The sequence below is a fragment of the Musa acuminata genome, chromosome BXJ1-1 (assembly GCF_036884655.1).
Source record: "Musa acuminata AAA Group cultivar baxijiao chromosome BXJ1-1, Cavendish_Baxijiao_AAA, whole genome shotgun sequence".
Lineage (NCBI taxonomy): Eukaryota > Viridiplantae > Streptophyta > Magnoliopsida > Zingiberales > Musaceae > Musa > Musa acuminata.
In genome coordinates this window covers 4,845,046-4,908,685 of record NC_088327.1, presented here as the reverse complement: position 1 = coordinate 4,908,685, position 63,640 = coordinate 4,845,046, and the positions used below count along the sequence as shown (strand labels likewise).

General features: G+C 37.1%; 9 protein-coding genes across 13 annotated transcripts in view; 2 read left to right on the top strand and 7 right to left on the bottom strand.

Annotated features, from left to right (window-relative positions):
* Positions 1-9,311: 9,311 nt before the first annotated feature.
* On the bottom strand, positions 9,312-13,708 carry LOC135619504 (NADH dehydrogenase [ubiquinone] flavoprotein 1, mitochondrial-like). The gene is made up of 2 exons (XM_065121617.1): positions 13,514-13,708; positions 9,312-11,073 (listed from the first exon to the last, which is right to left on the bottom strand). The coding sequence occupies exons 1-2, from the start codon at positions 13,577-13,579 to the stop codon at positions 9,616-9,618; spliced, it is 1,524 nt and encodes a 507-aa protein (XP_064977689.1). The 5' UTR covers positions 13,580-13,708; the 3' UTR covers positions 9,312-9,615.
* Positions 13,709-14,866: 1,158 nt separating this feature from the next.
* On the bottom strand, positions 14,867-23,314 carry LOC135619462 (uncharacterized). The gene is made up of 8 exons (XM_065121526.1): positions 23,092-23,314; positions 20,028-20,108; positions 19,841-19,929; positions 19,665-19,739; positions 19,427-19,539; positions 19,176-19,355; positions 19,024-19,092; positions 14,867-15,290 (listed from the first exon to the last, which is right to left on the bottom strand). The coding sequence occupies exons 1-8, from the start codon at positions 23,212-23,214 to the stop codon at positions 15,184-15,186; spliced, it is 837 nt and encodes a 278-aa protein (XP_064977598.1). The 5' UTR covers positions 23,215-23,314; the 3' UTR covers positions 14,867-15,183.
* Positions 23,315-24,128: 814 nt separating this feature from the next.
* Positions 24,129-28,684, top strand: LOC135619385 (probable prolyl 4-hydroxylase 6). Of its 2 annotated transcripts, none has more exons than XM_065121377.1 (7): positions 24,129-24,390; positions 24,470-24,527; positions 24,603-24,707; positions 27,410-27,467; positions 27,554-27,729; positions 27,798-27,858; positions 28,251-28,684. In XM_065121377.1, exons 1-7 carry the CDS (start codon positions 24,242-24,244, stop codon positions 28,556-28,558), a joined length of 915 nt encoding a protein of 304 aa, XP_064977449.1. In that variant the 5' UTR covers positions 24,129-24,241; the 3' UTR covers positions 28,559-28,684. The 2 variants fall into 2 exon arrangements, with proteins under 2 accessions (XP_064977449.1, XP_064977508.1); XM_065121436.1 differs by having other exon boundaries at positions 24,130-24,390; positions 28,234-28,355.
* A 1,248-nt stretch (positions 28,685-29,932) lies between these two features.
* Positions 29,933-33,258, top strand: LOC135680091 (polygalacturonase At1g48100-like). Its single transcript, XM_065194083.1, has 8 exons — positions 29,933-30,490; positions 30,876-31,004; positions 31,267-31,425; positions 31,522-31,557; positions 31,639-31,846; positions 31,917-31,998; positions 32,085-32,193; positions 32,264-33,258. Exons 1-8 carry the CDS (start codon positions 30,227-30,229, stop codon positions 32,666-32,668), a joined length of 1,392 nt encoding a protein of 463 aa, XP_065050155.1. The 5' UTR covers positions 29,933-30,226; the 3' UTR covers positions 32,669-33,258.
* Positions 33,259-34,170: 912 nt separating this feature from the next.
* On the bottom strand, positions 34,171-35,512 carry LOC103987437 (bZIP transcription factor 11). The gene has a single exon (XM_009405749.3). It carries the CDS (start codon positions 34,859-34,861, stop codon positions 34,424-34,426), a length of 438 nt encoding a protein of 145 aa, XP_009404024.2. The 5' UTR covers positions 34,862-35,512; the 3' UTR covers positions 34,171-34,423.
* A 3,744-nt stretch (positions 35,513-39,256) lies between these two features.
* On the bottom strand, positions 39,257-42,224 carry LOC135619261 (probable methyltransferase TCM_000336). Of its 2 annotated transcripts, none has more exons than XM_065121145.1 (5): positions 42,057-42,224; positions 41,012-41,188; positions 40,508-40,921; positions 40,120-40,392; positions 39,257-39,796 (listed from the first exon to the last, which is right to left on the bottom strand). In XM_065121145.1, exons 1-5 carry the CDS (start codon positions 42,207-42,209, stop codon positions 39,455-39,457), a joined length of 1,359 nt encoding a protein of 452 aa, XP_064977217.1. In that variant the 5' UTR covers positions 42,210-42,224; the 3' UTR covers positions 39,257-39,454. The 2 variants fall into 2 exon arrangements, with proteins under 2 accessions (XP_064977217.1, XP_064977276.1); XM_065121204.1 differs by lacking the exon at positions 42,057-42,224 and adding an exon at positions 41,732-42,039.
* A 2,759-nt stretch (positions 42,225-44,983) lies between these two features.
* LOC135583279 (bidirectional sugar transporter SWEET2a-like) lies at positions 44,984-47,337 on the bottom strand. Of its 3 annotated transcripts, XM_065120953.1 has the most exons (8): positions 47,068-47,331; positions 46,833-47,000; positions 46,395-46,431; positions 46,082-46,298; positions 45,845-46,003; positions 45,639-45,758; positions 45,424-45,554; positions 44,984-45,137 (listed from the first exon to the last, which is right to left on the bottom strand). In XM_065120953.1, the coding sequence occupies exons 2-7, from the start codon at positions 46,912-46,914 to the stop codon at positions 45,444-45,446; spliced, it is 726 nt and encodes a 241-aa protein (XP_064977025.1). In that variant the 5' UTR covers positions 46,915-47,000; positions 47,068-47,331; the 3' UTR covers positions 44,984-45,137; positions 45,424-45,443. The 3 variants fall into 3 exon arrangements, with proteins under 3 accessions (XP_064977025.1, XP_064976898.1, XP_064976963.1); XM_065120826.1 differs by having other exon boundaries at positions 46,833-47,331; XM_065120891.1 differs by lacking the exon at positions 46,395-46,431 and having other exon boundaries at positions 46,833-47,337.
* A 4,381-nt stretch (positions 47,338-51,718) lies between these two features.
* On the bottom strand, positions 51,719-60,171 carry LOC135619218 (uncharacterized). The gene is made up of 5 exons (XM_065121050.1): positions 59,722-60,171; positions 57,666-57,822; positions 56,075-56,125; positions 52,349-52,444; positions 51,719-52,046 (listed from the first exon to the last, which is right to left on the bottom strand). The coding sequence occupies exons 1-5, from the start codon at positions 60,000-60,002 to the stop codon at positions 51,987-51,989; spliced, it is 645 nt and encodes a 214-aa protein (XP_064977122.1). The 5' UTR covers positions 60,003-60,171; the 3' UTR covers positions 51,719-51,986.
* A 734-nt stretch (positions 60,172-60,905) lies between these two features.
* The window catches only part of LOC135619074 (phosphoethanolamine N-methyltransferase-like), a 6,320-nt gene continuing 3,585 nt past the window's right edge, over positions 60,906-63,640 (bottom strand). The window contains exons 7-12 of the mRNA XM_065120728.1: positions 63,563-63,640; positions 62,457-62,737; positions 61,587-61,748; positions 61,454-61,507; positions 61,267-61,341; positions 60,906-61,191 (exon numbers count right to left, since the gene is read on the bottom strand). The exon at positions 63,563-63,640 is cut by the window's right edge and continues 64 nt beyond it. Of these exons, the coding sequence (XP_064976800.1) occupies positions 61,093-61,191; positions 61,267-61,341; positions 61,454-61,507; positions 61,587-61,748; positions 62,457-62,737; positions 63,563-63,640 (749 nt within the window). The 3' untranslated portion in view covers positions 60,906-61,092. The remainder of the gene's footprint in view (positions 61,192-61,266; positions 61,342-61,453; positions 61,508-61,586; positions 61,749-62,456; positions 62,738-63,562) is intronic.

Below are 63,640 nucleotides of genomic sequence, written 5' to 3'. Positions count from 1 at the left end.
TAGCATGTGGTGGACTAGTTTTATCTCAACATTCGTCGTAAAGGGAGGATGGTTAAGAAGGCCACAATAGATAGCCGGTCCCCCGAGGCATAGAGGAAATCACTAACCATATTGTGTGCTTCGGTATTCAGAGCTTTTCCCTTATCATGCCTTAGCTTACTTCTAGCACCATCATTAGATCAATCGAGGTGCGAAGAGGGGCGAACGATCCTATCAGTGAGGCTTTCACCTTGAGAGCCACCTTGTAACATCCCTCATTTAAGAGCAGGGCCGCTTGCGGCATCATGCTCACAAGGACGCCACCAGCCTTGGACTTCAATGTCAGCCGACAAAGGACTCCTCCATTAGTGTGATTAGCATATCAAGTGTAAGGAGCCATAAGGCCCATGGAATTCGTCCTCTCGTTCCACATCCCCCGTCCTCCTCGTCATCGTTGTAAGCTTCCTCATTCTTGTCCTCGTTGGCTACTTCTAGTAAAGGATTGAACTACTAGTTACAGGTGCCTTACAAGTCAATCACATGAGTGATGGCACGTGTGTCACGTTGCACAGTCTCTTTGGTTATTATTATTATAGTATTTTTTTATTTTATATTACTTGATTGATATATTATGATGTCTATGGATTTGTGCAATGAGAATTGGATAATGATGAGATTATGATAATAAGACCAAATTGCTTGTAAACACAAATCTTAAATATTCCCGATCATAAGTTATTTAAGAGAGACATTGAGATAACTGGAGAGACCAGTCTACTATATACCTGTCCATATGATGTAGGCAGTTGGTCTCAAAGCTACTTATAGGGACACTATAGATATAGTGCAAATGATCATTGGAGAATGAGTTCACTGAATGATTCGCTCACGGAATACTGGATGATTAATGATACTTCATCGTTAGATAATGATTCTGTGATCCTAATTATGTGTTTAGTCTTTAGACTTGAGACACTAATAACGCAACACTAGAATTTTTAGATCTAGCACAATCGATCATCGAGAGTGATAACAATCTTATAAGGATAATTGAGTGTCAGATGATCATTCGCGTTTGATATCATGAAAAAATTATTTTATTTATTCTCGATCTGCCAAACTCCTCACCAGAATCATTTACTTAGGCAAATCACAGCCTCTCCATAATCGGAACGAAGTCAACCTTTTTTTTCTCTCTCGCTCTCTTTACACTCAAAACAAAACCATCCTTCTCTCTCCGGTATAGCTACCTCTCTCTCTCTCTCTCTCTATTAATCTATATATATAGAAACGCTGCTAACACAGCGCCATAACAAGAGTAATCAGAAGAAGAGATTGCCGATATTGGTTCCATTGGTGATTCATGGCCATGGCGTGTAGGCAGCTGCTATATTTTCTGCTACTGGTTTGGAGCTTGCAATCGCTGATGGCGGTGAGGCCGATGGAAGAGGAATGGGGGAGCCCGCATCGCAGCTTCTTGATGGGGTCCCGGAAACAACAGCGTGTGACGCGTTCGAGACCTTCGTGTTGCAACCATGACCCCATCGATACTCGCTGCGGGCGTTGTTTCCCGCCCGCCGCATGAGATGCATCAGTACTATATCAACCCTGCATGCGTATGTAGCACTAACTATATCAACCTTTTTACTCGCTATTCGGAATTGATAGAACTTCATACTCGCACACTCCTCTCACATTTAGTCGCTGTTGTTTGTATGTGGTCTGGTATCATCAATAATATCAAATCAGAATTGTTACATCACAATTGATAGAACAGCTGAAAGATGACTGTTACATCAAAGCAATCAAGAATATCAAATCAGAATTGTTATCAAATCAGATGGTTGAAAGCATCACCATCATCTCTCTCTCTCTCTCTCTATATATATATATATAGACATTCAAGATGCACGGCTGCTAACTTTGATAGTTATGACTTCACCAACTCATTCAAGATGGTGCCTAGAAGTCAATTTTACATACATATGGGTCCGAGTCAACTCATCCATTGACTTTTATAATCAACCAAATATTCATTCAAGCTACACCTCCTCACGGTCAACGACCCCCTTCAACCCTCATGTTCATCACCGTCCATTACGTTCCTCCTCACCCCTTCCTATGGCTTAATCTTTCGAGTATCATCCTTACTTCACCTTCACCTATTAGTGTTATCGCATCGTATCCATCTTTAATAGCAATTCTATGATCTTATGATATTGTCATACATATATATAATGAATAACAAGAGGATCAGGGAATCTCGGTTTCAAAACAAAAGCTCCTCGACAAGAAACAACAAATAATTAAGAATTGTATTGGAAGCATACATTACTGGTGGAAAAAGTGAGACCTGTGTGCGAGTACAGACACGACATCGTTAAGAACTGTATTGGAAACATGCGTTATTGGTTGAAATAGTAAGACCTGCGTGCGAGTGCAGAATGCTAAGAGAAAATTAGGTTCGATAATTTCAACGATAAGAGAAAAAGGCTGATGCTTGTGATTCTAGAGACGTAGGGAGGGTTCAAATCTTCGCACGCAGCGAGGACTGTCATGGAGTACGGGGCGGGAAACAACGTCCGCTGCCTCTATCGTTACCGTTGTGATTGCAATCCGAAGCTCCCGAAGACGGCACCGTCTGTTGTTTTCGGGAACCCAACAGGAGGCCGCCCTGCGTTCTCCACCACTCCTCTTCCATCGGCCTCGCCGCCACTGCCGGAGACTGCATGCTCGAAAGCAGCAGCAGAAACACCAGCGCTTGCCTCCACGCCACGGCCATGAATCGATGACAGGAAGTAAGATTACTATTCCTGTGGGTTCTCACTACCAACAACAAGTCTGTAGGTTATCACTACCGAGGTTGAGATGGTTGTGGTGGTGGAGAGGGGGAGCTCCACATATATATAGAGGAGCCACACCATGCTTCACGTAAATACTGCATTACATGGTGCGTTCTGCATGCATTCAACGTAGTTTTACGAAGACTTTCTCGCTCCGTTCCGAACGCGGTTGTTTGCTCTTTGCGAGGTGTTGCTTCCCATCTTCGTGGTTGACGATTGCATGGTACGTGACCAAAGGGTTTGAAATTGATGGAGTCGTTTGGACTTGACGGTGGGCTACCTGTCGTCGTTAACTGGTCATTAATAGGTTGTTTTTGTTATTGATTTGCACCATGGAGCGCATTGAGAGAACAGATCATACGATCATCGGGTTCTTATTTCAGATGCATCCAACCCCGTTGCTAGGTGAAGTTTCTGGGACGGAGACTGAGAATATGAGAATGGGGTTGGTGGGTGGGTGGGTCGATCACTCCTCTCGACCGGTGGAAAGTCTCAGAATGAAAGTTATGAATACTTGTGGATGGATTCAATTGATGAGTTGACTCTGGACCAATTCTTGCGACATTGACTCTCGCCACCAACTTTGATGTGGTTTGTCACGCGATCCTATGCGAATCAATTCTACAACTAAATGCACATTTGATAGGTTTCATATTTGAGTCCAACAACAGACGGTGACGCCTTCGGGACATTCAAATTGCACACACAACGGCAATAATGGTGGCAGCGGTACTTGTCCATGACTGTCGTCGCTGCGTGCGAAGATTTGAGTCCTCCCTACATCTCAAGAATCACATGCATCAGCCTTTTTCTCTTGTTGTTGAAATTATAGAACCTAAATTTCTCTTAGCATTCTGCACTCGCACGCAGGTCTCACGATTTCAACCAATAACTTATGTTTCCAATACAATTCTTAATGATGTCGTGTCTGTACTCGCACACAATAATGTCTCACTATTTCCACCAATAATGTATGTTTCTAATACAATTCTTAATTATTTGTTGTTTCTTGTTGAGGAGCTTTTGTTTTGAAACCGAGATTCCCTGATCCTCTTGTTATTCGCAATATATATATGACATTAGCATTAGATCATAGAATTGCTATTCAAGATGGAAACAATACGTCAAGTAAGGATGATACTCGAAAGATTAGACTCTAGGAAGGGGTGAGTAACGTGATGGACGGTGATGAACATGAGGGTTGAAGGGGGTCGTTGACCGTATGGAGGTGTAGGTTGAATGAATATTTAGTCGATTATAAAAGTCAATGGATGAGTTGACTCGGGCCCAAACGTATGTAAAATTGACTTGTAGGCACCAACTTGAATGAGTTGGTGACCCTATGCTACTAATTAACTATCAAAGTTAGCAGCCGTGCACTTTCGATATGGTAATCCTCGATTTAGTTTCAATTCAACTGGAGAATTTATTATTAGATCGTGTTTTACTAATTTGATGAATTTAGTAGAACTGTATACTTCTACATTTCTGTCAACAAATATATTTTTAATTCGATTTTTTCTTCTTGATTTTTTCATCCTTGCTGTTCATGGCAGAGGATAACATCGAAACCAAAATCAAATTGATTTAGACTTTAAACTGAACTGAGTCAACGATTCCGATGGTTTTGAGCTGAATAAGAATCGATCAGAAAAGTAAATTATTCTTTAGCATATTTTTCTTGGTAAAAAAAATTTTATTTGCATCTTGAATAATTTGTATTCCAAAAAGTAATATAAAATTCTTTGGATCACTCATTTGAAATTCTGACATCATATTTTTCTTAAGTATATCTAATGAAATTCTATTATAAATCATATTATCTATATACAAACACAATAAAAATTTTCATACATTGGGCATTTATATATAAAGTTAGCTCGTTTAAACTTTCTTAAAAATTATGTTATAGAAAGTACTTATTAATTCTGTTGTACTATACCTGCCATACTTGTTTCAAGTCATATAATACTTTATTCAATTTATACACTTTATCTTTTAACCCTTTAATTTCAAGTGACAGATTCAGATTAACTTTTTGTCGATTAAAACTTAATTAATCTAATTTAAATACGATCAAATAGTTAAAATATAATCATGATTAAGTTCGATCAAAAATATTTGATTAAAATAAACTAAATTAGTCAATTTTATAGTTGATGATATAATTTAATTTTTTTAATTTTGTGAGGTAAAACTATAATTTTGACTTAGAATATATATAAAGAGAATTTTTTATTTCTAAAAAAAAAAAAAAAAAAAATTTAAGGACACATATTAAAATTTTAACATTTTTGAGGGGTAAAAATGTTCCTTTAATAAAGATCCTAGTTCTCACTAGCCTTCTTTGTAGTCATCACTTCCACCTTACCCATGCACATAGGTAGATGGTACAATGGTCATTCATTGCCACCCATCATCTGCAATGGGAAAGTTGTCCCCTCACAGTCGATCGATGACTTTATCGATCATTGTGTTGTGCCACTGTGTTTCAATAGAATGCTTTTGTCGTTGATCGACAACCTCCAATTAACCCTTATAGTAGTTAATCATATTTAATTGGGTAAACATGTAATTGGATTATCCAAATTTGGTTTATAGATTTGGGTCGATCATTATCCTGATTAGATCCGTCAAATTAAAATAGATTAAAATTAAAAATTAGTCAAGATTTGATTTTTCTTCGAATTTAATCAAAACTTAATTATTCAAATCTAATTCCAATCAAGTAATCAAAATACTGATTAAATCCAATCAAAAATATTAAATTAAAATAAAATTAATTAATTAATTTTATAATTTAATATATAATTTAACAAAATTAATTTTTGAGGGATAAAACTAAATTTTTACTAAGTATATATAAAGTTAATTTTTGATTTGAGATAAATGAATTAAAATTTAATTATCTTTTAGGGGTAAATATATCTTTTTAAGAAAATGGTACCCTCGCTATCGAAGGTTTCACCATGCCCACACACATAGGCGACAGCGCGTGAGTCAACAGTATAACAATCGTTCATTGCCCGTTGTCTTATCACAAACGGTCGTTGCGCACCCACAACAATTTTGTTTAATGAATCATTTATCATTTTTGCATACTTGTATGTACAGAGACATAGCAGCATGTTTTGTTTTGATTTTGTATGTTTTTTCGTAGAAAATATAAGCAATGATAGTTCGCAATGCTGTAGTGCGATCGCTCGCCGCGTCGGATTGAACTACCCCAAAATAGCTCTATTTTCGTGTGTCACGATTTGTTTTCTACAAACAACAGCTGCACGCGAAACATTAGCCATCTCATCACCCTGAAACCCCCCAGGTGACATAAGGCTAGATGGGGTTTCGGTATATACTCGGGCGTTAAATAATTTTCACAAGTTCACACGTTAAAACTTGCCTTTGCGTCTGACACTTGATGAGCAGTTGTTTGTGGACTTACAACTGTTCGTTCTACCTTAAAGTCATTGTTTTTCTCCGTCCTCTCTTTTCTCTCTTGCACTCAAGGTGCTCGTTGAATTGCTTGTAAAGCTTCTCTCTTCTTGAGATATTGAGACTTGTCCGTCGCTTATTTTCAATCTAATCAACTTTCTATTTTACAGGTCCTTCGGGACCTGCATGAGGTCGTAACTAGATTAACATTTTACGGATGCATATGTTATAAGGGTGCCTCATGACTTAGACAATCCTAGCTATGTCCAACAAGTTAGCCCAATGGTACCTCATAACTTAGGTAATTCTAACTAATTCCGTAAAAGTTTGCTAGGATGACTATCCTCATACGATTGACCGATGATCTCATCGATTGTCATGTCGTGCCATCACGTTTCAGTTGATCGGTGATCTTCCACGGCGCGGCTGTGCCGAGTTTTCCCTTTGGACTGTTGAATCCAAATCCATCTCACCATCACTGACCCGAGAATCTAATGGTTTTATTTCTCTGGCCATCGAACCTACTCATGCTGAGCTTCCACTACTGATGCTTGGAAAAAGGATGGTGACACAACGCCATAACAATAGTAATCTATTGTGTGTGTGTATATATATATATATATATATATATATATATATATATATATATATATATATATATATATATATATATATATATATATATATATATATAGAGAGAGAGAGAGAGAGAGAGAGAGATATGACGTTGTTGCTTTGTACCACCCTTCTCTCTCTCGCTTTATTAATCTATCATGGAATCTCGGTTTGAAAACAGAAGCTCCTCAACAAGAAACAACAAATAATTAAGAATTGTATTAGAAACATACATTATTGGTAGAAATAGTGAGACCTGTGTGCGAGTACAGACACGACATCGTTAAGAACTAACTGTATTGGAAGCATACGTTATTGGATGAAATAGTGAGACCTGTGTGCGAGTGCAGACTGCTAAGAGAAAATTAGGTTCTATAATTTCTACAATAAAAGAAAAAGGCTGCTGCATGTGATTCTTGAGATGTAGGGACGATTCAAATCTTCGCACGCAGCGACGACTGTCATGGACAAGACCCGCCGCCACTATTATTGCTGTTGTGATTGCAACCCGAAGCTCCCGAAGACGGCACCGTCTGTTGTTTTCGGGAACCCAACAGGAGGCCGCCCTGCGTTCTCCACCACTCCTCTTCCATCGGCCTCGCCGCCACTGCCGGAGACTGCATGCTCGAAAGCAGCAGCAGAAACACCAGCGCTTGCCTCCACGCCACGGCCATGAATCGATGACAGGAAGTAAGATTACTATTCCTGTGGGTTCTCACTACCAACAACAATTCTGCGGGTTATCACTACCGAGGTTGAGATGGGTGTGGTGGTGGAGAGGGGGAGCTCCATATATATACATATATATATGGGTGGGTCTTAATACTATTACCGAGACTTTGTCGATCCATTCCAAACGCATTTGTTTGTTCTTGAGGAGGTTTCGCTTCCCGTCTTCGTGCTCGACTGTGTCATGGTCCAAGTATTTGGTAAGTGATCAAAAGGTTTGAATTGGATGCGGTCGTATGGACTTCAAGGTGGTTTACTAGTCATTAACGGGTTAACGGGTAATTAACATCCACTATAACCCGTTATAAACATGTCATATATGACTGTACAAGTTGATGAAAGAGATGGAGAGAGAAACCAATGAATGTGATGAATAGAAGTGAGCGAAAGCAATGAATACATTAATTTTTTTAGTGTACGTCTTCGATGTTATACATTACGTTAGCTCATTGCTCAAAGTTAATGAGTAGTAAAGCTCACTCAGATAACCCGTTAACGAGTAGTAACAAAGCCGGAGGAAGTCCGCATCCATTTCAAACCTTTTGGTCCGTCCCTGACGCAGCGAATGAAGTACTCGTCAAACATGAGGATGCGAAGCAATCCTCGTAAAGACCTTTGAATGGAATCATAAGTCACAGGAATACTATGTTGAATGGACTCGAAACCATGCAGATCTCTCTCTCTCTCTCTCTCCTTTTATTTCATGTGTCTTCTCGTAAGTATAAACATCGTGGCTCCGAAACTTAGAAATCTGCTGACATCTGCAAGCAACGCGGAACCGAAAAGATCGTTTCTACCGGTAGCCTCCCCGTACTCTATACGTACTTTCTCATGAGAATTACTGGGCATTTGCTGTGTTAATTGAGAAGTATGCTTGTCTCATTTTTATTACTTGGTGTAGATTGTAACGTGTTATCAGCTAAATTTGTTCGAGTAGTCTATTACTCTTGCGATCCACAAAGGATAAGTCCAAAAGCAACCTTGTGTTACCTACAAAAGAACATGCAAAAATATATATTATTAGATTCAAAAGGGAAAATAATCTTATATCATCAACAAACAACATGCAACAAGAGAGATTATTGGCTCACTCAACCAAATAAAATATAGTAACTTATACATATTAAAAAAAAAAGGCCCACTCAACCAAATAATTCAAGACTTTTCGAGGGATTAACATATACTCATAGTGAGCGATCTATCAGTAATTAACAATTCTGAATCCTTTACCGAGCCGATCAACAATTCTGAATCCTAAGGGCTCGACAGGTTAGATTAAGATTAAGCCTCCATGATGAGTCGATCAACAATTCTGAATCCTAAGGGCTTGGCAGGTTAGATTAAGATTAAGCCTCCATGATGAGTCGATCAACAATTCTAAATCCTAAGGGCTTGCCAGGTTAGATTAAGATTAAACCTCCATGATGATTTGAGTTGACATATGCTGTTGTATGATGATTGATATTTGAGTCGTAAAAATAATATCTTTGAATATATTAAAAGTCTAATATCGATTAATCAAATTAATCAAGATTAATATATATTAATTCAGACATCAATTCAATCAAAATTTTAAATTTTTTAAATATAAATCAAAATTAATATATATAATCCGGTTCATATTTATCGAGACTATTCTTTCTTTTTTTTTTTTCAATCGCTTTTCAAACATGAATATTTCGTAACAAAATAAATAAGAGTGGATTTGTACAATAAACTTAAAGCCATAAAAATATATTAATGAAATTTGACAAGATTCCCAATATATATTCATGGGCAGACAATAAATGAATTCTCCTCCACAAAAGAAAACAATTGCAGAATTTGCAGGCTCAGGGATCCAACAACATGGATCTGATCTTGGAAGAGCTCAGACAAATAGCTCTGTGTAGAGGACAAGGTCAGAAACAGCATGCAGAGCTGTGTTCTCATTAGGATGTCCACCAACAATTGATTATTCTCATAAGTTTGATGAAAAGAAGCAGAGAAAGCTCTTGAAAAGGAAAGGCCAGAGGATTTAAGCAGCTGCAGCCTCCAAGAGCTCTCTCTCGGCCCTCTCCCTGATTCTCCTTTCTAGTTCTGGCCTAAAATGCCTGATAAGTCCCTGTACCGGCCATGCAGCAGCATCACCCAGAGCGCATATAGTGTGCCCTTCGATCTGCTTGGTGACTTCCTGAAGCATATCAATCTCCTCCAGCTTGGCATTCCCTACCTTCAACCTCTCCATAATCATCCACAGCCATCCAGTTCCCTCCCTGCAGGGTGTGCACTGACCGCAACTCTCGTGCTTGTAGAAGTAAGACAGTCTTGCTATTGCATCCACGACATCAGTGGATTTGTCCATAACAATCACCGCTGCAGTACCCAGTCCAGACTGAACAGCTTTAAGAGCATCGTAATCCATAATGACATCATCACATATGTGCTTGGGAAGGAGGGGAACAGAAGAACCTCCCGGGATAACTGCCAACAGGTTGTCCCAGCCTCCTCGAACGCCACCACAATGCCTCTCTATCAATTCCTTCAGTGGGATACTCATCTCCTCTTCCACCGTGCAAGGCTTGTTCACATGACCAGATACACAGAACAGTTTTGTGCCAGAATTATTTTTCCGGCCAAAGCTTGCAAACCATTCAGGTCCTCGCCGCAAAATTGTGGGAGATACAGCCACAGTCTCCACATTTGTTACAGTCGTCGGACAGCCATATAGTCCTGCATTTGCTGGGAAAGGAGGCTTTAGTCTTGGTTTCCCTTGTTTGCCTTCAAGGCTCTCCAATAATGCTGTCTCTTCACCACAGATGTAAGCTCCAGCACCAAAGTGTATATGAACATCAAAATCATAACCTGATCCACAAGCATTCTTCCCCAATAATCCAGCTTGATATGCTTCCTTTCTCGCCTTCTCAAGTGTCAATCGTTCATTTACATATTCTCCTCTTATGTAGATGTATGCAGCTGTTGCCCTCATACCAACTCCAGCAATCAGGCACCCTTCCAGAAGTTTATGAGGATCATGACGCATGATTTCTCTGTCTTTACATGTGCCAGGTTCACTTTCATCAGCATTGACAACAAGATAAGAAGGGCGGCCATCAGATACCTTGGGCATGAAAGACCACTTCAGACCAGATGGAAAACCAGCTCCTCCACGGCCTCTCAGACCAGACTTCTTCATTTCATTGACAATCCAGTCACTACCCTTAACTACCAAGTCCTTGGTTCTGTACCAGTCACCCCGTTTCATAGCACCTTTTAGAAGAGGATCATGCAAGCCATATAGGTTCGTGAAAATGCGATCTTCATCGTTTAGACCACCAAAATGAGTCTTTTCTGGAGGTGGAGGTGGAGGCTGAGGGGTACTTCCTGTTGTAGCAGTCTGGGTGCTGAATGACCTACAAGCAGAAAATAATCTCCAGCCACTGGAATGGCGAACCAGTCCAGCCCTATAGATCGAAGAAAGGTTCTTGAGAGGTACCTAGAAAAAACATATACACAAGGCAGGAACCATCAATCAAATAATCATCACCATTACTAACTAAAATAGTGGATACAAAGGTTTCATTGAAGAGAATGTGCAACAGAAAAATAGCATAGATTAATTGCATGGCATGGCATGAACTTCTGAAGGATGTGTATGAACATAGTTAAATAGACCAGAGGTGCACTTAACAAAATATTCAGAACATTTCTGAAGTGAATTTTATATTTTCTACTCTGACTGACTAGGAAGCAAAGAAGCATTCAAGACATTATAAATTACAGGGGATACTTAACAATTAAAATTAACAGTAGGATACCAAAAAATGATCTTCGAAGTTTGACCATGATGCCACATCCTGATTGGTGCCAGAAAGATATTGACAATGGAAACAGATATTTTCCCAAAGCCAATGTCATGATCGGCACATAAATTTTGCTATTCTGGAAAGATATGTCCCGTCATTGTTCAGCATCGAAGAATTCTGCAATGCTCTGTGGCAATAATGCCATTTAGTTTCTGACTGTAGATTTCCTTCCAAACTTGCATCCTATTCAAATTTAATATTGAACTTGTGTGGTGACCAAATGTGCTTATCTTTTAGCACACCGTGCTCTTAAATTACATTTTAATTCCTCACTTGAATCTTTTCTTGAACATTCTTCATTTATGTTTCCTTGAGAAGGAGACAAATCATATTATTTGTACAAGAAAAAAGTTGGAACAAAATTGCCTGAGCAGTTCTTCCCAAAAACAGAAATTTTTGGATGCTCTGATATCATGTTAACCTAGTCCTTGGGTCCTGAAATATTCCAGTACTTGTTTTGCTTTGTATTTGAAGATGTAATGAATAATGTATAGAATTCAGAATAAAGTAAATCTCACAACAGAGTTGCTACATTCATATTATATACTCTTGGCAGCATTAGATTTTATGAAGGTTAATGATGCAAGATTGTCCAAATTTCCCTAGACTCAATGACAATCTCATGATGATCACTATGGTAACAAAAAAGATATCAGCACGAGATGATGTGCTTGATTTATGAAGCAGCTGAGACATCCTAGACATGGAACCACATGGGGCCTAGTGGGAAAATGGGCTTCAAGGGACATGAAACCATGATAGTATGAAAATTGAGAATGTTAAGAGTTTTAATCTGTGATGATTGTGTGAGATGGAGAAATATTATTTCTAGAGACTATCAGCCTTTAGTTGATCATAAGATAGACATCTGATGACCTCTAAGCAAGAATGAAGTCCTATTGCTCCAGCATTAAAAGAAAATTACATGAATTTGTGGGACTATGGGTAGGAAATGATCTTGGTAGATACTATATCCAAGTCTAGATCCTAGTCAAATAATATGCCTAAAAATATCTTAATAGATTCAGATCATCGTGGTGTATCGGATCATAAACCATTAAATTTTACAAGTCAAATCAGGATTTTGATGATATCGCTCTCAAGTTTGGCCCTCCTGGGTCAAAATTTGTGCAGTGTAAAGTTCAATCCAAGGTGAACCATGGTTAGCTTTGCTTTATTGTTATCTTATGAATATTGGGTGATAAAAGGGACATGTTTTTCATGTTCATTACTTTATCTTTTAAATATTATTATTTACTCTTTCATGTTATTCCTATATAACAATCTGTTATTTATTTTAAGTTTGTTCAAAGTTTTGTTGTTCCCCACTATCAAATCGCAGGGTCTTTCACTTGTTCAAATCGTATTTGAAAAATCTATGCATCTTAGACTGCAGAATTTAACAAGGATCTTGAGAGTAGAAATCTGATTTGGTCTCGGGTAACTAATACACTACATCCAAGCTTCAGAGGAACTTTTCTTTTTTTCCAAATTCAGTCAACTCCACCTGTATGATAGGAGAAAGGCCCTTCCTCTAGAAATTTCACAGAATATTGTATCTTTTTTTTGGGCTCATACAAAAAAAAATGACAAGTAAAATTGTGATGATCTTATGTTCAAAATATAATTTATTATGAAGAGATAGCAAGGCAAAAGCGTTTCTGATGCCTACGATTCATTATGAAGAGGTTAAATATGCATATTGTTGATATTTTCCAGCTGCATCCACGGCGGACCCATGATGGTATGGCAGAGGGGCGCCGACAGGATTGCAAACGGATGAGACCAAGGTCGACCCGTACCCAGTGCAACATAAGGAAATGATCGGATAACAACAAGAGCAAGCGACCGGGAAAGGGAAGGAGAAAGGCGTAATGCAATTAGATCGATTCTGGCGTAGCAAAAGCCCAACAACGGTAGATTCAGTTGTATCAGAAACCCTAATTCCTCCCGCATCTTCGAACTCTAGACATCGATTACCACCTCCAATACAAGAGCGAAAGCATCGATCTTGATCCAGCAAATGAAACCCCAAAATAGAAGAGAAAAGTCTAAGAAAGACCCACTTACAGATCCACTTTTGATTGCCGACAAACTTGTCGACACAACGCGCCGGCTGGCTTTGAAAAGAACCATCGTCTGCCTCGCGAAGGAATCGAGAGGATTGAGTGAAGCGCCTCTGCAGAAGCCACGGAATGAGCTCTCGTTCTTCCACGGCCACCTTGAGCCGGCCGATGAAGCTGGAAGTAGACCGTTCCAAATTGAGCCGGGCCGAACCTGGCTTTTAGTTCATCAAGGGATAAGACAAATTCTATATTGTGTGGAACTATTGAGTTCTATGGATAAAAAGGTAAAAATTCATGAGTAAATTCCTTAAAAAAATATATAGGTTTTTATTATTTTTCTTACCATGTGCCATATTTTTATTTTATCATTCTTATTTAAAAAAAAAAGATTATCCCTAGCTTTCATCGTTGAGGTATATTATTTTCATGTGATTGCCTTCGTCCCTCGTCGGGGTTGCCTCCACCTCGTCACGAGGTCTCACCATATCTGTATGATTTGTCATGAGCACAAATATGATAATAAAGATAATGATAAAAGGTCGAATGGATTATATGTAGATGACAATAAGATGATAAGCATGGTAGAGATAATCACGAGGAAAGACGACTAGAGAATCTCGTAGACGATAATAAGGTGGTGAGGCCTTCGCATTAATATGCTAAAAAATAAGGATGTTATGTAATAGTTAAACAAAAAGAGAATGTTTTATGGGGAAAACTAAAATCTTGAGATGTTTTTTTAAGGAATTTGTCCAAAATTTATTATCCATTTATTCGGAAGGTGTACTAATCATTGATTGCAAGACTAATGCCAATTATAACTAAATATCATAGATGAAGGAACTACTGGACGCAAGGTGTACTAATTATTTATACACCATTTATACGCAAGGTGTACTAATTATACTCATTAGGAATTGATTGCATACGTTGTCTTCCTAAATGTTTGCCTTACTCGCTAAACTGACCAAACCAAATATTCGTCTCCAACTCCTTTGAACCAATGAATCAAGACATGATGATTTGAACTTATTGTCTCCCTTCAAACGTGATTGATTATAATATATGATAGTGCGCTTGATTCTTGTTGTAGGATGTTATTATCAGTATAATATGTGGTAAAGGATACATGATTTCAATAAAAAATTAATTAATCTACCCTCTCAAAACCACTAAGTATATGCAACATGGAAAAACAACTTGGATGGATCCATCCAAGAACATGAATAAAAACCTTTAATTTCAACTCTTCTTCAAACAGTTTCCAACAATTTCAAACTCAGTTGTCCAGTCTATAATCAATCAATCAATCAATCAATCAGCAAGAGTTTCATGATCTGTTTAAGCTGGATCAAAGTAGAAAGCAAAGCAGATACTCAATGCTACAAGTAATAGAATTTCAGATACACTAGTATGGATTAATATTTGATATGAACAAAGAAAGATGGAGCAGATTGCAGCACTCTGCTGATCACAATCCTGGAAAACAAAATTCTAGCTTGGGCAGCCAACATAACCGTGTAACTGAGAAAGCACAACCACTTCTCTTACCATCAAAGCTTGGTCTTGCACAATCATAACTCACAGTTGATGCCCTAAATAAGTACTTAAATAACCTTTTTTGCCCTAACGTAAACAAGCATGCACAACTATCCCAAGCCCAACATCAGGACATTAGAACTGGTTCCCTCTGGCACGGCCACCCATCCTTCCTCGTCCACGGCTATAGCCTCTTCCACCAACCCTTCCACCACCACCCCTTCCTCCTCCGTATCCTCCGCCTGTCAAATTTGAGAACATTTAGTCATAGCACATGAAATTTGCAAGCAACTAACACATGAGAAGCAAAAGGTTAGTACAGGGAGGTTTATTTAATTTTCCTTTCTTAAGAGTACAGACAAGAGCTTTAGTCAATCATAAGTTCACTTGCCAGACTACTACACGGTAGACTGTCAGCTTAATTATCTTTTTCTAAGAGGTAACAGCTTTCTAAGTTCCCAAGTGGGTTAAGAAACTTGAGTAAAACTATCACGACCAGGCCCGATAAGAATCTGATATATTAGCTTCGTACCCCTGGAAACATGTGACTTAAAATGCTTAAACTCAAGTTAATAATAATAGATTACCTAACATCTATAAATCAGCTCCTTCCTCCTCTCACTTTTAATATGAAACAGAACTGGGGAGCCATAATCTAACCAAAACACATCAAAGCCCAAGGAGCAATTCAGAATCATGTATAGTCAATGACATGAGAATCAATCCTGTGATGGTTCAATGCCCATGATGCAATACCAGCCTATCCACGAATAGTAATTCCTACTTGGAAACCTTGCTGTATATATCATTCCTTCTTTTACAGGCTATGTTTGCTGTTTTTCTTTTTTATTTTGTGCAAAGAGCAAGTGATGAAAACAAAACTTGATTCCAATACCTTGCTATCAACCGTTGAAGCCTTCACCAGCCGAAGTAACTAACATCTTTAAAAATTCAATGAGATTCCAAACCGTCAACTAAGTGAATATGATATATCACCATCATCACCAGACATGTTTTAGGTGTAATGTTAGCTCCATTTTGTAATATTAGTTATATTTTGCTAAATGGATTTTTCATAATTGAAATTTACCATACTCCGGCCATACAAATATATATCCTTTCTAAAAGATTAAACAGTGTTGATCTAATAAAATTTGCAACAGTTTTGCTAAATAAATAACTAAGGTAAAAAATAATTACCCCTTTTATTTCTTCCTTTGTTACAAAGAAGTTACTAGAAGTTCTAGCTAGCTTATGTTCTAATCAAAGACCTATTATGTATTACTTGTTTGGCTTCCATGTCTATTCTTTGAATACGACTGAAGTGTCCAAGGGCTCTAATTGGTCTTATCTCACCTCTCCATTATCAGTATCCATGCATCCTTTGCTGAAAAAGATACTTGATGGACTTGAGCAAGCAGCAACTAACAATTATAAGACATTTTGGTCTTGGTGGCATCACAACTTTTGTCATTCTGAATTATAATATCAGACTTGATCTTTCATGATAATCAATTTATAATTATGTCAGGTCAGCCCTCAGCTGTAAACAATTTGGCCTAGCTTGGGCGCATAGCTTAGCCCTCTGTCCTCTACAATCCCAAGTTCATTTCAGTTGCAACAAGATCACACTCATCACCCAGACCTTATCCCAATAGAGGCTGAGAGGTATGTACAACATTAACGGAAGAAAGCTCAGAAGATTCAGTGAATTTATTTTGCTGTGACTCAAGGAAAACTTAATAGGGGTGAATGTGAATAAGACACCAACAGATATTGAATAAATCATATACTTTTCCACATTTAATCAGCAGATGCAACTCTAAAATGGATATAAAGACAGTGTAGGCATCAAAAGACACCATGGCTCCAAAATGCTCGAGGCACTGGGCACTCGTCCGAACAAAGCTAGACGCTCCCAAATATTATAATTTAAAAATTATATATCATGATTAATAAAAATAAACTAAAGCAAGCAAAAATAACACATTAAACCTCCATTCATTTAAAGTACCAAATGTACATTGTCCGTATTCAATAACAAAATGACAAAATAAAACAAGATTAACATCAAAGATCATTAAAATCCAGTTCATCATCTAAAGCTGCAACGACAATCCAAAACACTAAAAAGTAATACTAATCACTACAGTAATAGCAATTATAATAGACATTTTACTACTGATTCTCTACAGCAGGCAGCAGCTGCTGTTCTCACAAACATAAACAAACAACAAAGACTAACAGCAAAGCAGGCAGCTATTCTAAGTCTAAATTGACAAACAGCAATGAAGTGGCAGTGATGAATGGGAAATAAGGCAGCGATGAACAGGGAAGAGGGAGGGGAAGAAGGAAGAGGGAAGAGGCTGTAGGATGGCTGCGGTGAATGGGGAAGAAGGCAGCAGTGAAAGGGGAAGAATGCAGCAGTGAACGGGGAAGAGGAAGGGAAAGAAGGAAGAGGCTGTAGGAGAGCTGTGGTGAATGGGGAAGAAGGCATTGTTGAAAGGGGAAGAAGGCAGCAATGAACTGCTAAGAGGGAGGGGAAGAAGGAAGAGGGAAGAGGCTGCGGTGAACATAGGAGGGCTGCAGTGAACGGGGAAGAAGGCAGAAGGGAGGAGAAAGAGAGGAGGGAAGAGGCAGTGGAGCACTAAGGTGAACGGAGCAGAGGTAGGAGGGAGGAGGAGAAAGAGAGAGTGAGAGATACATTGGGAGGGAGGGGAAGAAGTCATTGCCGCTACAGATGAGCGGTGAATGGGGAAGGAGGGGAAGAAAGAAGAGGGAAGAGGCTGTAGCGCGCTGCGGTGAACGGGGCAGAGGTAGGAGGAGAAAGAGAGAGAGATACCGAGGGGGAGGGGAAGAAGTCGTCGCCGCTACTGTTGGAGGAACACGCTGCTACTACCGTCGTCGCTGGAGGAAGACGCCGTCATTGCTGCTGATGCCGTAGGAAGAAGACGTTGTCACTATCGTTGCTGTCGTCGTTCGCCGATGGGAGGAACTCCACCGTCATGCAGAAACGAAGTGAGAAAGGGTTTCTACGTTATGGCTCGTGCATGGATAGGTCCCAATGGAATTCCACGACCGTTGACTCAAGGTCTAACTGGTTCAATCAAACCAGATACAATTATTTGGTCAACTCAGGTTTGAACTGGCCTGAGTTGAACAAGGCGTCCACCTAGCTCGCCTAGTGCTTAGGCCCAGGCGCTCGAATTGGCCTGAGTTGAACCAGGCATCCACTTGGCTCGCCTAGTGCCCCAGCCCAGGCAAGTGCCTAGGTCGCGCCTAAGCAAAGACGCCTGCCCAGCCTATTAGGCAGGCAGTGACTTCAAGTCTCTCCTTGCCTAGGCATCTAGGTGAAGTTAATATTAATAAATCACTGTATGGATCTAAATCAGATTCAATCTGAATAAGATATGATGTTAATATTAATAAACTTAATATATTTTCTTAACATTATAAAAAACACTAACTCAAACCTAACAATCCTATTTCATACATAGGAAAACTTTTTAAAGCAAATGATAAAAGAAAAGAACTTTAGAGAAAAACATTCAAGTGACATCTTTCCTTAGGTTAATATAGGTGTTAAAAGATACTCAGATATCTGGACATGGATATACTTGAGCCATGTCTATATTCATACCTAGAACTCAGATAGCATAATTTGGCAACAAATACATATATATGTGATAAACACAAATGCAATTATTTACTGAACAACTCACAGAAAAGGAATTGGATGGATGACTTAACCCACTTTCGCCCCTAGAACTCAATGTTTGCAACAAACTAGATCTTGTAATATAAGAAGATTAGTACAAATTCAAGATTAAAAACTGTCCTAGTTGTTGTAAAACACACACAAGCATATATAAGTAACTCTGAGCTTTAATCTCTTTCAAGTATGTGTTAAGTGTATAATCTAACAACTTGGCCAAGCAGATGAATAAAACCACAAAGATGATTAGACAAGCATACCACTATAATTCCAGCCACCTCTACCACGTCCACCACCACGACCCCAATTTGAGTTCCATCCACCATTTTCTATTGTGCAAAAAAGCATGTAACATAGTTAAAAAGTATAAAGGCAATCTTTTCTAGGTGCAACATCATGCAACTTAAATTACCTTGATCATGGTTGTATCCACCATATCCACCTTGATTGTAGCCATAGCCACCATATCCTCCTTGATAGTTGCCATATCCACCCTGGTTGTTGTCATATCCACCATACCCACCATAACCTCTTCCCCAACCCCTCCCTCTTCCTCTTCCTCTACCTCTACCACGTCCTCGTACATATGAATCTTAACCAAGCAATTAAAGAAAATCAATTGTTACAGCCAAACTTAAAGAAACAAATTTCTAAGATGTGTACCTTCATTAAATTGATCTTGTGGTTGTTTTGGTTGAAACTGCTGTTGCTGTTGAAACTGTTGCGGTTGTTGATATCTTTGTTGACGTCTTGGCTGCTCTAAGGGTGCTTGATACCTACCAATGGAAGCAAAGAAATCCATAAAGAGAAAGTAAATAGTTCCCCAACCGCCATCCCAAGGAGAATAGCCCAGTATACTCAATTTTAAGATGCAGCATGAGAAGCAGCAACATGTGATTACCCAGGGGAGTTCTTGTTGAGCTCTCTGGTTGACAAAGATATTGAAATCATTGAAACATGACGTGTTGTCTCCAAACTGCAAAGACAATATTAAAAGCTTAGGGACAATCCAGCCTCTTTAAAAAAGTCAAAAGGAGTTAGTTACATATGAACATCAAAAGCAGAAAGAGACTTAACGGTACAAGACCCTCTTCAATAGGTTCCCACACATCAGTTATACTGACTGAACTGATTGTGGTGTCTTGATATAATCCAGGATTTCTTTTCTGCACTCAGAAGATCAAAATACATGGGAGTTGAAGATTAATACACTTTGAAAAAAAAATTAAGAGAAAAGGGAAGGAAAAAGAAATTAAAAACTAACCTTTATAATCTCAGCAATCGCCACTGCTTTGCTGATTGCCTGTCCCATTGCCTTTAAGACAATCTCTCTAACACGTGTTTCCTGCTTGAAGCACCATAATATGACATCATCAAAGGGAGGTTTAGCCAACAACTAGCAACATGTGAGCAAGTCAATTAAATGACAGAAAATAAACATCATAAAATAGATGCATAGAATTTGCATGATATATTCATTCTAGATGAAAGAATTCACATTTTCATTAAACAAGGCATAACATTGTGTAATCTTTGATGTAACAAGACAATCTCCTTTGCAATCAATTATGCTACAGCACCTGCTGCTCTAGCTAATTGTCCACTAACCAAACCAATGCAAATAACAATGGAAATTGTGCAACCTTCTGTTTAAGACAATCTTTTTATTTGAATTTATTCCACCAAAGCAATTTGACTCTGAGTAGACTAGCTAGTGGATGCTGACAAATAGGAAACTCAGATTCAATCATCATGTTCAAGAAAAAGAAAATCCAAAGTTCAAATGTTAACTCGTGTTCATCAATGTTTCATGGTGATCTAGCGTATAGGCAACCAAAACGAACCCTAAATTAATAAAAATCACTCAAAAAGATTTTAGCATCCGACATACAAATTTACAGTCAAAAGAACAATTGGAAACAATAAGTCATCTAGTCAACACATCTAATTTGCCAAGCCTTTCAAAGGTTAACAAAACTCACGCAGGATACATAGACATATGTGAGTGTCGGAACTGTCAAGACCACTATAAAAGAAAATCAAAAGTAATTCAAGATCTTATTGCCCTCATTAAACTAATCCATTACATGACAACAAGAGTCATCATCAAGGTTTAGCACATCTTCACAATTTTTTGAGTTCATCAAGGATCTATCAAATAACAAGTCAGTAGCATATCTGTCACAACAATGTAAAATTGCCCCAGTATGCTCAAACTTAGAACAGTGAATCATGAGTACAACAACAACATCAAGCCACAATGTCCCAACTGTTTCAGGTTAGTTACATGGATCTATTCTTCCAAAAAGAAATTGACGCTGCCTAATAGCCTGAAATAAAACCACACTAGGGATCTTTACCGTGTAGGGCTAATGTAAACCACTACACCACAGCATCCATTAAAAAACTTGATTTATAAAAAATAAAAATATATTACTTAGTGAGCCACCATTAAAAAAAAAAAGGTTTTCACAATCAGATTATTTATTAAACTTCCAAGCAATAGAAACAGAGAAATTAAGAGTGAGAATCTGAATTAGATAATAAAGCAAATACACTTTTTTACATATGGGATTGTATTCTAGGCCCTCTTTCTAATTTAAGTCAATAAAATAATAAAATTTTCCTTTAGAGAACTTGCAGCAGAGATTTTCTCTAGCATGTCTGAAGCAAAGTTTAATATTGTTCCTAGGTTGAATGAGCTTAAAGTGCAACAAAAAAGGCACAAGTTTCTAATTTTTTAGCAGCCTTTGGCTTCAATTTTCAAGGCCTGACATTACTCGGCTTTATTTACTGGGCTGAAATTGGCACTAGCTCAAAGGGACTAATATATTATCAGGTCAGTTACTCATAATATTTGGCTAACTTTGGCAAATACTTCTCAACTTTGAGTTTAGCACTATACTGATTAATACCAAATAAAAAAAGAATTCATAATAATACTGATACTGATACTGCATATACATAAGACATATGCATGAATGAATAGAAAGGTTAAAATATTCAAACTCATATAGACTAAGCATTTGAGTGAAGCTCGAGGCATACTGAATAAACACAAACAAATTAGATGCTACACACCAAAAATTTAAGTTACAACCCAAACCAGTCTCTGCGTGTGTGTGTGTGTGTGTGTGTGTGTGTTTCAGTTGATTCTTTCTTTTCTTTTGTACAAGGAGAAAAAGATTGCAAAAGAATGGAAAAGGAATAGCTTTATCACATGGCCTTCATTTATCAATTTTCTTAAACCAAGCCCAGCCTCTTCCATCTTGAGCCCCAAAGCTTCTTTCCAGAGATCAAGTGCTGAGCAATGACAAGGGAAGACAATACCCCAAATCTCTGTCATCTGCTGACCTATGTGAATGATCAACCTACAACAACAACACGACTAACAAAAGGTGCATGGAGTTTTTATTTTCTTCCAATAGTCATCTCTAGATCTAGGGAGGTTCCCACAATCATGCATAAACGATGCACACAACAACAGCAAGCGACATGCATAAAGCATGTACCTCACCAACCACTCTCCAGAAATGGACGCACTGGAGAGAGCTAAATGGTTGATAAAAGTTAGATCAATGGCCAACTTTTACTATGATTTTCCTAAAGTAATGATGGCATTGTAATCAGATAAACATCACCAACTAAATAGATTATCTGATAGAATCTTATTATAAGTAACAAGAAGATAGTTAAAGAATATGGTTGCAAGTATCCAAGTTAAAGCTGAAAGTATAGACTGCAAGTTAGATCCCTGTGCTAGATAGTCAAAGTAACCAATCTCATAAAATAACTTATTTCATGCTTCTGAAAGAAACAAAGACAGATTTGCTGAGTCTATCCGTATGATCTACTCATGGCACACACAAGTAAGTTTTAAAGGTGAAAGAACAGAGGCCGTAAACTAACAGAATCATGTAAAGAAGCACCCTCTGACAACAGCTTCACCATAAATTACATATACATTTTCTTTTAAAAAGAGTCAATTGTGTACATGTACTTCGATCACCACCAGTAGTTACAAGGTTAAAGAAAACCCATCAAGTTCTCAGCCTCAGAATATGAACAACAAAATCATCAGGCATTATCAAATGGTTCTCAAGATTTCAGCTTTCCTCGATGCATATTAGAAACTTAGGTATCTCTAACCTACACCCTTTAAGAAAACATCTTAAGAAAAACCTACCAATCCTACAAATTAAAAGAAAGGACACCGCTAATAAGCCACTGATCTCAAGCAATGTCAGAAAATAGAATCGGCAACCGTGTGAAATCGGAGAGCTCACACCAAAGAATGATAAAAGCCAGCGAGAAAGAGGGATCCATACCTGGAGGAGGCTAGTCGCGTAGCTGACATAGTTGCGGACGACGCCCTGGCTGGTGATTCGGATCTCGTTCTCTTTGATGACCGATTCCGGCCGTGGCTTCTCCACCTTCTGGTACCTATCCATGGTTGATGAGCCGCTCCTCCGCGACGAAGGGAAGCGATGCCAAACAGACCGATAGGGTTAGGGTTTTGAGTCGAGACGACGGCGAAGGATGATTCTCAGGTCCAAGAATACCAATATATATATAAATAAATAAATAAATATATATATATAAAGGATAAATATCTAAATTATAAAACTCCTTAATTATAATTAGAGGTTTCAAATCGAATCGATATATAATTTTAATGAAATTAAACATAATTTGAATTGGACCCATTCATTTATTATTTTGGTTGAATTTATTATCTTAAAACTTTAACCAATTTAAATCGATTAATTATATCAATATAAAATATTTAATTTTATAAATAACATAAGTTTAATTTCAATTTAACCAAAATTTCGATTCAATTCAATTCAATTAAATCGATTTGTTTTAAAAAAAATATTTTTTTTTATTTTTCAAAATTATAAATTAATTAACAAACCAAATTAATCAATCGTGAATTGATTCGATTACATTGATCAAAATATATAGACTATTTTATTTTAATTGAATCGAATAAAAATAATACGATCAATCCTTAATAGTTCGGTTCAAATAGGTTTAAACATCTACAATTATAATTCTAATTTTATGAGACGTTTACCCAACACCTTCGTTCGACGCGAATTTGACCGACGAAAAATGCTCATTTCGGCGACCCCACGCCTTTCTGGTGAGTCACTGGTCCTTGCAATCTCCGGAGGGTATACGAGCGCGTAAATTGACCGAAGACGGAATAATAATAATAATTATTATTATTAAATCCCAACCTACAGCTAATGCCAAGTTTTCTCTTCTCTTTCCAATAATAATAATAATACTAACCGTAACAAAATGATAATAATAATAATAATAATAATAATTATTATTATTATTATCTCAGCCTTCTCGAGGAAGGAAGGCGTCACGGGTCGATCGTCGAAGAGCATCTCCCCTTTCTCTTCCTCTCCGCTCTCTCTCGGAGCAGCATTCTTCGCCGATCCGCATCCATCCTCCGCTGCGATGGGAATCTACTGTTGTTCGTACGATCTTCTTCGACCCGTCCTCTTCCCCTTCTTCGCAGCCCTTCTTCTTGTTGGATCGTCGTTGGGCCGAGCGGACTCCGACTTCTTCGATCCCACTCGGGTCACCCAGCTCTCGTGGCGCCCCAGGTGAGGAATCTCGGGTATTCCCTTCTTGTGCTTCCATCTTATGGCCTCGATCTTTACTTTGGCGGCTTTTGGTTGGTAGGGCTTTCCTGTACAAGCGGTTCCTTTCCTATGACGAATGCGATCACCTTATGACGCTGGTTAGAATCTCTTGATCTCTCTTCATTTTGGTTGCCGTGGCCACGTTTGTAATTTAATGACGTGCGTGGAACCAGGCAAAGGATAAGCTGGAGAAATCCATGGTTGCGGATAATGAATCGGGTAAGAGTGTGATGAGCGAGGTTAGGACGAGCTCTGGAATGTTCCTTGAGAAGCGCCAGGTGATGATTCCATGTTTCTGGCCTTTCCAGTCTTCTTCTTTCTTTAAAAAGAGCTCCTTTGATGCGTGAATTTTCTGGTCGATTTCAAGCATAACCGTCCTTATTCTCACCTGAAGCGCTACAGGTGATGAGTTACCAATTTTTGGAACAACCATTTATGTCTTTGGTTGTTTGAAAACCCTATTTGAGTATTGACATGATAATCACTTAACAATTTGGTCATCCTAGTTCTCATTAAGGAGTTCCTATTGAGGTGACCATTTGGAATTGTTGGACTGAAAATAGTAGCAGGAGGCTTTTCATTTCTCAAGTTATCTTAGTATTGTGTCTCTCAGTTTTTTTTTTAGGTACTTTTTGATGGCCCGTCTTATTTAATGTCAATTTTCTATTTGATGGAACTTCAGGTCTGCTGAAATTGTAGTTAAGTCAATGATGTCCTGGAGACCTAGAGACTTTGTAACTTGGGAGTTCTTTTAGAATTAGAAATATAATGTTTGGAAGTGGGTAAAAATGTTCTTTAGTAGTGGATTCCATATATGATGTCTCCTTATTAGTCACTTCTCCATCTTTTCTCCATTTCTCTTTGTTTTCTGTTTCATACGCCTTTATAAAGTACTTATATAATACATTTACAATGGTTGAAGATGACAATAAAGTTGATTCATGAATTGATTTTAAGGTGAGGATGCTTCTTATTTTCATTTCCTTCCACTGTCTGAGATTTTCTGAATATGTAATTTAATTCTGAAAAAAGGAACTGATTCTGTGAAAAAAGAACCTAGAAATGTGAGATAAAAAAAGTGGGCACAGCTGATGATTGACTAATTAGTGTCCACATGGTTAATTTTTTGTCTGATCTTAAAACATTGTCTGGAATGTTATCAGCATCATGATAATACAAATCAAAAGATGATGGCATCTCCTTTCTAGAAATGCATTTCAAATTCTTCCAATTTTTGTACTGTAAATGCGAAGTGCTAGGGAAAACAAACATACAATTTTGGTTATACTTAAAATTTGCTATTTTCAAAGACTTTTTCTGTATATATATAACATTCATATTTTTTATATGAGCTGGATTTTGTTCTTTTTGTAATGCTGGAAAAACAATGTGATGAGAAGTCAAAATCTTCATTAGATAACAAAAGTTGTACAAACTTGAAGTTACTGAATGAGAAGTCATTAGTTTAAAAGATAACAAGGACCCCAAATCAAGCTTGATTGGGCCCCAAATTTAGGAATTCTGTGTTTTTATCCTTGAAACAAGCCAAAGAGAGTGCTGGAATGTAGATGTGCTTTAATCTGGAAAACATAAAAATAAAAAGAAAGGAAGAACATATATGATTTTGCATGGGCTAGCACTGAACAGGTCTTTGACGCCAAAAATTTCATTGTATAACAAATAGCAAAAAATTGAAATTATTCAATAGTGAACACAAGGACCCATTATTTTTTTTTCCAAAATTTGGGAACAAGCCTGGAAAAGTGACAATCTTTGCAGTTTGAATTTTTGAAAACAAAATAGTGAACATGTTCATGAACCCAAAAGTTTCATTGTATAACAAAGTAGTGAAAACTTGAAACTACTGGATAGTGAACAATATGACAGAAAACCCGAGGCCCTGGACCAAGCTTGATTTTGCCCCCAAAATTGGGAACCAGCCAGAAAGATTGATGGGATATTGATACAGTTTGAAGTTTGGAAAACGAAGAAATAAAAAGAAAGCACCATATTTGGTTTTACGCAGGTTGTATTGACTTGTCCCTGATATACAGTTACATAGTTTTCACTCTGCTTACCATGGGATATTCATGTAAGTTTTTAAACTTCTTTCCTTCTATTCGTTGATATGAAGGATTTAGAAACAAACTGGAGAATCCTAGTTGTTGTCATAACATAGGATGGCTTATTGCTTGGTTGGATCCTTTAGCTCCTCTACAATTTGACCTCCATTGCAGCCTTTTCTGTCAGAAATAAATGATAGCATGTCATGAAGAATAGTCATCCAGGTGACGGATAGAGAGCATAAAATGTTGTGCTATGGATAGCTGGAGGGAAGATAGAGAGTATGTGACTTTGACAGAAATTTAAGGTGTAGCTACCAGTAGATCCCTCTAACCCCAGAAACTGTTCCAAAAACCACAAATTGACTAATCCTACCTTCACTGTTCCATGAACCACATTAAGTGGCATGCCTGCATCTCTGCTTGTACTATGAAAAAGTTTCTTGTCTTGGGTAATTATTTTAAGTTATTTCACACCTATGATTGTTTAATATGATTCAGCATTGAATCATCAGGCTTAGATATTTCAACAAATTGGTGTTCTCTTTCCAAGTTTTTCAGATTATGTTAGAAGCATGATAAAATATTATTCTGCTCATGGTCTTGTGAGGATTTTTCAGAATATTAGTGAATTCCATGGTATATGTTTACATTTCTGTTTCTTTTCTACCTAGACATACGAGTATGACAGATTAAAGTATGCAAGGTATCTTAGATTGTTAGATCAGATATTTATGTTTGTAATGAGCTATAGCATAACTGTAATGCACAGAATTTTCTTATTGTTCCTTGCAGCAAAACATTTTTGCATTGGATTGATCATCCAACTGGTTTGTTCCTTTGTTATGACCATGGTAGTTGCATCCAAAATATTGTCTAGACACCAAAATCTTATGCACTTTATCATCTCCTTGTAGGATGAAGTCATTGCAAGAATTGAGAAGAGGATTGCTGCTTGGACCTTCCTTCCAGAAGGTTACAGATCTTCCTTAAATTAGTAGTAAAAATTCATATTTTATCTTATCATTTGTGTGATGACCTTATGTTCAACCTTTTACTAGAGAATGGCGAGTCCATGCAAATACTGCACTATGAACTTGGGGAAAAATATGAGCCACATTTTGATTATTTTCATGACCAAACCAATCAACAACTTGGCGGTCATCGAGTTGCCACCGTATTGATGTACTTATCCAATGTTCAGAAGGGTGGGGAGACCATCTTTCCCAACTCAGAGGTAACAATTTCACTAATAGCCACATTGCAGAAGATCTCTCTTATGTCTACATTCATCATCATTTTCAGGGTAAGTTATCTCAGTTGAAGAATGATACCTGGTCAGATTGTGCAAAAAATGGTTATGCAGGTATCACACATTACACCACTGTTGATTCGTATCATTTTTGCACTTCATGTAGACCTTGATTCAAGTTCCTAATAGAATATAGATAGAAAATTTCCCAAATCATTGCATTTGTATTTCATGAAATCATGATTATCTAAAGATAAATGCTGCTTCATGATTTGACTTGCTTTGGATTGTATCCAGTGGTTTCTGTGCCTAGTTTCACGATTAAGCATAAAGTGGTCTGGATATTTAACCTTTTTTGTTTGGTTCTGTTAACTTCCTAAACTTTAACTGTTAAATTGTTTAAAAGAATTCTGGTTACACATCATACGTATTTGTTTCTGAACACAGAAGCAATATCTATCATTTATGAACATTTCAGTCTTCCCTTAGTTTGGTTGTCTGTGCAGTAAAACCTGAAAAAGGTGACGCCTTGCTCTTCTTTAGTCTCCACCTTGATGCAACAACAGATCCTAAAAGCTTGCATGGAAGCTGCCCTGTTATAGAAGGCGAGAAGTGGTCTGCAACAAAATGGATTCATGTGAGGTCTTTCGACAAACCAGAGAAAAACAGGTCAAGCGAGGCATGTGAAGATGAGAATGTTCTTTGCCCACAGTGGGCTGCAGCAGGAGAATGTGCAAAGAATCCTCTCTATATGGTAGGATCCAAGGATTCACTTGGATTTTGTAGAAAGAGCTGCAATGTATGCTCTTTGTAGGTTACCAGTTATGTGGTAGTGCAGTCTTACTCAGCATAGTTTTGATTGTATACATAGCATTCGCTGAAAGCAAATGAAAAGGACAGGAAACCTGAAATCTAGTCCATAATTTTCTTATGGTTTTTATGCAGGCTTGTCCCTTTAATTTTATAGCTTACATTCTTTGTGTAGTGAGATCATCCAGTTTGATGCGAATAGTTGGAACTGATCCTCACAGGAAACTCTGCTCAAAATCGAGCACATCTTGTTTATTAATCATGAGGCCTATTACATTCCTGATTAGATGGTTGGTGAGACTGGAAGATTCTTTGAGATGAGTTTCTTTTCATTTCTTTGATTGTTATTTGAATGTCACTTGATTGTCAAGAATGTATTCATCATCTTTTATTTGATTGTTATTTAAGACTCTGAATAACATTAATATCCCTAGTTAAATTAAAAGCATCTGAATCCATATTTATCTTTTTAGGTCTCTCTATCTCTCATCATATTTTCTTAAAGAAAATGCTTTAGCTAATCAAGGAGGTTATAAAATCCACAGAAAAGGATTGCAGGCCTTGATATATATATAGACCAACCCATTCAGCTCCCACACTCACTCTTTGCAAGTGCTGTAGGTTGGGGGTAACAAAAAGCTGCCAAAATAGTTACTGCTCTGCAACAGCTTAAAGCAACAAAGGAATAAAGAAGGCTCAGGATCAGTAGTAGATCTCTGCAGTATGAAGAAGATGAGTTTTTTTCCTTTTTCCCCCATCCACATCATGCAGCCCACCACCTAGAAAGAATTATTTCTTTTTGTTCTATTGCTAAGGTTATACCCTGCAGATTTACTCATCTGACAGTGTGACCAGGATTCATAAAGTCTTTTGGATTTGAACCCCAGGAACTTGAGTACCAGCAGTGGCTTCCACCCTTCTCCTAGAGATCACAAAATCTTAAACTGCATCCTTTGCAATTTTCCCTCAAGGCACTCTAACTTGGATGTGCATTTTTTCTAGTCCACTTAAGTTGAATTTGGAAGGCATCAAGCAACAGGGTTCACAGTTTCTTCAACTTGGCCTCACTGAATTTTTTTGATCTGAACCTACACACAACTGGTGACCAATGTAAAAGGAAGTCTCTGATTCTGTTCCTTGTCTGTGTCTTGAAGGTCCCAGATAACTTCCTTAATGCTTCTAGTTGTGATCTTTGTGGAAGTAATAAACCTGTCAGCCATGTTGTAAAGTGCCCCTTAGGATAAGTACTTTCCAGAGTCCATGTTCTATCAAAGTGGATGTCTCTCTTTTTTGCACTTTGCCATTTCCAATGCTTTAGAAAGTAACCATTCTGGTCCAACACAATGCTGCTTGATAGATCCTATATGTTCATATCTCACTGTCCTACATCTTTACTCTGCAGTCACACATGCTAAGCATTCTGCTGAAATTGAAAAGCTAAATGCTTCTTTTGACCATTATCAGATTTGAGTTTAAAATCTCGGAAATCGAATAAACTATTCCATAGGAGGAGGAAAAATAATTGGCAGTATGCTAATCAATAGGCAGTATTTGTATGATCCAACTGTTATATAAACTGCTAACTACCTGCTTGGGGAAGACAAACACTTGAAACTTCCAGCATTGGCTGTTAGTCTGTGGAACCAACTAAGTTGAACACTGAAGTTTCATCATGAGGGACAGAAATCACTTGCCTGTTTCTCATGTACTCCTTTGGTTGGCCATTTCTAGCATATTATCTACTGTATCACCAATGAGGAGCCATTTGAAGCCAAGTGAAGTTCTGAGACATGGTGGACATGATCCTGGCCTTGGCCATTCTTACAGTTCTTCACCATCTACAGCTAATCAACATGGTTCTTACATGCCTCTTTCAAAAAAATTCAACATCCTGTTCTTTGGAGCTACTGGAGATGGAGTTGCTGATGATTCAAAGGTATGAAGCACTTGAGTTGTTGCCAGTTTCTTCCATATTCATCGACTAGATCATAATGTAGCATTCTGCACTCCATTCTGAAGGGCTACCAAATTCAAATTCTGAAGTTTTAAAAAGCTTCTGTTAAGAACATGAGCTTGTAAGCTGTTTTGCAGAAGCAATCAATTCAAGTTATTAATTCTTTTAGACACATTAAATTGCAACTCTTGCTTGGAACATACAACCATCAGTGACTAGTATTGGTATAATTCTCTGTAGTTGTCAAATAACCTTCCTTGTCAGATTCATCAACTCTTATCCTTTGTTATGTTTCATTGAGCATTGATCTAGTGAATTATTCATGTGAAGCTACATTAAGACATTCTTTATGTGTGTTCATGTACAGGCATTCAAAGCAGCATGGAAAGCTGCTTGCTTGGTTCCCAGAGCAACCATAGAGCTGCCATCAGAGTTCAAATTTCTTGTTAGACCAGTCACTCTTCAGGGCCCTTGCATGCCTCACCTTGTTCTCCAGGTTCTTTCTCTTTCCTATCTTCTTTTGTGGTGATGGTTTTCTTTTTTTGATTTAAACACTAGCAAATTACTCTGCTGAAAAACATCAGCTGCCACCTACATCTTCTATGAATTAGCTGAATCTGCCAAGTGACTTCTTCCATGTCTAAGAAGATGTTTTTATCTAACATTATGTGGCTGCGCATCTGCCTTTTCATGTTCACTGCCTCACATATCACAAACTGCTGCTATAATATACCGGAGTGATTGCACTTAATTTTCAGATAGATGGAACTCTTGTGGCTCCTTCAAGTGTGGCTAAATCCAACCTCTATCAATGGATCAACATAAAATGGCTTCATGACTTCACCATACAAGGAAGTGGTACTGTAGATGGTCAGGGTTTTGTACTGTGGAACATCTCTGAAAGCCACCACATTGAGGTGAAGAAAAGAACATTACACATGCATAGACAGAAGCTATTATTTCTGGTCACAGTGTATGATCAAACTAAAAGATCTAATCTTGGACTTGTGCAGAAAGAGACCAAATATGGATCATCTATGAGACCAACTGTATGACATTTCATTCTCTGATTCCTAGTTAGATTTATCACCTGTCCTGGATCCCAGTTCAAGACATGTTCTTTGTTACAGGTGATCAGGTTGTACAAGTGCTACAACGTTACGGTCCGCAACATTCGGATCATCAACAGCCCTTTGTGCCATCTGAAATTTGACAGCTCTCAGGGTGTCAAAGTGAAGAACATTACAATTTCTTCACCGAAAGATAGTCCCAACACTGATGGCATTCACCTTCAGAACACTCGAGATGTCGAGATCAAGCACTCTGATATCGGATGTGGTGAGGATGACAAAAATGCCAGCCAATGCAGCCACTGCAATGTTGATCATTTTCTACTGTATTTTTCTAGGTGATGACTGCGTCTCAATACAAGCTGGATGCTCTAATGTTCATATCCACCATCTCAGATGCAGCCCAGGTCATGGAATCAGGTGAAGAAACATCAAAACCAGAAATCCCAAACAACAAATTCGCAGACTAAATCTTCACTTTTACTGACCATATGAGATCGTGGCAGCGTGGGAGGGCTGGGGAAGGGAAGTAGCTTGGCCTGTGTCTCCAACATCTCTGTTAACAGTGTCACCGTCCAAAATGCTCTATCTGGAGTAAGGATTAAAACATGGCAGGTAAACTCTGCAGTGCGTAGCAACTGAGCAGATTCAGAACTCTGAGCTGACTTCAGATTTGATCTTTCAGGGCGGCGTAGGATCGGTCAGGAACGTGTCGTTCTCCAACGTGCAGGTCGTCGACGTCGATGTGCCGATCGTGATCGATCAGTACTACTGCAACAGGAGATCATGCGGGAACAGGACGGATGCAGTGGCTATCTCGGAGGTCACGTACGAGAAGATATCAGGGACCTACAGGTTTCAACCCATGAATCTGGCCTGCAGCGATGGCATGCCATGCACCGGCGTAGCACTAAGGGACATCGAGCTGTCGCCGGCGAACGAGACTCAAGTTCCTAGAGAGGCCTTCTGTTGGAAGTCATACGGGGAGTCGCAAGGTCTCCTTCACCCGCTCAGCCTTGGTTGCTTGCAGAGGCCTACCAGGTTGATGAAGGCCCAGATGAAGTCTCACAATGACACTTGTTACTACTGATGAGGAAGAAAACAATTGTTGTGTGAGTTGAAACGTGTTTGGCAAGATCTTTACCGATCTAAATAAGCAATGTTACGGTTCAACATCAACATCTGTTCATGATCAAACAAATGAAGAGAGAACTACGGCATGCATCTCACGCCTGATAGTTGTGGCCTCGTTCCTGTTTAGCCATAGACACTAGAAGGAGTAAGAGATAAGGCCTCGGATCCAATAGGCGATGCACTGGAAATCTGACATTTCTCGCTCGTCCAACTGGAAATCTGAGCCTCATCAAACAAGAAACTTAAATTTGATTTATATTATATCTTGAAGAAGGGATAAAGAGATAATACCACTTGACACTCAAACAGGATATGAGAAGCAAACAACCTAAATCCACCACCTAAAGCACTTCTTCTCAGCAAACATGTCAACAACAAGAGGAAGAAGGAGCACAATTGGTTCATGCAGAAACAAAAAGGCGATGGTATGAAGCATCTTTACCTGCCTGCAAATTGGCTGAACAATTCTCATGTATCAAAGTGTTTTCTCCTGAAACAATTGCAAGTATGCACAGAGAGAGAGAGAGAGAGAGAGAGAGAGAGAGAGGGAGATTATACTGTAGGTTGGTGGTTAATGGTTAATTTTACTTGGATCACATTCATATTTACATTGATTTATTTGCACATTAGAATTTGGAATATCTCTTTTTGATTGAATCTTACTAAATCTGAGGTGAGTTTATAATGTGGTTTGCTCATTTTGACAAAGAAGTGTGTAACCTCATACCCTAACATATTCAATTCAATTCATTACTGTGAGCCACTTTCAAGTGGCTACCCAACTCAATCCAAAAAGGAAAAGCAAAGTTTGGACATCATCAACAGTGATACTACTTTAATTATTTTAATATTTTGGGAAACCAAAGAGGCTTTCTTTCTTTATCAGTACTCCTCAATTGCTGTGCATATTGTTTAATGCACAATTCTAGTTTGCACAAACATGAAGACTTGTTTTCTGTCATCATTGACCTAACTATTCTTGAATTATTTTTTGATCAAACCTAATAAGTTCTTTAAGCATCCTTCTCAAAATTCACCTATATTCTAGTTTTGTATGCCATTCATCTTAATCTCCTAAGAAGTAAAGAACATACCTAAGAAGTAAAGAACATACTTAGTAGTCAAGAGAGGATCAATATAAACAGTCTTATCAGAAACTATTTCAAATAATAATGAAACAACATCAGTTCTTCCACCATTTAAGGGCAAGTGAGCATCCTCTTTAGAAACCAGAAAGCAGATGCATAATCCATCTGCTTTCTGGTTTCTACTTCTCTGAGCCCAAATTACTACAGTTTTCACATCACTTTTACCTCTCAGAAATTCTTCATACATCTTCTGAATAAACAAAATCAACTCTAAACATCTTTCTCAGAATCAAACACAATCAACATCCTTTTCAAAATCCATCTGGTTTCTACTTGTGTGTGTGTGCGCTTGATGCATGCATTGTTCATCTGAATGCAACTATTCATGTATTATAAAGAAAGACCTATTACAATCTTGGCTCTGAATGCATATGTAGGTAATAAACCACATACAAACCAAAACCAAAACCTGACATACTTCAAGGTCTTCATCACAACATGCAAACTCCTTCCACCCTGACTCCATACACACACAACACTTGACACAAAGGTAAAATACGAAACAGTCGACCACAACATGACAAACACCACAGTCATACAGTGCCAGTGACCTTTTTGGTCTGTCAATAGTAGAACATGTCTGCTGAGGCCATGATGGGCTGATTCAAACATTTGATGGAATTGTCAATCATTTGATGACCACTGATGTTGTGGTTCATGTTAAGGAAGCTGAGGATCTCATCAAGAGACTGCAGCCTGTTGCCAAGCTCCATCATCTGAGCCCTCAACACACAGTTCTCAGCCTCCACTGCAACATACTGCTGCTTGGTGAGGCTGAAGGCTGTCGAGAGCTGGCGGTTCTCCTTCCTCAGCTGGTTCAGATGTGCCATCAGCTCGTCCAAATGCTTCTGCTTGCGCATCCTCGACCGCCTCGCGGATTCGCGGTTCGATATCATTCGCCTTAGCTTCTTTTGGTCCATCACGGCCTGCAGGTCTTCTTCTGAACCAGAATTCTGGAGCTGGCTGGATCCGGAGGAAGTCCCACTAGGAGAAGAAGCCATGGAAGATTTGGTAGTGCTGCTTAGGAAAGAGAAGATCTTGGGTGGAAATCTACGTGAAAGATGTCGTTATCCTTTGAACTTTGAAGGATTACAGGAAAAAGGACGAAGAGATTGAGAGACTATAGATATGCTCAGATCTGAGAACAAGATCATGAGAATACATAAAACCAGTAAAGGAAGACAACAGAGAAGGATTGAACAAGATGAGTCCTGCGCCGAAGTGTGGAACTTATCATAAACCCAGAGAGTAGGATTTCACTTAGGATAGCCGACATCAATCGGAAACAACAAGAGAATGTGATGATGCATGTGAAAGGAAAACAAAGCTTTGATGCAGAGAAGCACAGAACTTGGAACCAAGAGAACAGGTAAACCTCCCTTGTTTCAGCTGCAAGGTGGGATTTTTACACCAGAAATCAAGCAAAGGCCGGACCTTGATGATTGTTCCTTGGGTTCTGAAACAGAATCAGTAGTTCCAGAAAAGAATCTGATGGGTTTTCCCCAAAGAGTTCTTGGAACAGAAGACCACCAGAGGCAGGGGAAGAACAGTGGAAGAAGGCCGGAGCAGCGTAACCTTGATAAAGCAAAGCGAGGGAGGAGAGGAGAGGAGAAGGGGAAAAGGGAATTGGAGGTGAGGACAGGGGTGGAATTTATAGAGCAAAATGAAGGAAAAGAAGGCAACAAAGAGATGAATAAAAATTTAGAAACAGCACTAGAGAGGGAGTGACTGATTCCTTTCAAGAGGGCATGAATGACATCTCACACAGCTATCCAATTGCAGTCGGTGGATTTTATTTCTCATGGCTGAAAACATTTGCCCAAGAATACGAATAAAATGAGATTAGGATATCTCAATAAACCACTAAATAGTGTGAAATATTCCCATACAATTATCTATATCTAATGACATAACTATTAGTCTAAGCACTAACAGAGAGGTCTAACTTAGCTCAGTTACTTGGTTAACTCCATGTAAAAGGATTCAGAATAGTGCTCCTTTTGGTTTGCATTTAGTGAAGGATGTTCATCTTAGATTAGGTGAATGGGACACTACTTTTCATTCATCAATGGAAATGATAAAGCTGATAGAAGACAAATGCAGCCAAATTTCTAAAGATATGTCCATGGTTTCCTTTTGCAAATGAGGTAGAACACTACAACATCTAAGAGCACCCATAAAGCAGTAATGGCTTAGGTTATGTCCTACTTCAGCCATTAGATAAAGACTACCCTGCTGCCATCACCATTTGATGTGGGCACTAGGGAGTTTCTTCAGTAGAATACTATTGCATTCAGGATCTTGTTCTATACAAAAGTGCCAATTGAACTCCTCAGATAAATTGATCTCTCTCTCTCTCTCTTGCTATGAAGCCAATTCACACTAATATCTAACATGTGTTTTACTAGCAAAAAGTTATGAACCATCCAATATCATTAATTCAATAACTATCAAATGAAACATCATAGCTGGATCTGAAGGCCTTGGAAACATCCAGGTAAGTTCAATTTGATCACATTTGAGAAACATTGCTCACATGGTACATGAATGTGCTGCAAAACTTGGAAAAGGTAGATGAATTAATAAGAAATAATGCCTTTGTCTTTTACAGTGTACTATTGAGTCCAAATCATTCAAACTAGATAGTTATGTTTTTGTTGAATTATCCTTGAAAGCAATTCCAAAGGCAAGAATGACTTCCAAACTTTCAAGAATTTAGGAGGTAGGTGGCTTCACCAGGTTAATCAAGGTCCCCCTAGTATCTTAGATGTCCATGGTCTAACAGCAAGCAAATGTCCTGATGAGACAAAACTGTGCCAGTGGTGAGAAGATGGATTTGGACCTTAAGGAATACTAGTGGACATCCATAGCCGCCTGCATCAGTTTTGGTGGGAGCATATAGCAGAAGTCTTGCTTTTCCTTCATTATCTTGAGGCAGTTGTCTGGTGACTTTCTTAAACAAATGTCTCTTCTTTGATCAGTTTATTTGCTTCACTTTCTACTTTGATAAAGAAAAAAGGATCAAAGTGTTCCTGCTACGCAAGCTAGAGTGCCTAATTCAATGGTGAACCCTCGTGACCACCAAGCTTTTTTGTACTGCAGTCAGAAATTATATGTAGATTTGTCATGACATTGGGGTTTTAACAGACAGAAATTCTTTTGCATGATCTTCAGCAGACTTTGGAAGATGATTGTGATGTGTAGCATGAAGATGATGAAAGTGTTGAGAAGTTTCCAGATCTTATTTTATACAATGACAACACTTGTCTTTTCTAGAATGGCTGCTCATAAACTTTGACAGGAAGCAACATTTTCTTAATCACATCCATAGTTCTTTACTTTTTGTTTCAAGAAGGCTTCAGAATTTAGAAGGTGATTGTCATGTGTGGCATGAAGAAGGTGCTAGATCTTATTTTAGCTTTTTAGAACCTGCAATTCTATGGTCAAGATGTCTATCAGCTAGACAAAGGACTCTAATACTGATGAAACATGCTTCTGGAAGTTCTCATCTTTCATGCATACAGAAACCTAGATGTGAAAAGAATAAAACAATACCAGACCATACAATCCTAAGTTAAAACAAGAACATGTTTAGTGAGCTCTTTCCTCTTAACTGGATTCCGACATGTAACTTCACATTGTGTACTGCAGTTGTTTCCATCTAAGAAAATGTTCTGCAACTGGGCCATTTGGCATTGTAATAGTGATATATTTCTTGCAGTAACATGAGTATTTACATGGCAAACAGCTTTTGCTTTAAAGGACATGTACTACTGCCTCGATCTTTCATTGCTCTTACATAACCAACTAAAAAAGATTGATCTGATACTGACTGATAAAACAGAATAAAACACTGCATGTTCATGCTCAGCATGTGTAATCCAATATCACTAAAGTGTTATTTAGGGAACAGGATGCTTTTTCATTTTAGGTGCCATGGAGGAACACTACTTGGGTGCTGTGGTAAACAACATTGGTTGAGAGTGGGATATGAGATTCTTGACAAAATGCAATTATTTATATTGTCATTCCTAAAAAAACTGTGTTTCTGCTTAGTCTTTATTTCAAGTTAAAGGAAAGTAGTCTAACTAACAATTGTCAGATTGCTGATATCTGCTCTAATATCCGAAAGCGCATTACTTTGGCACGACGGTGACTGAAATCAAGAACATCACACAAAAGGCCGAAGCAGCTGGCAATCAACACAAAACCTTTATGTTATGATATCTACTAAATGAAATCACCAGCTTTGTTATTTTTAATCAAAGCTATGGCTTAGATACTAAGACTAACCAAAAGAAGGATTGTCAATCATGATGTTGGATTCATGCAATTATAAATTATACTGTCAAGAGCAACAACTTTTGAAATAAATAGAGACACCAGTCATAATATTTAAAAGAAGAAAAAGAGGATGAAATTTTACTAAGAATGAATTAAAGAACATTTCTTGAAATGGTTATATGTATCAAGTACACCTTAGAGGATGAAGAGTCCTAAGAACATGAAGAAATTTAAATTCTCATTTTAAGATTCTTCAGATCAAGTTTCCCTAATATTCATCACTGACATCAGATTAGATGACATGTGCTAGATTTATTGCCCATTGTACTGTAGTTGACTTGTGGCCTGAGGGAAAATTAATGACTCTAGACCAAAGAAAATGACAAATGAAACCAATCCTAGCAAATGGTGTCTATTATAGTGAGGAATAATAATAAGCATTGTAGTAGGGAAAAATTTTCATGAATTGTAGATTCAAATACTCTTCTAAAATAAACAGTTCAAACATGTGGCCAACATGGTTAACACATACCTTTTAACTTGGATTGCAAAGACATCACAAGGAAGAATTTTTTGGTTAGCAAACACCTTTGCCATAAAATGTCTTTGCTTGCAAGAGTAAGGTTGTATAGTTATTGTTAGGATGATGTTGAACTTGGCAACTCTGGTTCTTTCTCCTGCCTCTCAGAGGAATAAACTTTCTCTTCTCCTATCCCTTCGTGTTGCAATTTTTATAATATATATCAAATAGAACTTTGCATTTTTTTTTTTCTGGCATGAAAGATGTGATGATGAACATGAAAGAAGCAAAGTTGCTTATCATTTATTGTCCTTCCTTGAAAGGTCATTGGCAACAGTTCTCTCATCCAAAAGACTGCACTATCTGGCCTCAGTATCTTTCACATTTAGTCTCCTTCCTCTGTTCAGCAATTCTTATTTCATTAAGCAGCTTCTCTTCTTCCTCATGGAAAGTACATGAACAAAATCTGTCCTTAGGAACACATAATGGCACAGCAAAACCATGAGTAGCAGTAAAAGTAAGTTTTGGAAGATCAAAATTGTATACACAATACAAATGCCACAGTATATTCACTTGATATGGAAGCACAGTAGGAAACAAAATGCCATACCAGCCTATGACTGGGATGAGCATGAATTTAAGAAGGCTCTCAAAGGAGAAATTACAAAGATAAAGAACATGCTGTTGAATTTGAAGCTGAAAAGATGAAGATGCCTATCCAAAGATGAAGTAATGCTGTTGTCATTGTCGACTTTGAAGTAATTTATACATACTGGTGTGTGACCAGATTTTATGTTTGATGTGGCTTTCTTAGAACTGCTATCAAGAGAGGACATTTTAGTTCTTGTTTGACCAAGAATTCACTGAGCAATCCGCTATAAATTTGGAATAATTTATCTACAATGCCTTCTCCAAAGTGGTGGGTGATCATCGACTCCTGTATGGCTCTAATGGCCACCGATGTGATTCTTGCATCCTTGTGAGGATCTCCAGTGCTTGTGTTCAGCTCATAAGCTTGTATGAAGTCAATCTCAAATGATCCTTCTCTGCCTACTTCATCCTCAATCTCCTTTGTTGATGGAGCATAAAATGGAACATTGTATGTGTCTACCTTCTCTTCGTCAACCATTTCCTGTGAGGCAGGTAGAAGAACATAGTAGAAATGGTTTAGGATATGAGAGTTGCTTTAAGGAATGGAAACTATAATATAATTTTGCTATATTTTATCTTGAGCTTTCAATCCATAGACATCCCTGTATGATATTTGAGGAGAATGGATGAAGATGAAGCAAATGCAGAATGTAACAACAGAGAAAATGACAAGGAACTCAAAAGAACATTATTTTGCCTACTTTCCAAACCTCATTTCGAGTGCTTCAAAGGAATGAACTCATTTATCCCTGCAAGTTGCAGATGAACACTAAAAGGAATAAAAAGACAAAGAGTGGCACTCACTTGTGAGACCATAATGGCCAAAGACTGGTCTAAAAGTTCCCACAAAACTGTTGCACTCTTATCGCTGTGATCATCTGTTCTTCTTCCTAAAATTAGGACAACGATTCGTCCACCAGAACGTAACTCTGCTGATCTTGACTTGAGAAAGAGGCTGAAATCTTTCTGAAACTGCCTCAAGTATGCTAAAGGAACAGCAGGGTGGCCTGTGTTAGATATGTATATCTTCCCCTTGTTAATTGGCTTACCATTACCGTCAACAAGCCCCAGAGGAACCTTCAGATTCATTGGACAACACTTCACTCTTAGTTTATGAATACATGTATCAGATCTATCTGAAAGAACTTAGTTATTAGAGATCATATATGGATTTAGAGAACTGAATGCTAACCTCAGAAAGCCAGTGCAAGCTATGACAAGAATAGATGAAATCAAGACTATTGCTTGGGGAAAGCCTGCCATAGAAGGACCCAGGAAGTGCAGCTAAGTATACAGATGGAGCACTGCCTTCTTGCAGCTCAATGCCTCCTTTGAGCTTCCTAGTGAACTCCGGAAAATTCAGGAACACAGAATTGAAGTCATTGGTCGGAAGATCATTAAGGAACACCAAGATCTCTGGCGTCGGCCTTTCTGACTGTCGAGCCTTTTCATGAATGGATTCGACTATTTTGCTGACTAGTGAAAAGGCATTAGTCCCTGAGGAGCAACCAAGATCAGCAATTGTGAAGCATCCTGGTGTTCTTGAGGCATACACATCTGTTGCTGAGTCTACTATGATATGCTTTATGGCCTCCATGCTCTTCTTCTGAATAAAGAACAGACAATGGAAAAAAAAAAAATTGAGAGGAGGTCAAAATCATTAGATATTTGTTGACATGAAAGGGAAGATCTTGACCTGAAGGGAGGAATTCTGAGCATAGCTGGTTTCACCCAATCCTTCTTTCATGTGAAGAACATTCTCCACATCCATGGTCACAAGTTCAGTAGTTCTTGGAGGTTGACAGGATGCCATTGCCAGTCTTTTAGTTGCCAATTCAGCCTTGAACTTTTCTTGATCTTCTATTTGTTTCCCCTACATGGATTAGGAATTCTTGAAATTGTCAAGGAAAAAGCAAAATGTGAGTCTGAGTGCCTATCTCTAACACTTTGTTCTGAATAACATCTTTCATCTCCTCTCTCATATTAATTAGACCTTCTTAATCAACTACTCATATCAGCCCTGTCTAAAATCAACAAAATCTCCTATTTTATAACTCATTAAACATTATTAATCATTTATTCAAATCACTCCTACCTAATATAGCATTGAGGGGACCATGAGATTGGAAGAAGATCAGTGCAAAATAGGGAAAATCTAAATCTTGATGATATGATGAAAAGAGAGGACTTGTAAATAGTCAATAATCTACAGTAATATTGAAAACAACTGTTATGTAACCTATTATCAACAAAGATCTATGATGCTATAATAGCTGGTATCAGTGCACTGGGTATCATTCTTAATGATCAACATAGCTGTTGATTCAGAACCATCAACATCTTTGATGAACTAAATAGTTATGCAGAAAGTAAGATCTGGAAAATATCATGAAATTATTTTTTATTTAGTTTGAACCTGATTTTGACAATTTTCCTCTCTTTAATCCCCTCAATATAGCGTTAAATGCTGTTCTCAGATACGACAAGGAGAAACCAACAATTATTCTTTTTTCCTGTCCAACTTTCTCCATGCATCATTTACAGTAAAGCATCCGAATAGTCGGCCACAGCAGCTAAGGATGTCTTTTCTTATTTGTAATGTCGGCTTTACCGGAAATTTCCTGCTTCATAGAGCTAAAATCTAAGAACTCCCATGAATCAAAGGGAAGACGAACATAGAAACACAGTCCATTTCTATTGCATTGAGTAATGAGCAAAGCTGTAAGAGGAAGGAAACATACCTGGGACTGAGACTTCTTCCTGTTACCATAACCCAAAGATAAGGCAGAGTTGGAGGATTTAATAAGCTTCTTCCACCCCTTGAAAGCTCCGGAAAAATCCAAGGGGACTTGAAGAAAAGATGCGCCAAACTTAATTGGAAGGGCAGAAGGCATCACCACATTTAAAAAAGACTTGAATGGCATATGATGTCTGCATAGTTTACTGTTCACAACAATATCCTTTTGGCAGCAGATGGCTATAAAAACAATGCAGGGTGGAGCTTGTTATCTTTTTCTCTTTGTTTATTGTCTTCACTTTGTCACTCATGGCACCAATTGTGGTTCATATATAGTGTGTGTGCATTGCAATTTTCATTGAGTGGCTTTATAGTCAAACCAAAGAGAAAAAGAAGTGAAGAAAGTACATATATAGACAGTTGAATGTCAGAGCAAAAGAAATGCAGAGGTTACTGTTTGGAACAATTTACTTTTAGCAGCAGATGAGTTCCTCTTTGTTCATCAGTTCACTTGATCACTCAAGTCATCTCATGATGGTTCAGTCCATGGTGTGGATTGCAACCTGCAATGAGTGTCTACATGGTCAAACCAAGAAGGAAGTGGATCTTTAAATCTAAACAAGATCTAAATGGCATAGTTTATTGTTCAGATTTATTAAGTTTGGTTAGTATTTTTTAAGAAAATTCTTAACTAAAAACATGTTTTTTGGAGACCAATTTGCTTAGGGATAAGGGATTTATGTTTTCAAAGATTTCTATTTGAACAAAAAATAATCAGGTGAAAATTAAGGGTTGGTTGTTCTCTAAATACCTAACATGTGGAGTTAAAAGAAAAATACTTTAGTGCTCTTAAATCTAGAGAGATTTAGTACTCCGAAAGTTTATATGCGACGGTATATAAAGAACTATAGAGTTAAATTTAATTTAATTCAAGATAGTTCTCTAATCTTGTCTCCATCATCTTTTGAGTTTATAATAATAATAATTAGTAATATTATTATTATTATTATTATTATTATTATTATTATTATTTATCATCAAGAGTCTTCTTCACCTATAAAGTGATGTGAGAGTCTTATGTTCCCCACAGGAACCATTTCCTTTTGGCAGCAGATTGGCTGTATGATATGGCAATGTTGTGCTTGTTCTGTGTCTCTCATGGTTTTCCAATGCCTTTCACTTTTCATGGCATCAGTGATGGTTCATATCCAGTGTGCATTGCAACTTGCAATGACTACCTTCATAGTCAAGCCAAAGGAAGAAAGGGGAGAAACCTAGACTTGCCCATTGGATGGTTGGAGCTTCCATGCTTACCCTTTACTTCGAAGCAAATGAAATCATGACATCTCAACTAAATGATATGTTTCTTCTATTTCTCCATTCTCTCCTGTGAGTCCACTTTAAAAAGCTTAAACTTATAGATGGCCAAAATCTATCCATTTCATTATTAACAGTTTCATAAATGCTTAGTAAATGCAGTCAATCAATGATAAAAATCAGGTGAAGACATCAGAAGAGCAATCCTCTAAAACTTGTAATCATTTTTACCAAAAAGATTTTTTTTTCCCTAAACCTGCTGCTAGAGTTGGCCAGAAATTAATACCAACTTTGTCAATTGCTGTTGTACAAAATTGTATTTCCTTAAAAATAAATGTGTATTTATTTAAAAGAGAATGTAACATTTTACAAAATAAAGCAAAAAAAATTGAAAAGATCATATAGAGATTGTTTCTTAAACTCAAATCTTAATCTTCTATATTGTAAAGGAGCAATCTTAGCATACAAACATCACTTCTTTTTCATACAGTAGAACTACACGTGTAATTTTTTCTTTTAATTCTTAAATATTATTAGTTTCGCCTAAATTTGAGAGTTCTTTTAAACTTTATTGATCATTTTCCTGAAGAACTTCATCTTTCCTATGCAGGATGAATTGACTCTGGGAGAGAAATGTACAGGAGAGAATAAGGTGGGAGATGTTGAGAACTCATGTTGTCTGTTTGCAAGTCCATGGAGTTGAGAATCTTCAGATGGTGGCAAAATAGTTTGATACCCATTAATTGGCACAGATTCCCCACAAACAAAAATGCCAACATGCTCCATTTGTTGTATTCCATGTCACACTACTTGAGACTTCTTCTCACCTATAAGAATGAGAAGGAAAAGGTTGAGATGACCTCTATTTGTGCCGACAAATAAATAGGTCTAACTTATCTTCTTCTACCAATGGATAATGCATGTTAACGAGAAAGTACATGTATCATCAATGTGTCTAACAAAAGACAAGTCTCATCAAACAATGAGGAAATCTTCCCCCCTGTCAACTCAGAAATTGTGCTCATTGTTGTTCATATCTTGCAACAGAGAAGACACTTCATGTGTTGTTTGTTGACAGAGGAAATAGTTTATGGTTTGTATTCTCACACTCAGCATTTGCTTTGGGGCTCAGAGAGGTCAGGATAAGATCATCAGGTTTTAGCAAAAGATAACATTATTTGGTTGGATTCTTTCTAGGGGAGTAGAATATTATGGGGGAAAAGAAAGGCTTCTTTATTCTAGCATTTGTTAGAAGTTAGATCATCATCTCTATTCTAGTATTTCTTTTAGATGTTTTTTATCACCGTCAATAACAAAAAGACAATATCTTTAATTAAATCAAAAGTAATAAATTATTTTCTTGTTTCTAGTGAAAGATGATCTAATCATGTAATAACAATAATTAAGATCTATGTTTATGAATTCTTCGTACAATCATCCATCTTTTTATATTCGAGCCTGGGAACGACGTTAACGATGTTATTTGTGAAAGCTAATGCTTCACATTTTTTTTGGGATTTTTATGGAGCAAGTAATACGTTCGATATAACTGAGCGAGGACGTCACATTGCGCATAAGCTCATCATCCAAAATTTTATAATTACAAAATAATTTGTGATCACTAAAATAACATTCTTTTTAGGTCTCATCATTGTCAGTAAAATGAATAAATTTGTGACCAAACATCTATTAACAAAAAATGAACTATCTCCGATGTCGCTTGATTTGAAAACTTCCTCTTCTTCCAGCTTCTAAAAGTGTTGATCACCTGAAAATATAAATAAAATATAAATTGGGATTAGCATGTTCGGAAATTATACAATAATGAGAATAATATCATTGATTAGAGTATGACATCAACATATCAAGATTCAAAAAGTATTGGACCCTTTAGCATGATAAACACAATCAGTGCATACAGAACAGAGTTGGAAAGGTACAAGCTTTGATACATGAGAAAATGCCAAACCTCTGAGTTGGATTACTTTTCTGCATCTAAAATATTATCTATGCAAAGCAACCAATTGCATGAAACTAATGAATGCACATTTTACCTTGTCAAACTAGAACATCACTATGAAACCAGCAATGGCATGTTAAAAGAGTCTTCTCTTGAGTTAATGCTGTAGTAGGCATACAGCACCAGTTGTATGACTGCAAGAACAGTTCCAATTCCATTTGGGAGCTGCAAAACAGCAGTTCAGAAGAACAAGCATCAATCGCCGAAAGCAATCTACGAGAATCCAATCTAAAATTTCAGCATTCTTACATATATGAAGAAGTCATGCAACAGCATCCCATATGCAAAGAAGGAGATGCTCATCAAGAAGGTGGCGAGGGACAGGTAGAAAGGCATGAACTCCACACTCTTAGTCCTGATCACAAGACTCTGACAAGTGCACCACATAGATAGGTAAAGAAATCCGAACACAATCATCGATCGATATCTAAATTTGCGATGAAAAGAAAACCTACAATGATAGACAATGGAGAAGCAAACATGGAGATAAGCGACGCAACACTCAAGTATCCAACAAATGTTTGCCTCTTCGTGTGATCGAAGAACTCAAGGCTGACAAATACAATGGCAGCAAAAACACAGGCAACTCCTGCCAGCAGCGCCGACATCCTCAACTGCACAATCAATCACACATCAATTGCTGTCTAAAAGCTTAAGCTAGAAGATGAGATATGATCTGTTCATCCATTCACCTTTCTTGCAGAATTCGCATAGCGAATGAAGAGGATGACATAGACTAATTGGAAGGCGGCACCGACCGAATTGACTGTGGCAACCAGGATCACCCCGTAGGAGACACAAGGAAGGCCATACCACATGCAGATCAAGCAGTTCAAGAGGGAATATATGTAAGGCAGGCCTGAGAACTCCTCGGTGGACTTGTTTTGGACGATTCTTTTGAAGGTCGGCCTGAAGAATTCAAGCAAATCGTGCTGCATTTGAGCTTTTCATGTGCAAATGTAAACGGAGATGGAAATAGTAGAGATGTCGATGAAGTGGGCTCACATTGGCGACACAAACAAGACGAAGGCGAAAACATTGCCTGCAACAGATCAAAATAAACTGCTGAAGGCGAAAACATTCACCATTTCCCTTAATCCCTTTGCCGGGGTAGGGGAAAGAAAGTAGTGATGAAGACATGAACGAACGCTATGCACCAAGAATAAATCGATTCAAATATCTGCTGCATTCACCATTTTCCCTTTATCCCTTTGCTGGGGAAGGGTAAAGGAACAATGATTTGGAAGAACTCTCTTTTAGCTTCCTAAGAGCAGCTTGTATAGATTCTGCTCCTGCGGGCTATGTGTAATTTCCCGGAGGACCTTTTGTTCATGGGATTAACTAATCTAAGGTTGATAGCAGGATTACTGGTTCGACAATCTTGACAACTACACCACTAGAAACAATTAGAAGCAACGTTGAGCGGGTGCTGAGAAACCTCACCGGCAATTCCAGCTGCGTAGCTGCAGACGTCGTAGAAGGAGGCAGAGGAAGAAGATGCTGCTGCAATTCCTGAAGGAATCATCTTGCCTTTCTTCTTCTTCTTCTTCTTCTTCTCTCTCTCTCTCGCGACCAAAAACAGGAAAAGTCTGCTCCTCTCCCACCTTTTCTCTGTTGGTGTCTGCAGACATGTAATCATATATAGGAGGCTAACAGCATCGAATCCAGATTCACTTACCTGTCTGCGTACATGATATGTTCAACTCTTGCTAAATCCGCTCGTGATTGAGAGAAGGGAAATCGTAGGCTTTGATGTCACAATCTAAATGTTGGACAAGCGAATGCATGGCCACCACCATCACAATCTCCGGTGAGCTGTGATTGCAGTCAGTGTTGACAGCTTTGCCCGTGTGCTGTTCCAACATCTCATCATTGTCTATTTTCTACTGCTCATTCTCACATCTATGAACACTAAAATGCTGTTGTCCATTGATGGTGAGAATCTAAAGTGCACTTCTCAGGGATTTCTGATACAGACAGAGAATATAATAAAAATAGCCAAAAAAAAGAACAAAAACAAAGGAGATGAGTCTCATTCTGCAATTGAAGATGAAACATATCATGCCGTTGGAAAAATATTTTTTTTAAAAAACTTAAAAAGTATATTTAATTAATTAAGGGTAGTTATAATAATCATTCTCATGAAAGAAAATGTCCCTTTATTTTATTTTTTTTTGGCTCTATAAAGAAAGTCTTAAACAATTCCTATGACATGAATAGGAAATACTCTCCATCTTTTATTCTCTTTCTACTTATGTTTTAATTCTATTTTTGTTGCTTGTTTTGTCATAATAATCTTGCTGATAAAAGATAATATATTGATTGAATCTCGGATAAGATTCTCGATCAATCCCACACACAAGATAAGATTTTACCTTAATACAAAATATGCATATCTTTGAGTTCCTTCTAAAATTTTTTATTTTATTATTTTAAATATTTATTAGTTAGTCAAAATAAAATTTAAAGGTGTTAATTAATTTTATTGGTAAAGATTTTGACAGTAAATCTTAAGATTCTATGCTTGAATCTCGTCTTTTACCTCTTTATCCTTTATGAAAAATGATATTCAATATAATAATAATAATAAATTGATTGAATGGTCAAGTAGTATATTAAAAAATAAAATTTAAAAAAATATATTAGTGTATGATTGAAATTGAACTTTAACCTCTGTCCTTATAATTAATATTTATTATCCCTCTATAAGAAGAATTTAACTTTAAGAGAGACATGATGTGAAATCTTTTGAAGATTATAAAGTATCTATATACGATTATAACTAAGAAATTACGTAATTCCTAAAGTCTCTCAGGAATATTATTAATGCTAACTCTGCAACTAATCATTGATATCATATTGTAATAATAAAAATATGGGTTAGAAAGAATATAATTCAAGACTTAGATTCATTTTGTTCCTTTGAGATAAAAGTTATTTACACTGAGTAAAATTTAAATTTTATAGTGTGCTTCATTAACCATCAAGCAATACCTTTATTATTTTTCTTCTTATTTATTATTATTTTAATTTTAATTTTTATAATTTTTGAGTTATTTTAAGAACTATTGAAAATATCTTTAAAATATATAATCAATTAATTAATTAATTATCCTCGTGAAAGGAAGTATGGTGTACTATACCTTTCAATATGACTTTTAGGAACCTTTTAAGCTATACAAATAGCATTCTAAACAAATCTTATTGATACCAATAATAAATACTCTTTCTTTTTTTTATTTTATTTTCAGTTATATTTTAATTTTATTTTATTGTTCAATTCATCGAGATGGGATATCAACTCACTTTATAATTATAATTAGCCTCGGACTTTAGGATAGAAATCTTGATTAATCCATGATATTTGACCTTAATACATATGTATCTCCGAATTCTTTCTAAAATTTTATCATTTGTCTTATTATTTACAATAACTATTAATTTTTCTAATCATAATTCATATATTCTATTTTTATATGAATCAAAAAATTACCCAAGTGTGTTCTTAGAAGAACATGACATCATTTGAATCTAGAATAAGGGTAAAAAAAAAAAGAAAAAAAGTATAAGATTATGGAGGGACATAACTCATCAATCATGCAATTTTCGAATGTCCGTAATATCAATATGACCCACACATCAAAAGAAATCATTATGTTGAATTTATATTTTTCATAATCTAAATTTAAAAATTATACAAGCAAATAAAAAATGATGTTTGACGGGATAACGACTCATGTATTATCAAATTATATTGAATTATGAAATATGATTATGTTAACGACATCAATGTACTCTAACAAATCATTCAATTCATCAACACTAGGATGAAAATTCCCAACTTGGTCGAAAACAAGATGGGATATTTTAGTAATAGGATGAGAACCCTCCCCATCGTCATCTCTCAACCATCCTATTCTTCCACTTATTACGAGCATTGATATCTTACTCTACAAGGGAGGATTTTGCATGATGAATATAGAATGTAGCATTGAAGGGTACACTTCAACCTAATTTTGTTATGTTAATGCCACAAGATTTGGATATTCTAATCAGTCATCTGATAGATATGGACAGGCAGAAGAATAGAGGATGAAAGCAGTTGATTTGCTATATTTTACTGTGCATGATAAACACATGACAAGAGAAAGGGATGGGTTGGATAGAGACATTTCTGATACAATTATTATTGCTTATGCACTCAACATCTCATAATGGAATTAACAATTAATTCTCCAAGTAATTACCATTTGATGTGATTTGTTTGCTATTATGTGTTGCAATCAATTATAAATTAGACATAAGCAGCTGCAGAAAAAGTTGGCTATCCACAATCATTCATTGCTTTCATTGGTCTGCATAAGTTTCAAGAGTAGAACAGAAATCTTTAAATGAAACTAATTTGCATTGACATGTAAGTATATATATATATATATATATTCATCGCTCAGCATCCACGGAATGATCTCATCTCATCAACACCTTGTTCATGGATATTGGATGGACTTGGGCTATAATTCTATTACCATTGGATGTAAACATTTTTGGCATGAAGTTAATAAGTAGAGGTGTTATTTCATTGAATCGAAATCTAACGAATGATATCACAAGCATCGAATCGTTCGATTAGAAATTGATTATCCATAATTAGCATAATACATCAATTTAATCTCATATGGAAGTAGGATTTAGCTTGAATGGACTTATAAGGATTAGGTTAATCTATTAATATTAATTTGATAATATCGTGATAATTATATATTAAGCTATATTTAGTATCTTGATTTCTATACTTTAAAAAGTTATAATGACATTCTTATAGTTATAAAATTAAAATATCTAAGTTTATTTATCATAACGACGTCGATTTTACTAACAAAAATATAAAAATAAAAGATAAAAAAATAATTTTAATATATCAATTAATTGTGATAGACAACATCGATGTTGATAGATGACGACACTGCTAAGGCCACGAGTGATTATTGTGGATGAAGAGAGTGACAGCGAGAGGTGATGGTCACTTGGCATCTCCCTTATAGATGCAGAGAGACACTGCTTGACAATTGCGTTAGCGCGCCTCTTTGCATCTTCATCAACGCAAATGCCGAGCAACGTCGCTTGGTAATTACGTCGGCGTCAACACAGTTGTTGAGCGACCTTTCGTTGCTCTACCTTCGCATTAATACCGATGTAGCTGCAAATTACGTCAGTGTCAACGTAGTTGCCAAGCAACTCTTTTGTTGCTTTGTATCTGCATTAGTGTCGACACAGTTATCGAGCGATGAAAGGACCGTTGATGTAGATGTCGAGCAATGCTGCTTGGCAACTATGTCGATGCCAATATAGATATAGAGTAACATCGTTCGACATCTACATCGGCAACACTTTCGTCGCTCAGCAACTACACGTCGACGTCAATACAAATGCAAGGCGACCCTCACCTCTCGTCATCGGTCTCCTCATACAACAACTACTCGCAGCCCTTAACGACACCGTCATCCGTCACCATCAACATCATTTATTACCATCAAATGAAACATTAAAATTATTTTTTACCCTTTATTTTTATATTTCTATTGAGAAAATCAAAATAGACCTATATATCTCGCTTTCATAATTATATGAATGTCAATATAATTTTTTAAAATATAAAGATCGAGATACTAAAACTAACTAACTATGAGATAATCTATAATTAACCTAACATCTAATCATTTGTCAATTCTGGCGAAAGATTCCCCTACCACAAAACTTTGTCATTCTCACAGCAAGTCGATCAAAACTTTGTAAATTCAGGCGAAAGATTCCCCGACTACAAAACTGTCATTCTCACAAATTGGCAGTCAATCAAAACTTCGTCAATTCTGGGGAAAGATTCCCCTACCACAAAACTTTGTCATTCTCACAAATTGGCAGTCAATAAATAGAATATACATAGCAAGTTAGATGTTGATGCACTTGGAACTCCTTTTCCTCTGGACCTCTGGATGCAACAGACATGCATGCAGAGTGCATCAAGTAATTTAGTTTGAAGAATACAAACATCATATTTACTGAAAAATAGAGCAAAGCTGGAAGATTAGGCATCTGGTTCACAGTGAGAAAGATGAAATAAGAGAACATTATGTTTCCATGGTTCAGCCAACAACGATGACTTCAGACTACAATGAAAAGCCAAGACTACAGTGCTGTTTAATTTTCTCTCAGATTTGTGTCAAAGGACCTCTAATTTTTCTTCTTAAAAATAAAGTACATGTTTTCCAAATAGGTTCTTTTCTTGCCTCCAGCTATAATATCACTGCCTTGAATACTTATACTCCACAGACTAAATAATGATATTTTAATTGATATTTGGATAGTCATCCTTACAAACAGCATGTCCCTTTTTTTTCTCTCAGAAGAAACATCCCTGCATGCTTTTGTACATAAATGAGTATACAATTACATATGACTGATTAAGGTTCAAATCAAATCATAAAAGCTGCTACCATGCTATCTTGAAAACAAGCAAAGAAAGATATCTGGTGCAGAAACCGACTCCAATAGCATTCATAAGCTAAATTTACCAGACCGATCGATCAAGAGAAAAGCCGGCTACGTAGAACCTCTCATAAGGTATGACACCAAACAACCAAGGACAGCTCCTGCACAAACCTGCATGAAGAATTCCCAGATGCTCAGTATTACTAGTGACTCAAAAATATTCAAATAGCTTTCGTCAGGATACACACTACAAGTACAGCAAAAAAGAGCTATTGTGTTATGCCTACAACACATTGCAATTTTGTTTTAAATTAGTGGCAATAGGATGATTTGAAGGAGCATAACACTAGTGAAGCATACGATACCATGAGTTCTCCGTATAAATTTGTGCAATTAAACCAATAGGTGTATGAGAAAGTAGTTGTGAAAACTACAAATCTAAGGAAGTTGAGCATAAAAGCATATCCAAGTACCTGTAGTGGAGTGTGTCCAAGAAGTTCGCGCAGGGGCCTATGGTTAGATGATACAGGATGTTCTGGCGGCAGCTCGCATACTATTTGATTTAGTAACTGCAATAAAGATAATCATGAGATATCTGGAAGAACTAGTTCCCCAACATACTAATCTCAGAGCAGATGTAATTTGATAGTGTAGAGTTGATGATAGTGCTCACATGGCAAATTACATTACATTGGAAGACCTAATGCAGATTTCTGTCTTGAACACTTCTTGTTATTTATCCAATCAGTAAGATTTGAAAAACATGATCAGGATTACATAATAAACTTGCAAAATGAGGCCACTTCATGTGTACGTAAATATAAAATTCAAAATTATGTATGTATTGCAACAAGCTGCAGAAATTTGATTCTAAATTATATATACATAGGCAACTCGTGATCATTCTTTCTTTACACAAAATATATAAATTATTCTCTGAAGTACCACAGAATTTGACACTGAAAGAGCTTCCATTTCATTAAGAACAGATCAATGTCATATCAGCAGAAACATGAACTGAACTACATAACTAGACAGTTCAAAAAGAAACATGTTCACTGAAAAGTGATCAATAACCCTCTGGATTATTTCATCATGCACACATAAGTAAGGAGGGACATGGTGACAAGCAATGATTGATGATCACAAGGTACAGGTGATTTCAAGAATTATTATACTTTAAATTCGTTAAAAATCAAGAAATGAAGAAAAACCACAGTCAGATACACCATTTTCCTACCAATATGTGGCCTTGGGAAGGTGAAAATATGCAGATCTTACCCCTACAACCAGAGCTGATTTTCATGGCTCAAACCATGGGGCAACCTAATGGTGACGTCATGGCCCACTAAGAAATCAAAAGATTGGATAGAGCATTTAGTTTGCTTCAAAATAGTTCTTCTTAATCGAAATTATGATTTCAAGTGACAAAGCAGGCAGTAAGCACTTTTATGAGAACAGAAACCATGTGGTAGGATAGACCAATACGTACATTGCCAACAACAAGAGGAGAAAATTTTCACCGGTCATTATATCTTAATTAAGAGCCAATCACCACAAACCAGTTAAAATGCTCCCCCCAGTGCGGCATTTGAAGAGAGTCAATTTACACAACCTGACACTTGCAAGCAAAAATGTTGTTTTTCTGACTCAAAACCTTTCAGTTTCAAGTGAAACCTTGTTGCTCAAGTGGTTGCGCACCACAGAAACATCAACTAGCAAATTTGGTAGGAAACTACATCACTTGGAAGAGATGAACAAGGCAAAAATAAAAGAACACTGAAGAGATGTGAGAAGCAGGTGACATTGGAAGTACGGAAAGGTAAACAAGAGATCCTTTAACTTGTTTAAATTCCTTCTAGGAATAAATTGTCAAAATTGCCTTTCTAACCTACACGAATATGATTAGCAATCACCTCTCACGGTTAGTAGCCAGCAGTTCTCTATCATTTTGAACTCAATATGCTGAACTTAAAGTGAGCTCAACTCAATTGCTGACTAAAGGACCTGAACGTAATCAACTTGTACAAAAGAGAGTAAGATAACCACAATAAAAGTAAAATCAGACATCTATTGGACTCATCACTAGGTCTGGTGGTTGTCCGACCAGATTGGAACCATGGCCTTTATCTAAACACCAAACTGCAACCCAAGAGAATAACTCAATTACCATATAATATGTTGAGACGTATGCCATGGATAAAAAAAATTGCAGGACAAGCATAGACGCAAAATGAACCATCCACATATCAGTGAATTATCATCAGAAACTCTAAACTAGATCTTTTTCTCTTTTCCAAATAGATAATAAACTGTACTCATTTATCATGTTAGAAGTTCTAATTGCTTGAGCCAGGACAAGTTGGTCATATTTAGGAATGAGTATAAAAACTAGAGATACAGCAAGTGAACTTGGGAGGCATAATAAGGTTACTTCTATGCTGTCTAGTTGTGAGGATTAATAATATCGCTGCTTGTAGAGGTTTGGCTGCATATACTGATCCTCCACAGGCCCATGTAGATTGGAACCTTGTGCATGAGACTGAATTTTTCTGTTCTGACTAATATAGATCCACTTGTATGAGGCTCCAAAATAATGATTTAGACCTTCAGAGATTATCCTCATGTGATATTCACATACTAAGCAGCAACAAGAAGAATTTGTCAAAATTATTTCAGGTGAGCAACAGTGCTACAACGATCATTTGCCACCTTTTGACTCTCTGTTATCAGCTACAAGCCAATAAGGATCATTTGCTACCATTCAACTATTAAGAGCAAAGTCTTTCGATAATAAAAAAAGGCCATAATGTCCTTTCCCACTGTGTCCAAGTCTTGATCTTCGTCTCCATGACCTAAAACCTCAAAATCATATAGGTGTACCTTTTCTTCCCAACTCACTTAGAGGTCGTATATCGATATATCTAAACATTACCAGTTGAAACAATTAAAGGCCTATAAATAATACATATTAAATTTGAGCATTTATAAGATGTAAATCTTCATAAATAGCTTGGAACATTATTTTATAACCCCCTTCATATGGAGTAAGAAGTCATCATGAAAAGAAACTTACCCGTTGATCAGGTAAAAGATTAAAGTTACCGAAATAAGAAGCCTTCCAAATTTACCAACTAGTAGATCTGAGTCCAGCTTATTTGTTAACCACTTTTTTCTTCCCTGTAGCTAGTTCCCTGCTTTTCCTTTTAATTCAACACTACGTTGCCAATATTCTATTTGGTTTGGCCCTATATTCACTTGCAAAAGTCCAAGATAACATAAAAGTCAAATCAGATAGGTGAAATAATTCCATCATCTAGGGAGACAAAGTATTGTCACATTTTTAATATTAATGTCATACTGTCAGATCCCACCTCATAAGCCCTTTGGTCAGATGAAAACCTACAGCTCTTGATGAATGTATGCAGGGAAAAAAAAAGCTAAAACTGAACCAAGAATACTAGTTGCACAGTAAACAACATAAAATAAGGCGGGAAAAACCAAATTAGGCACTAATATCATGGAATTGCATGTATATACCCTAGAATAATCATTTATCAATCATTTACTATTGAAATCATAAAACTTTGCTTGCCACAGTTATACTTTCCTACAGTTTGCCTAAAGAATGTTGGACATGTACAACTGCAACTGCATTCATTTGTAAAAACATTACACAAACTTTTTTGTTTATAGAAAGCTCATTTGGTGGTCATTACTTGATATTTAGATACATTGTATTTTACCACAGTTTGTTCCCTTGAATCTTGCTCTTACTTTTCGTAAACATCAGATAAATAAGATGCACTAGAAAAAGGATGACCAAGGGCACAAGGCTACCTTAAACATGGGATCATCAGAATGTCAATATACAAAGTCTCACCCTTTATAGAGACTTGAACCTTTATCACCTAGATCGTAAAGGAGCAGTGATACCAAGGTTCACCCACATACCACGAGATACCATCCATTTATAAATTTTCATAAATAGAAAGTTTCTACTATTGAGTTTTTAACAGATTTGGTATATATGTTTGAAACACAACAAACAAAAAATAAGGTCGCCAATTTTTTTGTTCAAATATTTATAACACACAATACAAACCCTAAAACATGAAGACTTACACTTTCAGTTTGAGTTTTCTCAATAATTTATTCACAAATGATAAAGAATAGCATGTCAAATGTTGAGGTTTTACCTCAGCTTGTCGGCTAGCATGCAATCTAATCCCAGATGCATCGTACATAACCTGTCAAACATTTATGTGACTAGGTCACAATCTCCAAAAAATGCACGAAGGATACAAAAGAAATCATGTTATAATGGAATATAGAAACAATAGTAATGGTACAAAGGTGTTTTTCTTCATCAATACAAAAATAATGTCTACAGAAAAATTATGTTGTTTCAAGCATAGTTTTTAATTTCACCTGACTTGTTATGAAGTGCTGTAGTTAAGGTGTTTGATGTACGTTCATGACCCTTAAAACATAAGCTAAGTGGCTATCCTGTTCTCCTTTCATCTTTTAGAGTTATTTTCATCTTTGCTTATTGCAACATAAAACTTTTAAAGACCTTAACAATATGTCATGAGCCAAATCATAGTACAAAACTACTATCCAGGGCTTTTAAGAGTCATATGAGTTGTTACAGGATCAATGTAACAGCTAGACAAATGACTTTAGGCCTGAAGAAACCCATTGGTAGATTGTGGTTGAAGTTGATAGAAGTTGTATCATAATAATTTCCTCTATCTCAAGCCAACCTTGTTCAGAGGTGATGGATTGGGACTATAGCACACCATTAGGTAAACCTTGGTATTCCATTTTTTTTCTTTGGCATGCATTGGTAGCAAGAGGATTAGATCTCTACTTTTGTTTCTACCATGCTCCCATAGCCATGGCAATATATGCTGACTGCTTTTCGATATGAACAAAGTGAGCAACTGAGCACCTGTGTCAACTGAATAACAAACTCACTAAAGTGGAGGAAGAGGAGACAAGACTGGAAGTGGCTCATTATACTGTCACTGTTGTGGCAAGGAGGGAGAGACAGAGAAAGAGAGAGACCTTCCTTTGGGTATGGAGACTTATGAATGTATACGACTGATTAGGCAAATGAGAGAGGAATCATGTTGAAGTAGGTGGGAACTAACAGGGGTCACAGGAAAAAACAACTTCTCCTGGGAAGTCACAGAATTAGAGTGGGTTAAGTGGCTGTAGGTGATGATTGATGTGGGTGGTGGAATAGGTAAACTAAGACACAAGATTAGCGGTGGAATAGGTAACTAGGACACAAGATTAATATATAAAACATATATATTGCCTATTTTATTTAGTGAAATTTCATTTAACTATTTTGTATTTCATATCATACAATAAATTGTATGCCTAAATCTTATTATTTTTGTGTTGCGTTTTTGTCCATGTCACTCTGAAGACATTTGTTCCTTACTTTTCTAGCTTTAAGTCTACAACCATTTCTTCAAAATCTAAAATCACATGATTGTATCAGTCAGTATTAGCCCAATAGAGAATCCTCATCAGCCTGAATGAATTTGAAAAAGCTCATTAATGCAGATCCAAAAAAATCCACAAGATTCATGGTTTCATGAAATTATTAATGATAAGAGTTATTAAGGTGCTACCTGGCAACTACATGATGGGAGAAAGCACTAACAAATAAAAGAGCCCACTTGCACATTTTTGGTTAAATTTGACACTGTTAAATAAGAAACCTGAATGTGGCCCTGAAGGATAGGTAACAAGAAAAAAAGGAAAAACACTTACAATAGATGCTAAAATTACAGCCAGAGCAAATGAAGAACCACCAGTGCCTTCTTCCAGAGCGATTGCCATAGCAAGAGCTGCCACAGTTGCTGAATGTGATGAAGGCATTCCACCTGATCCAAGCAACCTCCTAGAATCCCATCTTTTCTCCTTATACCTGCATGTCTAGGATGGACATACCGAATGCTTAGCACGAAATGAATATAACATTGAAAATGCCAGGTTATGAAATTGGCATGACAAAGTCTAATAAAATCCTTAGTCAAAAACATGCCAACAAGAAGTAGATACCCACTTATTGGTAGCTTCACTTTAGGGGTGAAAATAAGCAAAAATTAATATGGTGATTAATTGATCTATGCAAAAAATCAAAGATGAAAAGTAGTTAAAAAGGGATGCATGCTGTATGTTGAGACTGTAGATGGAAATTAAGGGATCAACATACTTTTGTATGACTTTCATACAACTATTTAATGTTTAATCAATTATATGGTTCTGGTATGTTTGCACACCTTTGCAGGTAAACAACATAAGTTTAACTGTAACTAAGTGCATGGCATCTAGCAAAGCAATACCTTTCTTAGAAATGGGCACATTTGGTTTTTTCATGTCAGTATGATGACCTAAAGAGGATACACCATAGATTATTCTTCCTTTCGCATGTAATTTTAAGTCCTGTTGCATCCAATCTTCTGCTATTTTATCAAATAGGGATAATTTTCTAAACATCTTGCCATTGTTCTTACCAAGACCCAATAGGGCTGTGGAGGCCCTTGCCTAAACATCAGGTGCTTAAACCTAAGCTTCTGTATGATCTAATATTATATACATCATAAAGATCTAGCTTTAAGAACTATCCCATCAACAATAAAGGAACACAAAATCATCAAATATACAAATCAATGATACTGATAAATGACATCAAAGTAGTTAGATTGTAGAAATATGTCTCCACCCATAAGGAGATATCCCTTTTGGTGGAAGTTATGAGTTCGTCCACAAGTTGATCTTGTTGTGTAATGCCTTATCCATGTGACCACCTTAGTAAAGAAAATTGTAGAAAAAATATTTGACACTGAGTCATGTTCTTGCCATTGTGGGGATAGGGCAACACCAAAAAGTATTATGAGTGATAATGATCATGTTCATAGAATTGGAAAGAACTACTACGGTGGAAAGGCAAATATAGTGTGTTCACAAGAACAATTTATAAGACATCTGCAAAGTCAATTTCCTTTATTATCAGATTCTTAGGTGGTTAGGAAACAACATGTTAACATATACACAAAAAGCTAATATTGCTATGATAAAGATGTTGAATTAAACTCGAGGGGTTTTAAGCAAAAAATAGGTGGTATTTATATTTATCGACAGTGAGGGATGGTTCTGAACGAGGTTAATGTAAGGGAAAACTTCTTAATGTGGTGCGGATAGATCTAAGGAAGACCAAGAAACACACCAATTCCATGGAGTCACATAGGATTAGTGACGTGTGGAGAGATAGAGGTAGTCCTATAAACTTTGTTAGTAACTATAAAAAAGATTTGGCAACTCTCAAGTAGATTAGTGATATTGCCCCATATAGAGCTTGATGGATGGAAGAGATCCATGTACTAAATCCCAAATAATTGAGACTTATGGCTGATTGTAGTTAAATCAAATCGTGATGTCGTGTCAGATGAGCTGAGCTGCCAATGATAAATGCCTATCCACATTTAACCTCCTTGGTTAGATCCAATCCTCCTCAGTGGCCAACCAAAATTCCCAGTTTAATTAGATAGCTGACTTCTTGTCAAGGTTATCCTAAGACCAATCAGTTCCAAATATAAACAAGCAGAATAAAAGAAGCATCAACAATTTCTACACATAAATCCTCGACAAGAACAACAAACACATAATGCAAAAGGTGCACCAGAAATCCACGAACCATCAACGTCAAAAGATTAACTCTTTTTGTCCGATCCTCGATTAAAAGGCATGAAATACGCAGAGCACCAAAACAAGGGCATATTCTCATCATCCGAAGACATAAAGAAAGAGGGAAGAAAGGACGCACCAGGTGGTGAAGAGCTTGAGGAATTGGGCAACGGCGAAGGCGAGGACGGCGGAGAACAGCGGGCGATTGACAGCGGCAAGAGGTGGGGGCGGGGGAGCGGAGGCAGCTGCTGTCAACGCTTCGTCCATAATGCTCCTCTTAGATCCGACGCTTCTTCCCCCTTCTCCTCTCCCTTCGTCGCCCTTCGTCTTCCCAACCAAATAAATACTATTTTCCGAACGAGTAATATTGTTATAAGATATATATATTCCATAGATGAGCCAAAATCGCCAAACTCCCATACAAGATCAAATTTCCCAATACGACCCAAGTTAGCCTCTTATGACCCGTAATTACCCATTTAGGATTACAATAACATGGCACTTTACGGCCCAATTACAACCCCAAAATGAAATGGCCTCGGCTCGTTCGCTACCGTAAGGCGTCCCTGCCCCGCCCGATCACCGCCGCACCCTCCTTGGCGCCCGCCTTCACCTATACGAAGGTGCGGAGGGGCGCGTTGGCACCGCCGCCGTCGTCCAACCGGGCGCGATTGAGATGCATTTCGGGCTGCAGGCAGTCTAGGAGAAGCGGAAGGAGCGGGCCAAGGCCAAGCTCGAGCAGGAGAAGCTCGCGAAGGCGAGGCCGCCCGCCAACACGAGCGCTCACATCTCTCTCTCCAACTCCCATGTGTTTCAAGAATCATTTCTTGCTCGTCTCCTGTGATCGACCATGATTGAGTTTACTTACAAGTCTCTGAATTAGGCCTCCAAAAAAGGGAAAAAAAACCTTCTTTTCTCTTTTCACATGAGTTTCTTGTTTGAAATCGTATAGCATCAAGCGGAGTGCGTTGCTTATGTTCGTAATCTGGAGAAGAACAAAGCTTGTTCATGTTGTTTTTGCTAATGATCATAGGATGATTTTTCGGGCGTGTTATTGTGCTAGGAAATTTGGTTTTGGAGAAGTTAGGAGATAGGATCGTTCATCCAAAAATTAATTAGAATTACAATTGTTATGTTAACAAAAGAAAGAGGTGTTACCAAGTGCCATATTTTCTCTTTGGTTGTCAGTTGACAGTGCCAAAATTGCCAAGGCCTCGGAATTTGTAAGCTTTGAAGTATGAGATACGAGGAGAAACTAAGAGATTACCCAAAAACATGTTTGGAAATATAAAAACATGAAGAAAATATCATGAGGCATTGTAGTAAATTTAGAAATATTCGTAAGCAAGCATGCTTCAAAATAGTAACAGTATCCAGTCTCAGGACAAAGTGAATCCAGAATTCAAACATAGATATGAAATAAAGTTCAACAAGGTAAAACATAAAGCATTCCTCATGAACAGAGTCAAACAAGCAGACACAACCTAAGCATTTGGCATATGATTCCAGTTCATTTCTTTTGGGCAATGAAAAGGCCCCACCTCTGCTCACCAACGGAACTTCTCTTCAGCTTTGCCTTCCAACCATTCACAATTTCGTCGTAATCTTCCTGCATATCAATGTTACCGGTATTATTAACATTTGTTTAATGATTATAAATGGAAAAATATACAAATCAGATTACCTGTGAGAAATCACGTATGAATCCTTCCTTGCCCATCTCAACAGCATCCAATTCCCTTTGCAGAACCTCTAAAAACTGTAAAGGAAAGAAATGTCAATTAGTTTTGTGCCTAATTTTCTGTGTTGGTCTTTAAACTATAACCCGTAAATCCGTCTATGGACATTACAATACATAAGCGAACACATACCTGATTAGTCCTATCTTCTGCAATGACCTTATTAAATCCGGCATTCTTTAGCATCTGATAAGAAAATTAGCATTCATTACTTCTGTCCTTGAGTATGTCAAAGCATGCAACTGATACGAGTGTAGAAACTAGCCTGGCCATAAGCATCAACATCATGAAGATCATATCCTCTTTGCTTAATATATGCTGCAAAATCGTCAGATGGTGTTCCTAATTTTTTGCAGTAATCACTGATAAGAAGCTTGCCTCCTGGTTTCAACCACTTAAAAAAGCTCCTAAACAATGTTGGTTTGTCCTGAAAAAGAAAAAGCCATAATCATCATGAATAAACATAAATGTGATCTAGCAAAAAGGATATCAGTTTACCAAGAACACAACATGAAGATTTCATGATCTCTGAGTTTTAGATACCAGTGGTAATCTTGCATGATGATGTTTGATAAGGTTACATTTTGTCCTGCAACCAGCATCTGTTGGATAGTTGGAGAGTCAAAGCCTAATAAAGATTCAACGATAATTTCTCTCCCAGAGAGATCTTTTGGAGTCCACAACTGTGTGAGCTTATCCAGATCATCGTGGCTGCTATAAGAGCTCCAGTCTAATGTAGACCTTATCAATGCTAAATGAAAAGATTTATTTGTTGTAGAGTTCATCTTATTTGTCTGCTAACAAGAAAACTTGCAGCTTAATTATTTTAGCCCTTTCAGCATAGAATTCTTCCTAAAAAGAAATAAACTCTTATTGACAGAAGAGCAAATGGTTGCCAAGTTTTCTTGGAGTTGTAAACCTTGATGGATAACAATTTATAATGAACAAAAAAAATTAAGAATAAGAGGGCAAACAGAAAACACAAAGGAAAATTCTTAAATTTTTGTTGTTATGTATTTCAATTAGTCTGTTTTTCATTTCTCTCTTTTGTCTACTATATCTATCTTCAGATGTCCTCAACACAGCAGTATCCACTAAAATAAATCTAACAGAAAATCCTATGAGAAGAGCATACCTGTATATGAAGGATAGTGTCGCGGCTGTATATAACATCAAATGTGTTCTCTGGATATGTTTTCTTTGTGCAGTCAGCAACCTCAAACTCTACAGCGCACTTGCGTCCAATTGCACGTTCAAGAGCAAAAGACACCATATTTATTGAAAGATCTATCCCGACCACGTCGACATCAAAGTTTTCAGCCATATAAAAGTCACCACCCCCGATACCACATCCAACATCAAGTACCTTCTGTCCAAGCTTAAGTTCAAGCTTTGCCACAAACTCCTTTGTAGTCTCTGATGATGAAGGTTAATTAAGCAACACAAAGACATATAGAATACAGTACATGAAATAAGATGGGAGAAAAGATACTCTCGTATATTTAAGTAAATTCATTAAACAAATTATGTTTCATCAAAGAAACCCATCATTCTTATCTGTTATGCTTTATTGGCCTGAAATGAGAAAGTTTGTGTTATATAGATGAGCTAAAAGAAGAGAGAAAATTGACAACTCTGAAGGAAAAACAACCTGCCACATGTCCTTATATAATGCAGCTAATTTTTAAGTGAGAATTGTGAGATAGTCAGTAGTGCTGAAGGTTATCTAAAACAATTAAGTGTCGCAGGATTAACTTAATATAAAGGAGGCTTCTTAATTTCATCTGGGAAAAACAGGGTTGCTGATACACCTGCATCCAGATCAGCTGTACTATCATCCTAATATCATATACGGATGATATAAAATAGAATGCTAGTTATGCACAAGCTTTCTACGGCATTCACTTAAAAAAGTCAAATAAATGTTCATTAGATATATCTATTGTCAATCACTAATATTTCATAAAAAAAAAACAATAATAAACAAATAACAACACAGAAGTTCCCAAACCACAAAGCTGATAAACTGGTTTTTAGAAACATATTTATCATTTCCATAATGGTAAACCAATCAGTTCTTTTTGAATTTTGAGGCAACTTTTCTTTGTAAGGCTTCAGACAAGATATAAGAAACCAATAGATGTCATCAAAAAGAACAATTGGCATAAATTTAAGCAAATTAGACTTTAATAAACCATTCATAAATCACATTAAAAGTCATAACATAATATGTGTACATACCAATTCCTCCAGTGCTCACAAAACCATCTCCAAAGACACGCTCATAGCGTAGAATCCCATTGCTTTTGTATTGTACAT

What these genes read in the sequence shown, in the direction of transcription:
- LOC135619504 (XM_065121617.1), bottom strand. Translation starts at nt 13,579, where the DNA reads ATGGTTCTTTTCAAAGCCAGCCGGCGCGTTGTGTCGACAAGTTTGTCG. An exon ending in CGGCAATCAAAAGTGGATCT is followed by an intron (nt 11,074 to 13,513) that starts GTAAGTGGGTCT and finishes TGTTTTTTCTAG; the next exon opens with GTACCTCTCAAGAACCTTTC.
- LOC135619462 (XM_065121526.1), bottom strand. Translation starts at nt 23,214, where the DNA reads ATGGATAGGTACCAGAAGGTGGAGAAGCCACGGCCGGAATCGGTCATC. An exon ending in CGATTGCTGAGATTATAAAG is followed by an intron (nt 19,930 to 20,027) that starts GTTAGTTTTTAA and finishes TTCTGAGTGCAG; the next exon opens with AAAAGAAATCCTGGATTATA. An exon ending in ATTGAAGAGGGTCTTGTACC is followed by an intron (nt 19,740 to 19,840) that starts GTTAAGTCTCTT and finishes TTGTCTTTGCAG; the next exon opens with TTTGGAGACAACACGTCATG.
- LOC135619385 (XM_065121377.1), top strand. Translation starts at nt 24,242, where the DNA reads ATGGGAATCTACTGTTGTTCGTACGATCTTCTTCGACCCGTCCTCTTC. An exon ending in TGTTCCTTGAGAAGCGCCAG is followed by an intron (nt 24,708 to 27,409) that starts GTGATGATTCCA and finishes ATCTCCTTGTAG; the next exon opens with GATGAAGTCATTGCAAGAAT. An exon ending in TTGGACCTTCCTTCCAGAAG is followed by an intron (nt 27,468 to 27,553) that starts GTTACAGATCTT and finishes ACCTTTTACTAG; the next exon opens with AGAATGGCGAGTCCATGCAA.
- LOC135680091 (XM_065194083.1), top strand. Translation starts at nt 30,227, where the DNA reads ATGAGGGACAGAAATCACTTGCCTGTTTCTCATGTACTCCTTTGGTTG. An exon ending in GATCATCTATGAGACCAACT is followed by an intron (nt 31,558 to 31,638) that starts GTATGACATTTC and finishes TCTTTGTTACAG; the next exon opens with GTGATCAGGTTGTACAAGTG. An exon ending in TAAGGATTAAAACATGGCAG is followed by an intron (nt 32,194 to 32,263) that starts GTAAACTCTGCA and finishes TTGATCTTTCAG; the next exon opens with GGCGGCGTAGGATCGGTCAG.
- LOC103987437 (XM_009405749.3), bottom strand. Translation starts at nt 34,861, where the DNA reads ATGGCTTCTTCTCCTAGTGGGACTTCCTCCGGATCCAGCCAGCTCCAG.
- LOC135619261 (XM_065121145.1), bottom strand. Translation starts at nt 42,209, where the DNA reads ATGCCTTCTGCCCTTCCAATTAAGTTTGGCGCATCTTTTCTTCAAGTC. An exon ending in GGAAGAAGTCTCAGTCCCAG is followed by an intron (nt 41,189 to 42,056) that starts GTATGTTTCCTT and finishes TAATCCATGTAG; the next exon opens with GGGAAACAAATAGAAGATCA. An exon ending in CTCAGAATTCCTCCCTTCAG is followed by an intron (nt 40,922 to 41,011) that starts GTCAAGATCTTC and finishes TTCTTTATTCAG; the next exon opens with AAGAAGAGCATGGAGGCCAT.
- LOC135583279 (XM_065120826.1), bottom strand. Translation starts at nt 47,028, where the DNA reads ATGATTACATGTCTGCAGACACCAACAGAGAAAAGGTGGGAGAGGAGC. An exon ending in ATGCGAATTCTGCAAGAAAG is followed by an intron (nt 46,004 to 46,081) that starts GTGAATGGATGA and finishes TTGATTGTGCAG; the next exon opens with TTGAGGATGTCGGCGCTGCT. An exon ending in TGCATGACTTCTTCATATAT is followed by an intron (nt 45,555 to 45,638) that starts GTAAGAATGCTG and finishes GCTGTTTTGCAG; the next exon opens with CTCCCAAATGGAATTGGAAC.
- LOC135619218 (XM_065121050.1), bottom strand. Translation starts at nt 60,002, where the DNA reads ATGGGAGTTTGGCGATTTTGGCTCATCTATGGAATATATATATCTTAT. An exon ending in ATGCTAGCCGACAAGCTGAG is followed by an intron (nt 52,445 to 56,074) that starts GTAAAACCTCAA and finishes TCTTTATTGCAG; the next exon opens with TTACTAAATCAAATAGTATG. An exon ending in TTGGACACACTCCACTACAG is followed by an intron (nt 52,047 to 52,348) that starts GTACTTGGATAT and finishes TTCTTCATGCAG; the next exon opens with GTTTGTGCAGGAGCTGTCCT.